This window comes from Chroicocephalus ridibundus, chromosome 7 (genome assembly GCF_963924245.1).
Source record: "Chroicocephalus ridibundus chromosome 7, bChrRid1.1, whole genome shotgun sequence".
Classification (NCBI taxonomy): domain Eukaryota; kingdom Metazoa; phylum Chordata; class Aves; order Charadriiformes; family Laridae; genus Chroicocephalus; species Chroicocephalus ridibundus.
This window is the reverse complement of record NC_086290.1, coordinates 23,226,236-23,296,713: the sequence shown is the minus strand read 5'-3', so window position 1 is coordinate 23,296,713 and position 70,478 is coordinate 23,226,236. Positions and strand designations below refer to the sequence as shown.

General features: G+C 42.1%; 4 protein-coding genes and 1 pseudogene across 15 annotated transcripts in view; 4 read left to right on the top strand and 1 right to left on the bottom strand.

Annotated features, from left to right (window-relative positions):
- The window catches only part of USP40 (ubiquitin specific peptidase 40), a 38,481-nt gene extending 8,059 nt beyond the window's left edge, over positions 1-30,422 (bottom strand). Inside the window, exons 1-24 of one of the 9 annotated variants that reach the window (XR_010071943.1) lie at positions 29,662-29,857; positions 27,207-27,423; positions 26,581-26,648; positions 25,334-25,447; positions 24,578-24,742; positions 23,887-24,033; positions 19,953-20,096; positions 18,875-19,003; positions 18,259-18,360; positions 17,835-17,942; positions 16,537-16,858; positions 15,939-16,020; positions 14,712-14,883; positions 13,722-13,806; positions 12,601-12,671; positions 11,104-11,423; positions 10,177-10,303; positions 9,373-9,430; positions 8,667-8,720; positions 6,924-7,012; positions 6,196-6,282; positions 5,386-5,422; positions 4,154-4,242; positions 3,504-3,578 (exon numbers count right to left, since the gene is read on the bottom strand). Coding sequence is in view for 7 of the 9 variants with exons in the window: in XM_063341054.1 (XP_063197124.1) it covers positions 3,504-3,578; positions 4,154-4,242; positions 5,386-5,422; positions 6,196-6,282; positions 6,924-7,012; positions 8,667-8,720; positions 9,373-9,430; positions 10,177-10,303; positions 11,104-11,423; positions 12,601-12,671; positions 13,722-13,806; positions 14,712-14,883; positions 15,939-16,020; positions 16,537-16,858; positions 17,835-17,942; positions 18,259-18,360; positions 18,875-19,003; positions 19,953-20,096; positions 23,887-24,033; positions 24,578-24,742; positions 25,334-25,447; positions 26,581-26,648; positions 27,207-27,405 (2,844 nt within the window). In the remaining 2 variants the exon portion in view is untranslated. Of the gene's footprint in view, positions 1-3,503; positions 3,579-4,153; positions 4,243-5,385; positions 5,423-6,195; positions 6,283-6,923; positions 7,013-8,666; positions 8,721-9,372; positions 9,431-10,176; positions 10,304-11,103; positions 11,424-12,600; positions 12,672-13,721; positions 13,807-14,711; positions 14,884-15,938; positions 16,021-16,536; positions 16,859-17,834; positions 17,943-18,258; positions 18,361-18,874; positions 19,004-19,952; positions 20,097-23,886; positions 24,034-24,577; positions 24,743-25,333; positions 25,448-26,580; positions 26,649-27,206; positions 27,424-28,695; positions 28,843-29,661; positions 29,858-30,174 lie in introns of those variants that run through there. The other 8 variants (XR_010071942.1, XM_063341054.1, XM_063341056.1 and 5 more) reach the window with 8 other exon arrangements.
- A 2,483-nt stretch (positions 30,423-32,905) lies between these two features.
- Positions 32,906-69,609, top strand: LOC134518347 (UDP-glucuronosyltransferase 1A1-like). Of its 4 annotated transcripts, none has more exons than XM_063341043.1 (5): positions 32,906-33,820; positions 65,609-65,740; positions 66,017-66,104; positions 66,917-67,136; positions 68,559-69,609. In XM_063341043.1, the coding sequence occupies exons 1-5, from the start codon at positions 32,975-32,977 to the stop codon at positions 68,854-68,856; spliced, it is 1,584 nt and encodes a 527-aa protein (XP_063197113.1). In that variant the 5' UTR covers positions 32,906-32,974; the 3' UTR covers positions 68,857-69,609. The 4 variants fall into 4 exon arrangements, with proteins under 4 accessions (XP_063197113.1, XP_063197111.1, XP_063197114.1 ...); XM_063341041.1 differs by lacking the exon at positions 32,906-33,820 and adding an exon at positions 40,487-41,419; XM_063341044.1 differs by lacking the exon at positions 32,906-33,820 and adding an exon at positions 44,007-44,858.
- Positions 47,189-48,512, top strand: LOC134518873 (UDP-glucuronosyltransferase 1A1-like). Its single transcript, XM_063342186.1, has one exon. The coding sequence runs from the start codon at positions 47,374-47,376 to the stop codon at positions 48,265-48,267; it is 894 nt and encodes a 297-aa protein (XP_063198256.1). The 5' UTR covers positions 47,189-47,373; the 3' UTR covers positions 48,268-48,512.
- On the top strand, positions 49,548-52,042 carry LOC134518348 (UDP-glucuronosyltransferase 1A1-like; annotated as a pseudogene).
- On the top strand, positions 59,821-62,488 carry LOC134518349 (UDP-glucuronosyltransferase 1A1-like). Its single transcript, XM_063341046.1, has 2 exons — positions 59,821-61,351; positions 61,752-62,488. The coding sequence occupies exons 1-2, from the start codon at positions 60,494-60,496 to the stop codon at positions 61,758-61,760; spliced, it is 867 nt and encodes a 288-aa protein (XP_063197116.1). The 5' UTR covers positions 59,821-60,493; the 3' UTR covers positions 61,761-62,488.
- Positions 69,610-70,478: the final 869 nt, after the last annotated feature.

The following is a 70,478-nucleotide window of genomic DNA, read 5'->3' as shown; positions in this document are numbered from 1 at the left end:
CCCCTCCCACTCCCCATAACCAGCAGTGTGAGTTATGATGGCTGCACCGGGACTTTGGGGGATGGATGGCAACATGGTAGCCAAATGCTGTCTGGAACAGGGACCCAGATGTCTGGCTGGTATGCAAATATTACTACAAATCAATCATCCTTACTCTATAAATAGTGGCCAGCCCAAGGCCCCTTGAGTTTTCCTGCGCAGAGGAAGGCTTTGTGATCTCACCTTGATCTGCTCTTGAGGATCTGCTCCTTGAGGAAGGACACCAAGGGATGGAGTGGGGACTTCTTGCACCAACAGAGCCTCGGTAAGTGCCTAACAGCATGCTAAACTTTGAAATCTTAGCTGATATAAAAGGATAGATTGTGGATATATGATCTTTAAGACGTAAACCACTGACCAAGTCTGGGACTAGGACTAGGTCCAGCCACTCCTAGATGCTGAAAAGGAGTTTACAAAACAAGGGAGTCCTTTATGAACCTTATGATTCAACGGGAGGGTCTCCCTGGCAGTTTTGTTTCTCCTGCTATTCTACACAGTAAATAACTGAGTCTCTCTTGCTATTGAATTTTGTTAAATCAGTGTCACATTTACTGTAGCACATTGTGAAATCGATTTTTTGTACCAATAAATATATTTCTGCTTTTGACTTCAAACTGAAGTGGATCAGTTAATCCACGATAAGGGTACAGAGCCATGTTTTTCCATGCTGGTTATATCTGCTCATTAAGGCAGTAAGTGTGGTTAGTTGTCTTCTTCCCCTCCACAGCCATAGCTGGGTCACAGCCTGAGGAAAATATGCCAGGGTGTGAAGGCAGTCACTTATATGAGATTTTGTCTATGCAGGGCAAAAATTGAGCTTTAAGTAATTCCTACAGGGCGTAAAGATCAGAGGCTTTGTGACAGTATCAGTGAAGAACTCTAAAATTTGTTGGATGAGTGGTAAATTTTGTAATACCGCTACGGGTCTGCAGAAAAAGCTTTGGTATGAGTCACAAAACCACAACCTATATGAAAACACAAGTTTAGAGGGAGGGGATTGATGTAAATGGAGATGGGTATACCACAGCTGTCAAACTAAATTAGGGCTGTAACTAGTCCTATAACATGCCAACAGGAGTAACCCACATTGGTGGCCTCCTGTAACTCCCCCTGGAGCCATCCCTTAGAAGATAATATTTTGGCAATGTTTAATAGTTCAAATTTGCTTTAAGACTTGACTGATATTATTTTCAAAGATAGTCACTTGCAAAAAATTTCTCCCAACAGGTTCCTCCTATCACACCGCAGCATAGCCCCAAGGATGCGAGGTCCTCTGCTCCTCGCCCCCTCACAGCTCAGTGCAGAAGAGATGGTACTTCGCCACACTCCAGGGACCGGGCCAGGGGACGGAGAAGAACAGCTCATGCACCACTTGGCAATTGGCAATTCTTTTAGGGAGCGCTGGGCGATCTTAAACAGGGTGGTTGTGCCTGCCTGTGCAATGTCTGCTTTGCTGCCTCTTAGCCGCTGTTGGACATGGGGGTGGGCTGCACCACTTGTAGGGAACCAGGTGGGTGGGGGGGTCACTGAAGATCTCCAACTCTCCTGGAACACTCTTGCCACCATCTTGTCAAGGGCACCCAAGGCATGGGATGAGGAGGGGGCTGGAGCCTGGACCACACAAGGGGAGGTGGTGGGCAGTCCCTGTGGCCAAGGGGCAGCAGAATGGCAGAGGGGAGCAATCCCCAGCAAAGGTGCCCTTAGCCCCCCCTCTTTTTCCTCGCACATTAGGGTATCTTTTAGGTCACCGCTCCCAAAACAGCCATGTTTGGCAACATGTAATCATCACAGTGGCCTCCTGATGTTAAAAGCCACCTGACTGCCTTCTGTTCTGGGCCTTATAAGGACCCCAGTAACTAGCTGGCAATTGAGCTTCAAGGCCTATTAATGCCGATCAGGCAGCTGATGGAGGTAGATCCACCCGAAGACAGAGAAGAGCCAGTGGCAGAGAAGAGCCAGTGGCAGAGAAGAGCCAGTGGCAGAGAAGAGCCAGTGGCAGAGAAGAGCCAGTGGCAGAGAAGAGCCAGTGGCAGAGAAGAGCCAATGGAAGTGGATCCATCTCCAGCATGGCTCTCCTGGTATCTCTTCACTATACCAGGGCTCAACTCCATGATACCACACCAACACCAGCGCAGCAGCACCTGACCAGTGCCTGGCATTAGCTGGGAGGCCCGGCGTCTGTGCCCAGCCATCCTGTGGGATCACCCATTCCACCTCCTGGCAATCAGCAGTTACTTTGTTGGCTTTCTCACCCATTCCCCTACTCCCCAGCTTCTCCTGAAGGGGTGCAGTCTTTTCAGCTTTGAGCCCTAAGAAAAGGGACCAGACAACACGGCTTCTGCAGCCAAGGTGGCAGAAGTCATCCCTCAGAGGACCACTGACGTCCCTGGGGCCTGGAGGTTGGGTCCCTTCACTCTGAGGATGGTTGAAGATGCAGCTGGACCCTTTGTGGTGGTGCACGAAGAGCAACAGATCAAGCAAAGAAGTTAGAGACAGCTGTTCCTCTGAAGAGGCAGAAGACCACAGGTCTGCCAGGAAGAAGTGCTTGCCTTCGGCATTAAGGTGCCTTCTAGCTGCTTCATTAGAGTTCTTTCCAAGATTGGGCATTGCTTTATTTAAAAAATAAACAACAAAAAAGAACGGTAAAGATGCTTTCTTCATCTCTTATTTGGAACTTTGCATTTGGACTCCTCTGTCTCCTCCTGGTCTCCCCAGTACAGGTTGGGGTGTGGGTCCAGCCCACAGCCTTTGAGATGGTGCGGGGCTGGGGCACACTGCACGAGGGCAGGCTGAGGGATCTGCCTCTGGTCACGTGGGTGGTGAGACACACTGGAGCATGTTGCCCAGAGAAGCTGTGGATGCCTCATCCCTGAAGGTGTTCAGGGTGAGGTTGGATGTGGCTTTGCGCAGCCTGGTCTAGTAAAAGATAAAAACTAGGTGATCTTTAAAGGTCCCTTCCAACCCAAACCATCCTATGATACTGCTTGAGGTTTGTTAGCAAAGCATCCTATTTGTACAATCATCCCTGACAAGAAGGTCTCTCAGCAGGGCCCTCCATTTTCAAATGCCATCCTCAGTACAAATCTGAACTGAAGGCAAACACTTAAGTTCCTTTGTTTTTATGATTTCCTAAGTATAGCAGTTGTGCCTTCACAAGAACCTTGTGTGCCAGAAACACTGATTTCCTCCAGATCTGTCAACCTTAACATACTTCTAGGAAAGAAGCTGCAGTAGACAAGCCTTTTACTACAGAAGGTGAAAAAAGAATAAATACAGACAAAGAACATTATAAATGTTGACTGAAATCAAGAAAAGCTGTAAAACTACAAAAAGCTTTATTCGTTAACTGCTGGCCAGAATTTTTCAACTGAAATTTTTCTAAAATAAGCGTAATAAAAGAAACTATTGGCATATTCAAGTTTCCAGACACTGAGAACTGGCTAAAGAACACAAACTCGTTTTACCTTTGGTGGAAGCTTTCCTTCTGTTATAACCAAAGTATCTCCTCTGCAGACATTAAGTTCCTTCAAAGTGGCGTTCTGTAGGAAGAGAAAGCACAGCATACTTGTAAGTCTACATGTTCTTGTGCTTTGTTTCCTAAAGTATACATTGGTGGGTTTTTAAGCCAAGCATGCCAAAGGTCCAAGGTGTTTTGCTTTGCCAAAGAGCACAGAAATATCCATTTAACATCCCTTGCTTGGAGACCGTTTTGCAGCAGCACACAAGTATTACACCTACAGGAGTCTGCTCTGCAGGGAGTCCTTCCAGAGCATCCTTTGCACTTCCACATCTCACCAACTGAACTCCCCGTACATCTTTGTAGATGTATCTTTAAAGTATTATGAGCCTAGACTTCAGAAAAAACTACATAGATACGGCTTAATCCTAGTCCCTGAAATTAAAAGGCAGGTGCACAAGATTTACATTTTAACCACAGGTATCCCCACACTTGTTTTCCTAAGGCCCTGTGAAAGTAAAACAGGGTGGATAGTAACGTAGCACACACAAAACCATCACGCGTTTGCTTTACTGCAGCTCTTTTCAGGGAAAGTCTCTGCAGAAAAACAGTAAATAAACTACCATATGATTCAAGTCAAAAATAGGATCCTCTTACTTCCTGACTTAACGCTTCTCCTGCTTCATAGCACCAGTCAATCCTTCTCAAATGCCAGTTGTCACCTACCAAAACACAAAAACACACCTCTGGAAAACTAATTAGCTAACAACACTGTTTAAAAAAAAAAACAACACACCAAAAACACCACAAAAAAAATTGCAAAACTTTTAGTAAGTGTTAAGGAGTTCTTTTGCTTAGTTTTTGTTTGTTTTTTTTAAACACATATCTGACAACATGAATGAAATACCACCTTCATGTCCTTCCCCAGACCCTAGAAACACTTTGCTGTTTGCCAATGGTCTTCTTTTACGTGTACAAATGTCTCTTCCTCACCTTCCCTAGTTTAAGAGGAAAGCGAAGGAGTTGGGTTGACAACACTTGGCCAAAAAGAAAAAAAAAAGGGGGGGGGAGGAGAAAATTAAAATATTCAGAATGGAAAAAAAGTCTGGAAACATTGAGTGTGAATTGATGATGAAATTTCTGTGTCAATATAACATTTGAATCAATGACAGGCTCCTTAAAATAAAAACTATCTGGAAAAATCCAACTTCCCCTCTCCAAGTGTCTACCTACTTGAAAAAAAAGGAAAAAAAAAAGGATGGTGTAGTCCAGAAACTACAATACTTTAGATTTAGCACCTACACAGAAAGTGCACCAGGTACAGAAGGAACAAATACAATTGAACTTTTTAATTTGACCAAAATAACCGATGAAAATGCACTTTATTCTTTGCATGGTACAAAATTTTACTTTCATAACTAATAAAACCCAAGCCCAGAAGGCATCTCATCAATAAATTCTGTGGGGGAAAAAAAAAAAAAAAATCCCTTGAAGTCTTTTTAAACAACAAAACCATCAAAATCCACTGAAGTCTGACACTTCTTTGAATGAGAGGAGTCAGATCACAAATTGTTATGCAAGGCCAAATTCAATTTTTTCAAAGTAGTAATATAAAACAAAGCAATAAAGATAGAACCATTGTTCTGTCTGTGAATTTTGCCCTATTTTGATTACGTAGAAAGCTTGAAACTTATTTTCAAGAGCAACTGCACAGCCAGCTTTCAAAAGGGCAAGACTCCAAGTTTATAATTCTTTCCTCTCCTCGCATTACAATGACATAGATCACTGTAACAAACTTAAGGACTTGTAAGTTTTAGCGTTGCAAGAGCCATCTTAGAAATCTGGAAATTCCTTTAAAAGAAAAAAAATAACAATATAATACAACTAACCTGACAATCCAGATTTTTCCAGCATTAAATTTAGACACTGAAAAAAAGAAACATACGGTGAGACTTGTCTCAGTGCATAGGCTGGGAAATAAAGTTTTCTGCAAATCTATAAGAGAATTTTCTAACATAAGAACTGAGTGACTGACTCCTAGTCAATTCCTAAAAACAATATAACTATATAAACATTGGGAGTTTGAGCTATATTTTAAACCCTTCAAGTATAAGATTGTTTTCAGGCAAGAAATTTACAACGTCAGGTGAGTCAGCTTTTATGCTGTTGAAAAAAAATAAATCTATACTGTCAGTTTGTTGCTTTACTTGAACAAATTCTGTCCCAGTGTTTGAAAACGCACCTTTTGAAAAAAATGCACATTTGAAAAATCAAACATACAAACTCAACGCTTTCCAGGCACTACTCATAGATGTTGGCACTCTGTGCCAGAAGTCTGGACTGGGAGTACCAAGAACTGCTTCCTTCGCTCTCTGCACAGTTCTTCCCTCACTCCTCTCACTCCGATTCTGTGCATTCGGAGTTTGATGAACTACAACAGAACTGCGCCAGGCTCTGCCACGACTGAGTATCACGCTGAGGACTGCTAAAAAAGGAGAGGCTAGCCAGGCACGAAGCGGTCGGGCCGTGTTCATCCTTGGCAAAAAATCAAGGATGTCTCTTTACTACTTGGTGAAAGATCAAGGCATTTGCCCACTGGCCTTTTGGACTTGAAACACTTCCTTTGCCTCTGTGTCACTTGGTGGCCTGAAGTGACACAGGGGTATAAGGCAAAGCTCTTCAGAAGCAGCTAGACTTACCTCTTTGACAGAGGCAGTCTCTTCCACAATGATCTCCATCTCAGGGCTTGTGTTTTGGTCACTCCCAACAATAAAATATAAGAAGAGCTAAAAAAGCAAATATAAGCCATCAGAATACATATTTAAGTATGGAAATACTGTGAAATAACAGCTCCTAATGCACACATACACCAGTACAACAAGCCTGTATCAGTCAAACAGCACTGAAACTCCTATGGGCTAAAGCAAACAATTCAAGCAGGACAAAGAAGCACATGGAATTGAGTTATGGCCATCAGTAGAGCTTTATTAACCAGCTGTACATCTACTTTCCTGCTGCAAATGAGAGATAAAACCTGCTAGAACTCTGATCTTTAGAAACATACATCTTTTTTTCTTGACTATTTGAAACTTGCAGATATCAAGAGCAAGATCTCCCTTTTCTTACATTATGCTCTTTACAAGAGCCTACACACATCAGAGCACAGAATTTGGACAACAACAAACAGACGAATGATAAATAATTTACCATTAGTCAAATGAGCTATATTAACTGGTCATGTATATGCTCTCGGTCTTCTGCAACTGAGATAAATGGTGTGAGCCTTCATGCTGATACGTATAATTCTCAGTGTTACTGAGCATTTTCTTCCATGCCGTTTGCAACCATTACAAGATAAAAAACTGGGAAATGTAAGCAAAGCATAAAAAGCAGTACAAGACTCTCTTCAGACACAGCACTACTATACCTGAGTGGAAGTTGGAGCTTTCCCATGACACAGCCCTAGCAAGCTTCCCATTTTCAGTTCCGCTTCCTTGACAGTATAATCTTCAGGCACTTCAGAGAGGACAAAAACATAGAGAACATCATAAGCTGACGCTTCCTGAAAACATCCGTTCTATTATGCTGCTCTTTAGAGTAAGATAAAAATGTTTGGTGACATTTAGAGAACTTTTGCTTCCACAGTGTCAACATCAGCTCTGTAAGCCTCCCATGACTAAAGCAAAGCCATATTTGTATGAAGGTTTCTCCCCATCACTTCTGGTATATGGGGTGACAGGAGAATTCAGATTGGAAGGGATCTTTATAGGTTGTCTGGTCCAAACCTCTGCTCAAAGCAGAGCCAGCTCTGAATTCAAATCAGTTCACTCTTAGCTTTTTCCAGTCAAGCTCCGAATACCTCCAGGGATGGATATCCCCTAGTTTCCCAGGGCTCCGCGTCTACTGTTTGACCACTCCCAATGTGAATTCCTTTTCCCCCCCACCACCATACCCAGCTGGAATTTCCCTTGCTGAAACTTGTGTTTGCTGCCTCTAATCCTTTCCACGTGCTCCTCTGAGAAGAATCTGGCTCTGCCTTCTCTACAGATCCACGTTAGGGAGTTACAGATGGCAATTACTCCTCCTCCCTTCAAGCTTCTTCCTCTTCAGGCTGGAAAAACCTAACTTCCCTCTTATCTCATATGTTCCACCTCCCAGACCATCCTGGGTGCTCTCCTCTGGACTGGCTCTAGTTTGTAAGGGCTTATTTCTCATGCTGGGGAGCGCCCAAAATGGACACAACATTCCAGATGTTGTCTGACAAGTGCTGAACGGAGGGGAATTAATCTCTCCTTGGCTTCCTGGCCATGTTTTACTAATGCAATATATTAGCAAAGACACAGAAAATGCTTCCCAGCAAGCACAAAGCTGATCCACTCAGTTTCCCACCACTGCCCCAACAACCACAAAAGCAAAGTTGGGGGTCCTTTTCTGCTGAATGCTGGCCATCAGGAGCACAGCTACATAGTGACAAGTGGCATCACATGCTCATCCAAATAAAAGAGTAGGCTATGGCATGGGCATGTTCCTCCAGTCTTATGGAAGCAGAAATACACATGTGCTTCATAAACTACAGACATAAGCTGCCTTCTCCCAATAAACAGGAACCTAATAGCGCTTCTTCCATAACCGCAGGACTCAAGTTTGCTGCTCAAGTTGTTCTGAAATCCAACCTTGTGCATCAATACTCTAACACCAATACTAACACCATTTTGTCTCAGGAAATATAAGTTAAAAAGACATGGAGCAAAGATTTTGTTTCCTGGAACTTCTAGAAAGTTGCTCTGTAATGTACTAAATATGATTCAAAACAGATTGTGTAGAGACTTTTCAATTTATAAAATGAGAAAAATAAATTTCTGCTAATTCCCACAGTCTTGAAGCACATGGCCACTGGTCAATAAACCACAGCAGGTGAGCTCATCAGTTTTACTCATTAGGAATGCAAGTAATAAAACCCAGCTGAGCACTGAAGTTTAACCTCTAGCTTTGTATTGGTACTGTTAATAAACAGTAAATCTGGAAAAAACCAAGCCACATAACTGCTTCAGTTAAGCCTGGAAATTAGTAGGAGTTGTGTGTGTGTACTTCTCCCAGGAAAGGACAGAGGGAAGCTTAAAGTCTCCCAATAAAACTTCGTACAGAAAGATGATTAAATAAATAAATTTACCTGGAGAAAGAAGTTTCCCATTTCCATTAACAGGTCTAAGACAGCTGTCATTTGCTGTAACAAAAAGGCAGGAAAGAGAGAAATGTATTAAATAATACAAATAAGAAATTTGGCTCAGAATTTTAGACAGATAACATATTTAAGATTAATGACAACAAGAGGTTTATCTTAGAGACCTCCCTCTGGAGGTATTACATCAAAAGTACAATTGGGGAGAGATTCCTAGAGACTTCGTGAACAGTCTTAGTTTTTATCCTTTCAGTAAAAGATTACTTTCTCTTCGAAGCCAGCTGTTCGCCACAATCAGTAAAATGCTATGAAACTACCCAAGTGCTTCAAAAGGTAAAGACACCACAAAAGCTTTAAGGAAAGAAAATTGGAGTTTCTTAAAAAAGAAATAAGGTAATAAAAAGTCTTCTTCAGTTCTTAGTGTAATAGATTATTCCTACTCAAACAGCTTCTGAAAAATAAGAGCTTCATAAAATGTATTTTAATCAAGACTTACACTGATTTCTTTTTTAAGCTAGGAAAAATAATAATTTCATCCAAAATCAGATGAATTTTAAGTCCTTTGCACCCTTTCTTCCTCAAAAAACTCCTAATAGCAACGGATTTGCTGTTTTGAATAGACTGATGCAAAAAGCAGGAAGCCAACTGCTAAATTCTAACATTATCAGTTCTAAACCCAAAGCAACTGAAGACTTACCTAGTTCTTCCTCTAGCTGAAGCTCCCGTATTGCTTTCATTTTGATATCTGACATCACCTAGAAGAAAGCAATATTAGTACCTCTATCTAATACCGAATGCTGGTAACACATCTGCTGTTCAAATGCCAATCCACAAAAGGCAGCCTTCACTAGAAATGCATCATAGTTACATTCTTTTTCCTCTTAGTACTATACATAGCTAAGAAAACATTTCCTTAATATTATTGTACCAATATATAATAAATAAAGGTACTGATATCATAACACATTTGTCGAAATTTTCCTTAAAAAGAGCATTCCAAAGAAAGTAAAGTGGTGTTTAATTTTTGGATCTATCAAAAGACTAATATTTCACAAATAGTAATTTTGTCAGCAAAACTAAGTAGTACTTCATATTTTCTGTGACAAGAAATAATTTAAAAGGCAGAAGAGGTACCAGAGAAGTCCACCCCTTGGGGAAAACCAGTATTTTTTCTACCCTATGTTGAAAGCAAGAAATAATACTTTCCTCCTCTTTTAGCTTTTGTTTACTGACATAGCCTCACCAAACATACATTTACAGGATGGTCCCAAAAGAAAATTGTTTCACACTAAAACACACTAATGTAGACTGCACTAGTTTAAGCTACGAGCGTTACAGTCTTACTACATAGCAAAGTATTCCAGCAACAGTAACTCCAGGTTGCACACTATTTTGATCACAGAAAAACTTCAGCCCTGAGGGCTAAACCCACTCCTCATTAATTGGCCCAAGTGCACTGGGCTTTTCAGGGAAACAGGCCGTGTTATATCAAACTTCTTACTGTTTCAATAGTGGCAGTAATTTTAACGCGTTTCTCTTCATCATCTGTTCTGCAGAAGTTTTTAACTTGGAGCCAGCTGATGTCGTATGTAAAAGCAGTCAAATTGCCACCTGACACATCCACGAAGCTGTAAAAATGAGCAGTGCAAAGGTAACCAAAGACAGGAAAACTACACGTTGTTTGGGCTGGATTGCTAAATACCAAAGCTCTCAAATAAACTGATAATGCCTAGGTCATTAATAGTGATGGCATGTCGCAGAGTAAGAGTCAGAGGCCTCAGGCAGCGTCCAGGCACCTCCAGACTATGTTTTGGTAACTGCCTTTCAATAGGACTTGAGCTCCTGAAGGTACATCAGAGTCTAAGTCACTTTCTGAGGCTGGATTTAAGGCTTCTGGAAAAAAAATATGTAAAAGCGTACCTAGTCATAAGTAAAATTTGAGATTTTCTATGTCTCTCTTCTACCATATATAAACACAGAAACAGTTTTTGGTGAAGAACCCTCACTGCTTGATTTAATCTCAATTTTTCAATACTGCTTCAACTACGAAGTCAGAATTTATGTAACAAGCACATATACACATCTTTGAAAACAGGAACCTAACCTCAGGGCTAAACACTGGGAAGTGAAATGAGACCAGAAACTTGCCCATAGCAACTTCAGATTCAACTGGGAGATTCAGCAGAGCTGCATACTCTTCTGATACTGCTGTGGTCTCTCATCCCACACCAAGTCCCTCAAGAGCGAAGAAATATCTAATAGTTGCTAAGTCCCTGATCCCCAAAATTTAAGATTACGTTATCTTGAATTAAAATGCTCAAAGTGACAATTAGTTAAAAGAATTTCTATATAGCTAGCATAATTTAATTACAAAGATTCTGCCAAAGTTTATTTTTTGTTTAATTATACTTCTTATCAAAATGGCTACCTCTGGTCATGGCTGTCTAAGATTAGCACTGAGCATCCATCCGTCAGACCAACACTTTTGACTGTTTCCTTCATATCTTCTTCAAGAAAAACTTCCCAGTTCTTGGCTTCTTTATCTGGTCCTGAGCCGTTCTTTAAGATGATTCCTCCTGACGGTGCTAAGGCTCTGCGCAGATCACCTAGTCTTGTGCTGCATGAAAAGACGTGCTGCGATTCTGTGAAATGCTGACCTTTCCCACCTTCATTATGCTCCGCTAAACGAAGAACGTTTATAACCACAGGTTCATGATCAGGGCCCGTCATTACCTTTGTACCACCAACCTGAAGTAAGGAATGCAAGATTGAGGCAGAGGTGATCAATAAAATACGGAAAAGACTGGACATTAATAAATGACAACAATAAAATTATTGAGACACAAAGATGGCCCCTCTCTCCTCATTAGGAGGAGGCCTACTGAGCCTCCTAATGCCTACTGAAATGACCAAACAATGACCAAATGCCTACTGAACAAACAACTACAGCAAGTCAAAGGTGTTGGGAAGAGAAGGAATAATGTTAAGGTCTGTTCCAAGTCTGCATGTACAGCAAATATATCAGTAACAGTAGCTGGGAAACCAGTGGACACTGGGTCTCCATCAGGTTAAGAATAGAGGAATTTAGCCCACCAAGATATTAAAGAACTGCCCAAAAGCATGACTGAGCAGATCAAAAGAGTTAGATTTTAAAATCTGGCCTTTCTGATATTCAACCTAGGCTAAAAATATAGTTCCTTGACCAAAGCAATTTGTCAGGAAGCTGGATTAGTGAAGACCATACTAAAAGTATAACCACAACAAGAACAACTCTGTTACTAGATGTTTTCTTTTGGGTTTTGGGGGTGGGTGATAAATCAGAAAGAAAGTGTATACTTTTATAACAAGAGTCTTTTAAAAGTAAAATTTTATTCCATTACAGAGATGGAATAAAATGCTGCGTTGCATAACCACTGAAGCAAGCATTTGAAAGTTACACAGAATCCTTAATATTAAAAGGAAGATGCAACACTAGAAAAGAAGCACAGTATATCAGGGAGACCATACACAGAAGTAATCATTCATAGGTCTAATTTTACAGGGCATTAAATTTTTGTTCATGCATTACTATCAACCAATCTCCTTCCAAGAGGCACCAGATATTTTCAGAATACACTCCCAATGTAACTGGCACTGGATATCTGCGGGTACCTCTCAATCTGACCATACACACCCTGCAGAGTATAATTCCATTTATAATTTTATCAGGCAGCACACTGTACATCACACAAGGTATGCTGACAAGCTGTAAAAACTTCCTAGATGTAAAAACATCCTAGATGAGGCTGAAGCGGTGTCCCCAGTGCCAATGTTGGTATGTCAGCAGCATATCCGCAGACCTGATCAACATTTCCAAACCTGTGTCTGGAGACTGCATCTTGTCACTTCAGAATTGTCAAGGAGAGAGGGTATTTGGTTCTTTTACCTCTTTCCCATTCCACACGAAGATGTCTGCTCCATCGGCCAGCCCAATGCCATCCAGCGTCAGCTCATCTCCTAAAAAAGAGCAAATCATCAAGTTCTTGCCCCCCACGAAACAACATGCTGGCACATTCTGCTCTGGCTCAAGTGGAGCATTATGAAAGCCGCCGTGTGATCGGTGTTTTCAGGGGCTAAGTTAGGGTTCACTCATGTAGCAAGAGCAACACAAGTGGGTACACATCCTTACAGCAAAGGGGGCCCCAGCACAAAGGTTTCAACTCAATTTCCCTTGCAAACTGAGGCCCAAGTTAGCACTTGGCAAAGCTGTTCGGTCAGGATTATCTACATGAGATTTAACAGTGAATCAATAGATTTAAAATAAAAAGCTTGGATTTAATAACCGAGTTACATACTGTACGTCCCAAGCTCATTCTTTGCAATACTAATGCCCCTGCTGCAGTTTCTTTTACCTTCCTACTACAGGTCAGATTCAGATTTTTTAAAAGTCATTGCCATTTAAAGAACAGGTACTAGTATGTGGAAGAATATTTACAGCAGCTGTGAGTGCCACAAAGACTACAAAATTCAAAAGCGGCTGAATAGGCTTTTGAAGACTAACACCTAGAATTGCTGGAGACAGAACTCGTGATTTTAAAATACTAATGCACTCTTAATAAATTAAAGTCCTCCTTATATAAACATTTTCCTTTACAAAATTCCTACGTCAGCTTAGATTTAACCTACGTTTTTCTTTTATGTCACCCTGGCTCCTCTCTTCTATCCTATCCTATATCTATTAGGTAAATACTACGAAAGCAAACATTCATAAGCAAATCAAGGTCAAAATACAGACTGGTACGTTTTTGTCAGCAAATGTGTTTAACCTGCATAAGAGCTGCAGTCTTACTGCACTTCACAGCAAAGATTACACATAAAGGTCTCAAAACCCCTCCATTTCACTAATAAAAAGTGTCCTAAGTAACAGCAGTGGACTTGCAGGTAAGTTTGAGTTTGAAGAGTGTTCAGTAATACGCATCTCCAAGATGTTTTACATATGAAATCCTTAATGTCTGCAGTAAATACAACATATAAATAACATGGAAGCCTTGTATGTAGTAGTCTTACCATCAAGTATCTGGTAAAGATGCAGTCCTGCTGGTAAAGGCCTGGCAATACTGAGAATCATGTCTCCTTCCCAAGATTCCAACATCTAATTGGGAATAATAATTAAAATATATATATATAAAACAATGGCAAGCAACAATTCAATAATTCACATCACTCAAAATTACAACCTCACTAAAGCTGTTACAGCCTGGCTGCCAAGCTCACTTTGACACTTAACAAGTCACAAATATTTACTTCAACAAGCCTAGTTACACAGAAAACAGTCAAGCATTTAGGACTTGACCTTTCAGACTGGACACCAGACAGACAAAAAAAAGAAGTTTCAACTGGACACTAACCAAAAGCTTGTGAGGTACAGGAAAAGCAGCATTTCCTGGCATTAAGTTAGCTTTGATTTAGATATCTACAAAAAAGCATTTGACCAATTGTCATATTCCTGTATCATACTAGAGAATAAATGCAAAGATACCATGTTCAATAAATATTTCTAAATAATATTTATATATATATAAAATATTCTATATATATATAAAATAAAATATTCTATTAGCTAAATATTTCTTTTAACTAATTTTTTTTTCTTCAACTACTCTGATTATTTTCTGTTAAGCACAGCTAGCTCCTTGAAAATACAAACACAAATCTATCAAACTTGAAATGTTAAGAATAAGCCTGGAGTTTTGCAAAGCATCAATCCATACCCATGATGGCATGGACATGCTGCCCAAATACAAATAATTCGCTTATGAGGACTTTAAAGTCTATATAGTTAGTTTCGTCAATTTCATGGCTTCTTCAATACTTCAAGAACAGACCTCAAACCAATGTTTCCTTCACTGTAAATCCATATAGTATTTAGCCTCTTAAAATGACATCTACTGTTGAAAATGTCGCATTGAGATAAAAATTGTGGGATAAATACATACTAAATGTTGCTGTAGCTCATGTAAAAATTAAGTGTTTGAGTTAATTTAATATAGGAAATACCTGGAATACTGATTGTCGAAGGTCTCCTAGCATTTTTCTTCTATCGATAGTCAAATCCACAACACTCTCTCTCCAAGTAAGTGAAGGATGCAAAGCCCCATTGTGAAATTTATAACAGGAGCTCAAATGGAGATGTAAATCAATGCCATTGTTTGCTGAGTCACATTCCGCTCTTCGAAAGAATAACACAATAATAAACTAGAAAGTTTCACACCAACACATGGATAGCTTATCTCAGAGATGCTTCTGTTCGAATTGTCCTGGAACCGATACCCTCAAGGCTAAATTCACTGTCCCATTGCCCACTCCGTTAAGGGGTGCAAAGAGGTGCTCAAAGATGACAGTGATTTACATGTTGTACAACACAGAGCTAGTGTACACATCCTCCACATAAGCACTATAACGGTACATTCTGGGTGTTTCTACATCTTGCTTCTACCTTTCTAAACAGAATGGCAAACTTCATCTTTAGCAATGTGGAAATTATAAGGTTTTTTTTTTCAGGCTGTGTTCCAGATCAGTACTCTGTTGAAATGCAGAGAGAGAAAAGCTTCATGGAAACTGAGTCAGGACAGACACAGCCTTGCCTTCCAACTTCATACCGGTATCCAGTTCTATTAGCTGAACGTAGCAGCAAATATACCATTTAAAAAAAAATAAGAGAGTGACATTTGCCCAGTACAGAGATACCACACAAGACTTGTGTCTCATGTGTGTGTCTATTTTGATAGCTTAACTGTCATTCAGGTGTATCATTGGTTCTGTGTGTTCCTCAACAGAAGGAAAAATTTCAACCAACCTGAATACCACTAGCTTTTTCCTCCACATTTCTGGCAAAAGATATCATTTATCTGGCATTCCACAGCAAAGCAAGTCATTCACCCTTCTCCCAATGGAGAACTCCCTCTATAAACATAATTAAGATAACATATTCCATTCTCCTTCCAGAATTGCACTGATTTTCACAAAAAAATGGTGCAATTTTAAGTTGTACATAAGTTTCCCTTGAAATTCTGTAGAACGCCTACAGTTATGCCACTAACAGGGAGGCAGGGAACCAGCAGAAGGCAGAATCTGGACATATAAGTTGTATTCCTCAATTAACCTCTATGATGTTGAATCATTTTAGTAGTTGGCTCAACACAGGTTTCTTTCATTTTATATCCCCTGGGAGATCTGCAGATCAAGAATGCTGTTTAAGAGATTGGTACATTTACATGAATATACCTCTTTTTTTGCAGCTCAGTATTAGCAGCATTCATTTCATTCAGAAGGTGTTCAGGAATTTGGTACCTTGGATTTCCTCGCGCTGCAACAAATAATATAGGCTAGTTTGGCCTCAGCTGCTTCACATGTGTTTTGGCAAACAAGAAAAGTGATCAAGATGAGACATTACAGTACAGTAATCATTGAAAATTCAGAGCAATGACATTGCATTCTTTCATAATAGAGAAAATGAAACTGCAAGATGATACAAAGAACAAACGAGTGCTTTTACTTCTTCCCATCACTCTTTCCCCACGGGAAACTGATACATGAATGCTGTTAGCAACAACCTGTATTTGTTTTAGTAGGGGATGTTCTGCTAGTATCTGTGAAGCGTACTAGAAAAGAGTTAGTGTCAGCCACAGCCAATTAACTGGTCAGTACCTCCTTGGAGGTAACCTCTGTGTATCTTAGTTAACCCTTTTTTCAAATGGGCACTAGAAAGAAAACTGTATCTTCAGTTCTTGTAAAGGACAGAAAGGCCCAACAGCCTTTGCCTTCCAGAAAACAAATTGTTGATGAAGGAAACCCCCCAAATATCAAGATGAGCTTTGTGTACCTTCAGCCGGTCTTTTTAACTGAGATTTTCGATAAAACAGCATGTAGGCACTCTCTTTACCCTGAAATTGTTTCTCAATATCCTTCTCCTTGATCGGATGGACTTTTGAATCATTCAGATCAAACCAATGGCAACCAGCAGAATTGTCCCTTGGCCCTGTAGGGTTTTTTTCTGAATTCCACTGGACATCATTCTTCTGAAGAGGGCTTTGGAGAGTTTGTCCTTGAGAATCTGACTTAAACAGGAGCTTGTGTTTTTCCTTCAAACCAACCTTATTTTCATCAGGACTGAACTGAAATATCTGAGGATGGTTCTGCAAATACTAAAAGGAAAGCAAGGACAAGACGAAGATGACACCCAGTTTTAAATATAGCAGCCTGCATTAGCTACTTCACCAGATTCATCCTCAAATTGATACACAAACCCCATCCCTTCAACCTTAGGTTTATGATGCTTCTTCATGTATTCCTCCTCACTTTAGACAGAAAAACGTAGTTTTCCTACCACCACTTATCTGCCTGATGTTTTATATGCTTTTGCTGGCTTCGTTTCACATAAAACTTCAAACTATCATGCGAGACATTGCGAAGGAATTGGTTTTAACATACATGCATCACTATGAATTAAATCAGACTAACTTCTGAATTTCAAAGATTGCTTGAGACACTAGAGTGCTTTTAAAACACTTCTGACAAGTGCATAAACTCTGTCCCTGGAAAGGTAGCATAGGGAGCGATGGATGCTCTATAGGCAATCAAAAAGCATCTGCTTTATCAGACACACAGAGTACCAGCCCAACCAGTTTAGCTCTCTAACACTGGTACTTTCCTCTCCCCAGTATCCACAGAAGTGCCCCCTTCTCTATTTGCCAGGCAGGGATCTTGAGCTCAGTTCTGGTCTGCTGAGCTGTACCTTACCCAAATTAACGCTATCCATTGTGGCATCTCAAGAAATTAAAACCACCTCATCGACTTTTGCCCAGCTTATCCACTCTGTTCTCTGCTTTCATTGTAGCAGATACTTCAAACAAGCGTGGTGTCCAAATTACACAAACCAAAACGTGGCTCTTGAGAGATGGGGGAGACACCAACCACCCTGCACTTTCAGGGAGACAGTCCCTTAAGAGTCTTTTCCGTGTCACCCAGTTTACTAATTTATCTTACAAACCTCTTACACATCCTCTATCTTGCTAGTCCAAGTGCCAGTATTTTCAATTACCATCCACTGACTATTCAACAGGAATATAAACGTAAAGTTATCTTAACAGTAAAAACCAAACTAACATACATGCATATTACCTTCCGTAACGCTCCACATTGTTTTCGGTATTTCTTATTCCAGGACACCCCATATTTCTCCAATAATTTCTGCCCTAATTGATCCACGGGAATTTGTTTAGATTCTTCCTACAGAAAAAATAAAACAAAGGCTACAAAAGTTGATTCTGAAGTGCTTAAATCATTCCTATTTGTTAATAAGCCAAGGTAACATCACATTTTGCAACAGCTTAGGTGAGCAACTTAAGAAATACTCAAAAAGGGCTGTTTTCTGTATGAAGAGACACTATTAGTATTAAAGTCAGCTAAAGTTACAAGTTTTATATGCTTCGCAATAAGTTCAGAAGAGTTCTGTACACTTAAACCTGCCCACTCTTGCATACACTAACCCTTTCTAGGTTTCTTAATATCAAAATCAAAGCAGTAAACTCCTTACATACCATACCTCTGATAAAATCCCTTTCAAGACTGCCAATGGATTTTCTATTTCTTTGGCATTTTCTGTAACTCTTAAAGGCTTATCTTCAATCAGCCTATCCTCTTCCTCCTGTATAAGAAACAGAATAGACTCACAAATACTGTTGTTTCACACACAACTAGCGGTTTTCTAGTCTATTCTGTACTAACATTAGTATGCACAATTTAGAAGCGTGAAGGAAGTTCTGATAAGCTGTCTCTGACACCTGTTACAGACTGTTTATTGTCATACAGAATATTCACTATCGGGGGCTTTTTCTTAAAACAGAAAAGGCATTTGCATTATTTACAGACAGCCAGCGTCATCCACTAAAATGACTGTGCTAGTCTTGAGCAAAGATATTAATTCATTTATAGTGAGCCCAGTAACGTGAGATAGTTTAGCAGATCCAAAAGCTAAAATTTGCTACAAAATCTTCATAGAGACCACCTACTGTGGAAAACCAGCCTTCCCAATGAGGTAAGAGACCAAATGCCTCGCTAAAATATTAATTAGTTTGGATGTACATTTTATCCACTAGCTTTTAATGCTTCTCTGAAAAATGAGGCACATCAAGCAAGGATGAAAAACCTTTAGGACTTACTTGTAACTGCCAGTTTCCTAATTCATCCACATCTCTGATATAAACATGATAGTGTCCTCCATAGCAGCCACCTTTATGTATAATAACAGAGAAGAGCTCATACATGTACTCTGAATCATCCATTTCAGTCTTTAAAAAGAAAAACAATAATAACAACAATAATACACATCAGTAACTCTTTCACACAAGGAGAGTTTTATACCATCAGCATAGCTTCAGATATTTCTCAGTATACATTCGCACGTGCGGAGACTGAACTGGCTTTTCAGTGCTGGGGAACGCAAGTATGGATTGATACAAACCACGGACAAAAGGAACAGGCTTATTAAGCAACTTTTTAGACATGATTGTGAACAAACTGGAAATTTCAAATAATGAAATATTGATGCAAATAATATAACAGTTCACCCCGTTTGTTCATAACCAGGCTTATTTTGTTTAAGAGACTAGAAAAAAAAAAGCAACACATTTATATAAAGAAACCAACTGAAAAGAAAAAAGAAAGTCTTCCTCAGATGCAAACACTGAGAAATTTCCAAGCTTCTGCAACATCTCAATAAGAAAAATGGCTTTTTCAATAACAGTGCCTCTATTAAGTATATTCTTTATATATTTTAAGGATCAAAAATTGTCATTGAGTGTAGCTGTTTATAATCAAAATACCTATGGATGAATGCAAAGACAGATTCCTAAGAAAAATGAAATAACTACAGGCACATAAAAAATGTATAGCTAAATTTATACATGATATTATCAGACAATGACAATACAATCCCAAATTTAATTTCAATTTCCAGGTGATAATCTTCCTTTCAAGAAAATGTCAGATTAAGTTTTAGGTAATTATTATACCCTTTCCCCTTGCATAGCTACAAGGTATTTTCCCATTCAGTTAGAATGGTGGTCTTTTGGAAACAAACTGGAATTCCAAAAATTTGGCATCAGGGACAGAAGAAAACCCCACAAAGTTTCTCGAATACTTTACCCTGACAAAATGCAAAATAAAAGATAACTTGTCCTTGAGATATCAGATCTCTGCAGATTATATAGAAACTTTAACAAATATAACAGCACAAACCTGCTCACAAAAAGGCCTCAGATTTATCTGGATAGGGAATGTATAGCAGCTTGTTTCCTTGTATCGTTCGCACTTCTCGAAGTCAAAGTTAAATCTCAGGAGAGAAATAGTGAGAAAGGGTGGCAACTTGCGTAGTTTAGCAGACTGTAAAATGATTTTGAAAAGCTGTAAGCACACGGTTATAGAGAATAATGTTTCCACTTTGCTATGGTCAACTCTTTACTTCACAACAAAGCTTTGTTACAACCAGGCAGACACAACCAATGTTTTCATTTTTAAAATGTATTCCTTAATTCTCAAGTTCCCTACCAACTCGACATCCTGAAAGCAATCAAGATCTTTCCCCTGTGTAAAGCCCTACACCTTCCCTGAATGGTGATCACTGGTCCCATACTTCATCCTCCTACAGAAAACGAAGAAGGGCATTGCTGAAATTCCAGTCAGTAATTACATTTCCATAGCCCGAATGTTCTTTGTGAGAGGATTTTCTTGCATTTTATACTAAGAAGCAACTGCTTCAAACCCCTGGGTTTGTGCTTACGCATGAAGTCAGACTATACAGCGTCTTCTCAGGAACTTTGCTGTCAGCCCCTTGCACAGCACCTACCACCAACAACCCCACGCAGACCCTGGGAGCCCAGAGAAAAACCACAAATTCAACTCCCGCTGAGCAGCAGGGGCTGTAGAAGAGCAACACGCGGTAGCTTCCCCAGTCCCAGCTGAACAGTGGGGGACTCAGCACCTGGCATAGGCCCTGAAGCCACCCCTAAAGAAAAAATACCTATGAATGAAGCTCTACCTACAAACATAGCCTACGTGCTTGCTTCTGCTGCAAGGGAAGGACCTCAACTGAAGCTTGGGCTATGGCTTTTCCAGCCCATCCTAATCATCTCCTCCCAACACAGCATTTGTACTTCACCTGAGGTTTATTCCAATGACCATTGAGGAGTTTTGCAGTTCTTTGGGGTTGTGTGACCACAAGGACAGGTCAGAGCTCGTACAGGCACAGTGTTTTCAAATGTGGAAGTCAGAAATGATCCTATCTGTAATGTAACTATCTCTGACAGGTGTATATTGTCCAGAAAATGAGATCACTCCCACACGTACTGTGCAGCCTGCTGCTGTGTGAATGTTGGGCTGCCTCCAAATGCAACAGAAATGGTCTGAAAAATGCCACCAGAATATATCACAGTGGCATTTTGCTCAAGATTTGCCATTCTGCTTGAAGAAAAGGGCCTTGACTAAGATCTGTGGGCTACAGTAAATGAGCACAATGCTGTGCCTGAGCAGCATAGGGCAGGTGTATCCTGGAAGACCCTACACAGCCAACCACAGAACAACCAAGCAAGCGTTACAAGTCTTCCACATTTATGCAGAAGAGGGGCTTCAAGGCAGGGAAGACAACACAATCCATTTTAGCAAGGAAGAATATTAATCAAGATCGAACAACTTGGTGCATGAGCACATCAGGAACCCTAGCACGAAGCAAAACCAACCATCTTGTATCACCTCTGAATGTAAGTGTAAATTCAATGGACATGCTTCCGAGCCTTTCCAGTGTCTTCATCCCACTCTCCATTTGCAGAGCCACAATGGAGAGCCTCCCAGGAGCACACACAGGGTTTAGGAAACCCCCTGAATTAGGTATTTCATTTGTGTCAATTGCAAAGACTTCATTGCAGAGCTTAGTGGCACAAAGGATTTTGCATGTTCTTCCAAGTTCAGCGTGAAAAAATCAGACTGCACGATTAAAATTTGTTAAAGTTCTGGAACACAAGATTCTTTAGCTATTAATATCTTTAAAGGCCAAAACAAAAAAGTGGGAAGAGTAACATCTGAAGACCCACAGAGTACTGAAGGAAGGGAGGAATGGAGTGGGTAGGTATGGGCCATCTTATCTTTGAAACAGCCTGCATGCGGGCAGGTGGTCACATTGTTAGATAGCTGCCTTCCTAATGCTGCCACCAAGCCTGGAGTGGCCCAGCTGGCACCTCACTTGCTGCCAGTGTCAACTCTTACTGTAGTCTGCTGTGATCCCACACATCATGCCCACAGGGCCACAAAGCCACAAGCAGCAGTCACGCTGAAACAACGTTCCTCTTGCCTGCTACAGCTCCTCTCTCTTGAGGTTGTCCATTCACACCCTGGAATCTCCCAGCTGTGTGACTTCTTACCCAGTATCAGAGTTCCCACTGGCTTCTTGGATGGATACGCACATTTGAGAGGTAACTCTTATCTCGCATTCCCTTGAACCCAGCAAAGTTTAACACAAATCAGCCCTTATAATCAAGCCACTTACGGCATGAAAGAAGAAAACAAAACACAACTTTGTATCATTCTTGAAAAATGCAATTCAAAGACCTACAACTCTCGTAAAGTTCTCACTGGGCTGCCATTCCCTGGCCAAGGGGATGGGTGAGGAGACAAATAGAAAGTCTTAAATTCGAGTACTATGTTGGGGAAACCAGTCCAAACTGTCATAAACCAACAAGCAGGGACAGGCTGTTAGCACAAGGATGCCGCAGGCTGCAATGTCAGACAGTAACCAGTGTTACCAACCAAACCACCATTTAACAAAGCACTCATAGTCACATACACAGGTCCCTTGGCGGATACCATTTGTCCTGGTTTGAGGTAGACAAGTGTCAAGCATCTGAAGCTTTCCAAATGTGACCAGGGGTGAAGGCATGGAACCAGGCCAAACATAGGAGTATTCCAGTCTGGGTGTCCCTGAGCTCCTGGGGACCACTCTCAATAAACATCACAGGCTTAATGTCAACAGTTCTCCACCGAACACTGAGGAACTCCGATGACTCAGCACAGGAAAAGGGTCACTGCAGTTGGCTATACAAGCAATTTTTTAAAAGACAACTCAAAACCAACAGTTCTCACCCATAGCTGAGCAGAGATCAAAGCAGTAAGTCATTCACTAGATTATGACAAAGCAGCACAACTCAAACCCATCGGCTTCCTTCAAAAGCATCTTCAAGCTACTGCCCAAAGGAGAAGACTTTCACAGTCCACATTCTGACCACAGGAACATGCCTTTGCGGCTTTGCTGTCCACCTGCTGCCCAGATTTTTATCCTCCTCGTTCCTGGCCTCTCAGATGGAGGGAAACTCCTGGTGGTGCCCATAGATGGAAGACATTGGCTTAGCATGTGGCTGAACAGCTCACTGAGAGAGGACACAAAGTGCTGGCGGTTATACCAGAAGCAAGCTGGCAAATGGAAACAACACAGGCACACACTGTGAAAACACACCTAGTGTCTTGCACGTTAGAAGAGCTGGATGGTTCCTTGCATGAATACATTCTTACTTACCTGAAGGCTCTAGCACTACAAAACATATTGAAAACACTTACTAAGGTGTTAATATATCACTGCAAGAACCTGTTCTGCATCAGGGACACAATGTGATACCCTGATCAACAGATCCCATTTCCCTGGGCAGAGCAACACTTGCTAATTATTGTTCTCTCCCATTTGGGTTCTTCATGAGAGAATTTCCATGGTTTTCTTCATTACATGGAGCTATTTTGATGGGGTTTGGGTTTTGGTTTGGTTTTTTTTTGTTTGTTTGTTTTTCTTTTTTTATATTCTAACTTATCTTTTAGCCTATCCTGTGAAATGTCCAAAGCCAGGTGCCTGTAGAGGTGCGTGAATAAGGCAATACTCTCAAAACTACATGCCACCCCATTCACCATTAGCTAGATTAAAGACTGCAACAACATTAAAGTCAAGAAACGAGTCATGAGCTTTTCTTGACATAATTGCCAAGGTTTAAAGAACAGGTCAGATTTTGGCATCCTCTTGTTATATACCACCTGATTAAAGATACAGATTTTTGATTTCTGGAGTTAGAGGGTAGACACAGCAATGTAAACAAAGTTCCTAACTGTTAGCAAACAACACTGAGAATCACCAAGGCATTACCTTTGAAGCTTCAACAAGTTTATCACAGGCTCCGCATTGATACAAGTTCTCATTTTCAAAGTACTCTTCTTCTACGTACATGTTCCACAGGGCCTCCTCCAAGCCAGTAACACCTTTTACCGCCACCGTTAGGTCTAAGAAATCTTCCTATGCAGAAGTACAAGAAAAAGTAAGGTAGTAAGTGGTGTAAGTTCACAGTACAGTAGAAAGATGCTCATCCCATCCACCACAGCAGAGGTAAGCATTCATTTTGCTTTCATTGCTGATGGGGAAAAAAACCCCATACATCCACAGAGGAGAAATTAATTAAAAAAAAAAACAGACTTTTTTAAATTATGAAGAGCATAAAAGACTGTAAAGATATGTTCAGCTCTCTGCTAACTACATCTACTAAAGGCAACGCTTGCCAACTCAGAAGAAGCAATAACACTTGTTTTTTCATCTCTGAGTCACAGCCTGATGTAGGTGATTTCAAAAATGCCAGCAAAGACTTAACAAAGTCATGCATAATTTTCACATTTTCAAGTCTGCAGCACTCTAACCAATACACACTACCTAGATTCTACAAGGCCACCAGTGACACTCAAGAAATATGTAATTATTTTTGGAGTTTAAAAAAAAAAAAAGGAACATTTAAAATATCTTCAACAGACTCAACAGAAATCTACCCTGGAAAATCATCTGGCTTTACCTGTCTCTCACTGATATTCTTGCATTCTTTACAAACAATCTGGTTGACAACAATCCCATGGTACAATCGGTTAATAAGGTCATGACCTGAAGTCCCCACAAGGGAAGTTTCCAAAGCACTGAACAGAATCCGATTTAATTCTTGCACATCATGCTGCCTCATTTCCTGCATGATCAAAAACAAACAAACTTGAAGAAATAAAGTAGTGCCATCTGCTTTGCTTATTGCTTAAAAACAACATATAAACTGTGACAAAGACAGCTGCTTCAATGACTTACCCATACCCATTTCTAGTAAATACCCATTTACTACCTTGAGTTGTAAATTACTACCTTTACTATAATTTATAATTCTTAATTAGTTATGCTGTCTTTGTAGCTATGTAAACTATAACCCACACAAGACACTTTCACTTGGGTAGATTTAGACTAAATGCCAAGTTACACAGTTCAATTTAAGTAAGGATCTAAGTGTTTGAAGGACAAGAACCCTAATTACTGCCAGAAAAACATTCCTGTAAAAACAAAGGAAAAGCTACTGAAATTGTATCTAACAGAACAATTTTCCTCTGTTTCTCACTGCAAACAATTAGCATGTACTTCATGTGGAGTATACAGCAATAGTTGACCCAGTTCAACACTATCTCTGCAGCCTGAAGTATTTTAAGATATTTCTTAAACGTCAAACTTCAAAAAAAAAAAATCTTCATTCAGGAAAAAGTTTTTCAGTGATGGTGTCACTGTTAGTGCTTTGTACCTCATGACTGTTCCACCCAAAGCTCTCAGTAAGGTCTGTCGTAGATGCAGCCTGCTGGTCCAAGAGCAGAAGCTGCGCAAATAACCGTTGAAGTTGTAATGGAATTATTCGAACCTAGAAAGAAAAAACAAAATATACCCAGCAGATCAGAAAGTCTTCAAACCAATCATTTAAACAAAAAGAAAAATAAAAGAAAAACAATTTCTTACAAAACTCGTCATAAACCACCACTCCATGGCTTTCATAGGTTACTCAATTCACACCAAAACATCAGTCAGACTTGGTTCCCAAAAATCTACAGCGCCTCACCTTACTCAGCCAAATACAATCATGGAACATAGGTTTTGTGATAAAGCAAAACTATACAGATAAAAATTAAGCCATCACCACAATAAAAAAGGACAACTTCCTCTGATATTTTTCATAACACTAAACCCTAAGAACTCAGCTACAAGGCATCACGACATACAGATTTAGCACAGGCTACTCCTTGCTCAGTAAAGGGTTTTGGTGGAGGGGTGGAACAAGATGGGAAGAAGAACGGTTAACGTCAACAAGCTTTATCAGTTGCCTATATTTATCTTTGGCTTATCAAGAAAAAAATTTTGCAAGTACCCAGTTGTGTCACTTTAACTAAAGAATTAAATTCTGTAGTCAACTTTATAAGCACTTTTTAAACAAAGATTAAATTCCAATCCCATACCATCTTGTACATGGGAGGGCAGTTAAACCCTCAGACAGCAAGACAGCATCAGTGCAGTTATCCAGGCTGAACGCATTTACTTCCCCTGTGCTCCCCCCAGTAACAAGTAAGTCGTAGCACTGTAGCTTTAATTACAGGGTGAAAAAAAAAAATCTCTTACAAGAAAGGACTGTACAGACTTTGAGATTGTTCCTGCACCCCATGAAGACAAAATGACCTCTGCTATCAATTTCAGCAGAAATAGGCTCAACATCTTAAAGATGTCCCTGCTTACTGCAGAGTTGGACTAGACTACTGCAGAGGGGTTGGACTAGATGACCTTTACAGGTCCCTTCCAACCCAACACATTCTGTGATGTTACTTTTGAAGCAAAAGCTTATGGCACTGAAAACTTTGGGCAAAATCAAGCATCAGCCAATCAAACTGCCTTTTACCATCAAAGTTCGGCTTTCATTCATTCTCCTAAGAAGCTTCATGCAAATTGAAACAATATTCTTCCAAATCAACATTCAGCAGTGACCAATGACAAGAAAGTTTTAAATACCTTTGCATCTGGTTTACTGCTATCATCCAGAGTCCCAAGTTCTTCAGGTCCTAGAGCAAACAGCGCCTCTGTAAATGTAAAGAAAAACAGCTATTTAAAAAAAAAAGAAAAAAGTCTCCTCTTTAAAGATTTATTGTATTTTAACAGTCAAGCATTTTGATGCTATTCCTTTTTGCAGATTAATACATTAAGCAACATTTCTGAGCATCATTCATCCTTACACAACTGGTTCAAGCTATAGCAATAAAGCATACATAAGCATGAAAGTATTCAGATAGCAAAATATCTAAATTTTTTTTTTGAACTGTGGTGGTTGCATTGAAAAAATGAATGATGCTTTATGACCAGCAGTAACCTCTCTTATGTACACAAACTGCAGACTGTCTACCTGTACGAAAATTTAATGTTTGTAACACTTATATTTTGGGCAGAAGTGGCGATACTAATTCTACAGACCAATAGCTCCAAGTATTCTGTAATAACTTATTTGAAGTGAACTGAAAGAAAATGTTCCTGACAACAATCTGTGTTTGTGGTGTTTCTTTAATATACAACTAGAAATGCAAGTCACTGTAAAAAAAAAAATAAATTCCAACATTACTTTAAGAAGACTTTAAACACGTTACCTCTAAATTCGGGTGTGAAAAGCAGAGTCTGCAGAAGGGAATTGAGGTAGCAGGTTCCACCCTGATTTTTAATACCACTTAGGTTGGTGAAATCCCTGGGAGCTGGAGGCTCAGAATCTCTGGGCTTTGCTTTCTTCCCTTTTCCACAATGATTGTTTGAAAGAAAGGAAAAATCCTCTTCAAATAAGTCCCCAAACATTGTGAAGGCAAAACAGTCCTTAAAAAAATATAAAATAATCTATTTACTATAAAAAAATGTAATTGACTCCATCCACCTCTAATCCTCCAAGACAAACAGGACAAACTGTTTCAGCTCTGAGTGAAGAATTTGTTTATAACTTTTTCATCTTATTCTGTTCATTCTAAAAGTGAATGTCCAATACATGCAAAACTGTGCACTAATATAACAAAAAAAGGGTGAATGAAAAGCATTTCTGTTAGCACAGATCTGAAGAGAATTTTAACTAGAATCAAATACATCACATTTGAAATTTGCATAAGCAAAACCACACAGAGCAAAATAAACAGGTCCTTCTAAGACACCCATAATTAACTAGTGCCCAAGTTGCCCAGTTTCCTGCAAGAAAGGTATGTAAGGCTGCTGAAACTCATCAAAATCCCTGCACTCTCAACAAATCCATGTGGACAAGGAACCTGCCTCCAGTATTGGCCAGTTCAGATAGGAAGAGTGTAATAGTCAAAAATACAGTGATATTTTATGAAAATATTATCTGTTCTTCCAGATGTTTGAGCCAGAAACTCACTGGCAAATAACTTAGGGAACTTTTTTCAGTCTGTTTTGGAAGCCTTGCGACCTCTTAGCATGTACCAGGACTCCCAAAGCTAGCTCCCTTTTGTTTTGTACTTGTCACTCCATAATTTCATTTGGGAAGTTGTAGCTCTTGCATTAGCAGTGAGTAATCAATGAGTTACACTGAAGCAGTGAATAATCATTTCCCAATTAAACTTCATTCCGCATGCAATTTTGTGGATCTTTATCAGATTCTGCTTAGATATCTCTTCCAGACAAAAGCTTCCACAGAGACATATTCATTCCTAAAACTGAACTTGCCCCCCTACCTTCAATTATCCTTATCTACCTTCTCTGAACACCTTAAACTTCTCCTTTACCTGTTTCTGAGGTGAGGATCACATCTGCCTACAACGTTCAAGATGTGTGCTAACCACAGCTGTATATCTATAATATAAATTTTATTTATATTATATATATAATTTGTGTTTTATATATAATTTCTGTATTTGTAAATAATGAAGTTTGTTTTCTTTTTGTACAACTGCTAAGCACTAAACTGCTTTTTTTTTTAAGAAATGTTTATTATTACCCCAAGGTCTCACTCCTGTATGTTCACTTCAATCCCAAGTATTATATACACACTTTACATAAATATGTGCATATATACGCAACAGTGAAGTTGTGATTGTCTCTGCCCCATGCTGCATCTCTGCAGTCACCTACAGTTAATATTACCTGCTATTGTATCATTCAGCCATCCACGAGCATAAAGACTTCAAAGCTTCACTGATAACACTGTGATAATAAACTGATATATTGCAGTAAAGAAAAGATAAACTAGTCAGCTCAGCTTTCACTTTTTTTTCCTGACAGCTTATGATATGCTGAACATAGGCCCTAGCAAAGACAGAAAAAAACCTCCTCTTCACTCCCCTCTGTGACAGCTGATCTTCTGTTTCCCATCTTATTAGCCAATTATTTCATCAAGCAACAACTTCCTTCCCCTGTGTCAGATTAATTTCTTTAAGAGCCTTTGGTGTCAAACCATGTTGAATGCCTTTTGAAAATCCAAATGTAGTTTACTGCTCCTCATTCAACCAACCAGTAGTTCTTCAGGCATCTCCTAAAACTCTTTTTATAAAACAGCATTACATCAAGCTCACTTTAGTCCTTCCCACGGTAGAGGAGTTTTGAGGCAAAAAGCTATGGTCAGAGCAGATGGCTGTGAAGCAGCATGGCAGTGTTCACTACACTTGCTCTACAGTGCTTCTTCAGGAATTCATATATAGATATCCCCTTATAAATCCCCACAAAATAAAATTATGTGGCTGGAGATTCTTCTTAATGAACATGGAAAGGAAAGAAATAATTTTGACCTCTTTGCATTAGGTTTTTATTCTCTGACTAGAGCTCTTATACCTTGATCACCTACAAAAAACCCCAAAGCCTATAAAAGGTCCTACTTCCCATGCTTCAAGACATATTTGCCAGGTTTAGCACTGTTTTTAAACTGCCTCTCAGCCTTCACTTATTTTTCAGTCAGGCCTACTGCACTTTAGTCTTTAACCATCCAAAGATCATGACTCTTCCTGTATTCCTCATCCAAATGCACAGCAGCTTGCTCCTAGTAGGTTTGTTCACCATAAAAAGGCACATATCTAAGAGACAGCGATCATCTTACTGACAGTCTGCTGTACCCACCCACCACTCCAGAGAAGCACTTGAGCAGGACAGTGCCAAATCCTCCCTCACTCCTTATTTCTGGATCCTCAAAGCACTGCTGCTAGCAGCTTTGCTCCCTTCAAAAAAAGATCACACAATATAGATTAGAACAAATTTCTGGATGATGTCTCTGGTCCAACGCCCTCACAAAGCAGGGCCAACTTAGATCGTATTGCTTAACAGGGCCTTGCCCTATCCAAGTTGGAATACCGTCATGAAAGGAAGTCCCAAACCCCGTAGAAGTCCCTGCCTCGTGTTCCTTATCGCTGATGGGAACCTCCCATGTTGTAACTTAGGGATGGCACCTCTCATCTTACCCCAGTACACCCCCTACAAAATCAGGCTCCACCTATGCCCTGCCAACAGCAGCACGGTCTCCACTTCGCCTTCCCTTCTTCAGACTGATCTCACCCGGCTCCTCCTGCCTCTCTTCACCTCCCATGTGCTCCGGGCCCGGAGCCCCCACGGAGCTGGGCCCAGACGCGCTCTCACCAGTACCGAGGAGAGGACGAAGACCGGTACCCGACGTTCACCGCCCGCACCCCGGCCGGCCCGCAGCGCCGGGGTTGTCGGGGCACGGCCCCCCGCCACCTCACAGCCCGACTCACCGCGCAGAGCCAGCGCCTAGAGCCGGGCCGGCGCCTACCGCCACGGCCCCGCGGCCGACGCCATGTTTGTTGTGGCGCCGCGCAAAGCACGCTGGGACATGAAGGCCGCCACGGCTCCGGGACTTCACGCACCCGGCCAAGCCCCCGGGAGAGAACAGCGGCGTCCCCTCGCCCCAGCCGCTCCCCGGCTCCACAGAGCAAGGGGTGGGAAGGAGCCACCAGGCGCGGGAGCCGATGCGAACCGAAGACCAGCCGGCAACGCGGGGCGGGCGGGCGCGCACAGCCTGCTGGGAATCGTAGTGGCACGGCGGGGGGAAGCCGCACTGCCTGCTGGGAGGACGTGCTTCCTCGCAAAGCCTTCTGGGGGCTGTAGTTTCCCGCCGGCCGCGGTGCACGGTGGGAGTCAGCCCGCGGGTGGCACCTCCCCGCCGCGGGGGCGCGAGTTGCCATGGAGACCCCGCGGCCTGCGCTGCGTCGGCAGCCTGAGGGCCTGGCGGAGGCCCAGCTCCCTGGCCGGGGAGGAGAGAAACGCATCTGCGCCGTGACCTCTCAGGCCACCACTAGGGATAGGCCCTGCTGGAGCCTTTTGAAAAACATAGCCAGGGATGAAGCTCAGTGTACAAGCCTGGTAGCGCAGGGGCTTCTGCTGCAAGGAAGGGACCTCACAAAGGCTGGGGCTGCTTCTTCTCTTGCCCTTTATGGTCCTGTTCCCTCCCTGAGATTGTGTGGCCCCATCAAGTGCAGGCCAGGGCTTGTACCACCATTGGGATTTCAAATAAGGATGATCCTGGCCAGTAATCAAAGACTGGCTCCCTCTTTGAACAAGCAAGCGTTTGCAGCTGCCTTCCTAATGCTGCCACCAAGCTGTCCCAGCTGGCACCTCGCTTGCTGCCAGTGTTGACCGTCACTGTGGTCTGCTGTGATCACGTACATCATGCCAGTGGGGCCACAGAACCACAGGCAGCAGTCATGATGGCATCACATCCCTCCTTCCCGCTGCAGCCGTCCAGCACAGCCCTTCTTCCCTTGTGGTTCTCCATTCCTCCCCCGGCATCCCCCAGTTATGCAGCTTCTTACCCAAATTACAAAGTTCCTACTGTGCTCTTGCACTGGTGACCACGTGTGAGAGGCAAGCAACTCTTTATCTCGCACTCCCTTGAACCCAGCAAAGTTTAACTCATCAAGTAACCCCTGCGACATAACCAAGCCAACTGAGGGAGTGGCTGGCAAACTTTCAAACGCTCAGAAACACCTCTAAGGTACTGATTAACTTCACCTGACCCACACTTGCTTTTGCATATCAAATTTGTCATGCTGCAGAAGGGAGAGGAGGGCAGGACATTTCTGTAACTGCTGCTTACCTCTCTTCACCAAATGGGGTGAATATAAAGCTGGAAATAATGACATTTTAGCTATTACTCACTTTTTTTTCCTTACTGTTTATAAGATTTTAAAAGTTTTTGTTTTTCCCACTTTACCTCAGAGATTCTTGCCCTCCTCTGAAGCTCAAATACTTTGTTTTCTGACAATTTATCAAGTGCCAGAAAGAAAACTGCATTTTGTCACTTACTCAGTATTTCTCTACACAAGGAAAAAGTTACAGACATTGGTAAAGTGGGAAAAAGAAATATAAAGGCTGATAGAAAAACATGTAGAAAATGATATGTAATTAATTTCATTGCATTGACCGTGGTACAGAAAGGAGAGAAAAGAAGTTGTGTGCCTGAGGGACAGAGGCTGCATGACTCTAAATAACCTACGTTTCATTATTTTTCCATGTCACAGTGCTATTTCCGCATCGAATCTTTTTCAGCATTGATAATGTCAAAAGAAATGTTGTGAACTGGTGGCTCTTGCAAACCCACAGTTGCGCTGGAACTGCTCATTAGCTAAGTCAGGTCCAAACCTGTCTCAACTGAACAGTTCAAGCCATGCAGGGAGTAATAGTCCTTAAACCACACTTATTACATGATTTACATGTCTGGGCTCTACTTGTTGTACAGCCAAGTGGGGAGGAGTTTTCTACAGCCCATGAGCCATCCCATAGGCTGTGAAATAACTGCATTACTGCCCCGAAGCAAGAACCTGGACTTCAGCTTCACAGATCTCTGCCTCAGCTGCCAGGTCAGCCTCTCTGTGTCTCATTGGTGGCCTTGTAGACCATGGAGATTTCTGATAGCTCAGAAGAGTTTGTTCATCTGCCCTTTTCCCTTATTCTGAGAGTCTCATGTTCTGTCCTCAGAGAAATTATATGAACATCCATGTCTCCAACCACAATGAAATTTCTTGAGGGTGTTTTAATTTGTTACTGTGGTGTTGGAGTTGTTTGCACCAGACTTGCCTTCCCTGGCCCTGGCCAAGGGGTAAGACACGACACATCAACAGCCAAGAGAGAAGTCCTATACAATCTGACTAGCATGCTGCGGAATTCTCCGTTGAACACTGAGGAACTCCCAATGACTCAGCACAGGAAAGGGTCACCTCATTTGGCTTTACAAGTAAAGATTTAAAAAAAAAAAACACAAAACCAAACAACCCACAACCTAAAGCAGTGAATCATTAACTAGAAGATTATGACAAAGCAGCACAACTCAATAGATAAATGCACTGGCTTCCTTCAAGAGCATCTTCAAGCCACTGAAGGAGAAAAACTCTTTCACACTCTGTATTCTGACCACAGGAACATGCCTTTGCGGCTTTTCTGTGCTTGGATTTTCATCCTCTTCCTTCCTGGCCTCTCAGATGGAGGAAAACTCCTGGTGGTGCCCATGGCTGGAAGCCACTGGCTTAGCATGCGGCAAGTGGTTGAAAAGCTCACTGAGAAAGGACATGAAGTGGTGGTGGTTATGCCAGAAATAAGCTGGAATATAAAGACGACAGAGGCGTACACAGTGAAAAAATACCCAGTGTCTTACACGTTAGAAGATCTGGATAATGCCTTTCGTAAGTACGTTGCCACTCACCTGAAGGACCTGCCTTTCCCCATGAATGTTCTAGCACTGTACAACACCTCAGTGGACGTTTTCCGTATGTTCTTTGCTGAGTGCAAGGACCTCTTCAGCAGCAAGGAGACCCTGCAGTACTTGAATCAAAGCAACTTTGATGCTATCCTAACAGACCCTGTTTTTATGTGTGGAGCCACACTTGCTAATTATCTTTCTCTTCCATTTGTGTTCTTCATGAGAGGATTTCCTTGCAGCTTACACTATGAAGCACCGCAGTGCCCGAGCCCTCTGTCCTACATCCCGAGACTGTTTACCTTCAACTCGGACCGCATGACTTTTTTCCAGAGAGTGGAAAATGCACTGGTTGCCCTCCTGGAGCTTGAGTACTGTAACGGTTTCTATGAAGATGCTATAAAACTTTCCTCCGAAGTTCTTCAGAGAGATGTAACCCTGCTAGACCTCCTGAACTCTGCTTCCATTTGGCTTCTGAGATTTGACTTTGTGTTTGAGTATGTCAGACCAGTGATGCCCAATATGGTCTTTATTGGAGGTATAAACTGTGCTCAGAAGAAACCGCTGTCTAAGGTATGTTCTTTTTTCCTCCAATTTATACATTTTCCAATGAAATGGGATTACATCATTTCTGGAAGTTTAGTGCTATTGAATGTTTTTTATTTCTGGTAATGATTTAATATGACCAGGTTCTGGCAGGTTTTTTTCCACAGGCTGAAGTCAAATTACCTTGATGGAGGCAGATGACTTATTTGAAGTCCTCAGTGAATGTATATTATTCACCAACCAGATGCAGTTTTGACGTAATTTTCATGGAGTCTGACATATATTTCTTTCACCTGACCAAAAATCCAAAGAGAGTCAAATCTGAGAGTCATCTTTTGTTTTTAACTCTAGACTCAGCAAAGTCAGTTAATTTGCTTTGGTTGTGTTTTCATGACATATGGTTTCCAAACTGCCTGTCTATGTTAAGTTACTTCTCTTTGTAGATCATGGTGAAACATAATTGTCATGTTGAAATGGGAAAAAATAATATAAATTAGTGTATTTGACGAAAGACACTTGAAAGCAAATTCAGATAAGTCTTCATACATATTTCTTCAAATTTGCCTTTACCAGAATTGTTCTGCAGGTTTTTAAATCTAATCTAGAAACTTAAATCTATTTTGATAGTTACCATATAGTCTCCAAAACAATTAGTAGCGCTAGACATTTCTTTCCAGGCACAATGCAGGACACAAACATCTTTCCTTTGAAATTATTCCTTCACTTCTGAATTGTGGTCACACAGTACCGCTACACGATTGCAATACAGTATCTTTGAGACTAAGGTTTTTTCCTTTTTTCTTTCAGTTTATTTTATACTCTTTGACAGGTCTATGCAGAGTCCACTGAACTCAATAAAGAATAAGGCAAATAAAGAATAATACTATAAATGAGAATATTAGAATAATATTATAAACAAGGCATTCTCTCACATTAGGCTCAAAAGAGTGGCACTTCATAGTCAGAGATTTAAGAAGCAAATTCTTGCTGGTTGCATGACATAAGTCTTTACTTTTACATCTTGAAGGTCTCAGACCTACAAACTGTTTGTAGCTTGCTATAGGGGTGGAACAATCCTGCCCTTATTTTATACCTGACATCTCCCATCTTCACACTGACATTTGTCATTTGGTGGAAATCATATTTTCCAAATCTTGAAAAACCTCATGTGTTCTTCCTATATTCAGTCTAGCTTTTCTAGATACATTTTCTACAGACAGCAGAGGAATTTCTCCTATTTCACTTGTAACAGTGACCAGCAGCAAGGCAATAATGCAGTAAGTGGAGTGTAAGCAAATGTGAAGTGAGTCATATGGGAGAAAAAAATCTACCTATCCATCCATACAGAGTGGTAAGCTTTGGGTTGATCATTAATATTCAGAAATATAATCATATGATGAGAATAGATAGTTCTTCAAAACCCAGTAGCCCATTGCTCAACAGACAAGAAAACAAAAAGTTAGGATGACTAAGAAAGGGAGGGAGAACAAGAGATTCAAAATGAGGTTTCTTTTCTCAGATGAGGAGCTTAAGCCACAGACCTTTCTGTTACACCACTTTCCACAGTTTTCCACAGGCAGAAAAATCAGGCATTGTGGTTTCATTCCAGAAGAGGGCTCCTTCCTGCTGTATCACCCATGGTCCCATGGAGTACCTGCTCGGGAGCTGAAGACATCGGGGTGCTGAGGAGCTTATGCTTTTGTAGAACTGGGCATAAGCGTTTTATCCAGCACAGAGACAGGAATTAAATTGCAAGTTCCTTGACCCTTCTGAGCCATAAGCATTGTCCACAGCCTTGCAGCCTCAGAGGGAGCGGGAGAACGTGCGACCACAGGGGGCAACACAAACTACCCTTACTCCAACTAAGATAACATAGCTGCCTCAGGCTGTGTTTCCTCTTGTCCCACTTCACGTAGGCATCTGTCTCAGTGGCAATTACATGTTCATTAACAGACACATAACTCCAGTTGCCAAGTCCCAATGTGTCTGGGGGTTTACTACAAGGCTCGAAGGAAATCAGAGCCAAGTTCTTGACTGAGCAGAGGTCCTGTGCCAAGTCATCCTCTAATGACTCCAGAGGGACCTGAAGGCTGGCACTGTGAGTGATCCCTCGTTAGGGAGCGATGAACTGGGACTGTGAGCCCTGCGACACTTTGATGAATATCTCATCTTTAGCCAAAGTTAATGCAAAGTTGCTTTTTTGGGCAGCTCATAAAAACAAAGTTCATATGATTTAATCTAAGCAAAGTTCAGAAATGTAAGCTCTTGCAGTCTTTCAAAGTTGTTCCTGGTTTGGTTTGGGGTTTTTTAACCTAAAACACCCATTACTTATTTAAAAAACTGGTTAATTTAAAACATTAAAATTTAAGTTAAGTAGGATTTAAGTAGGTAGTTAAGTAAAGGAGAAGTATAACTGAATAAAGACCCTGTGGTTTGTCCCTCCAGCACAAGGATTAAGAAAACAGGTCCTGTTCTGAAACCCTCTTGCCAGAGCCAGCAGCATCTGGGAAGCTCTGATAAGGAGACATTTCTAACTGGTCCTCTGAAATATGTAATTAAAGTGGAATTCAAAGACTTTCGTAAGAAGCCAGAAAATACAGTAAGCAGTACCAAAGTGTGCACACATACCTGGTACACACAGACATACTTTTGAAATGCCTGCTCAACACAAATGTCACTTTGTGTGACCTCGGAAGGGATCCTGTGACATCTGCGAGTACTGTGAATTTACTAACATGGGTAGCTAGGTTTAGTACAGCTCTATGGGAGCTCTTCATTTTCTGCACCGGAGCAGTAGTCGTCACTCTGTTCATGAACCAAATACTAGGGTTGGGTTTTTTTGTGCAATATTCAAGGTGTTGAGGAACCTAGTGGCAGTTCAGAGCAGCCTGGTATCACATCAGCATCTGTGTGTTTTGCTTTTGTAAAGGATGTTGAGCAGATTTAAAGCTGACAATACTGTTCATCTGCCTTATATTGCAATGGCAAAATACACAACATCAGGCAAGTAAAAGCAGTGCTAATTTTGGAAAAGGAAGTTTAACTGTCATGTGTTGCGTGTCTTCAATGCACAGTATGTTCCAACCTGAAATGGCTGCTCTAACCGAACAGTTTATCTCACTGTCCTCTTCAGTCCCTATGTCTCCCATATTTTGAAGAAGAGATATTAAGAAAGCTGTAAAACACAGTTCTTTCGACAAAAATTCCCTCACGTCAAATGGAACTACTGCAATGGTTTCCCTTTCCATGGGAAGTTTGCCTTCTGGTTAAATTGAAACACCTTCTCTAAGGTGAATCTAAAGGTACTGTATTTTACAGAGGTCTATGCACAAAAATCTAGAAAGGTTGTAAGAGTATTGTGTTAACAAACATCCAACATACTGCCCTACAAAAGTTAGCAAATGTTCCAATTACAGTTACATGGGAAGCCTTAAATGTCTCCTGTCTTTCTGTTAGGATACAGTCATTAATTTCAGGATCACAAACAATCATTTTCATATGATTTCTATTCTCTGCTTAGGAAAGAGCTGCCCTAGAAATTATATGTGTTTTGTGATTTGCTTAGCTGCCTGCTGCTTCTTGCTACCACAAAGACTTAGAGTAAGGTTACTTTCCAACTTGCAGTCAACATGTAATCACTTTTATGGGTTGTTTTTCCTCTGAAGTCACAGTAGCCAAACTACATGCCACCTCATCCTGTGCAGGCAAATGCCAGTATATCTCCTTGGCTATGTAAAATGTAAGGGGGGGATCAGGCAGGTTCATGTTAGCAGCTACCAATCTGCACTTTACTGTGTAAATCCTTTTGCCTCATACTGTTTAGCATCACAGAAAGACTTAGGTCAATTACACAAGGATTCCTGCTGACAAAATGTATAAGCCTGATCCATCATTCAGAAAGCTGAGAAATCAAACTATATCGCCCACACACACTTGCATTTGAGCAGCCTTTTCCTGCTTGCAAGACCCAGAGCATGAGGGGGTGAGTAACTTCATCTAACAACAGGAAAACAAATCCAGTAGATGATACCAACACTTTCAGGCTGCCTCAACAAACATTTTAGTTCTAGTTTTAGTGTTGCTCATATAACAAGTAGCTGCTGAGGTATCCATTTGCTATCTTCTTCCCTTAGTGCCACATACTGTTTGCTGCTCAGGTTAGAAGTAGATTTCCCAGGTTTTAGTACCTTTTCCAGCTGAAGCAATCATAGGGTGAGGGGTAAGTACACCTGCACCCCTCGACATGGTTATGGCACAGGGTCCAAGCGGTCTCAATTCCTCAGAGCTGCTTGCATGTCAGTGCAGCACTGCTCCATCGCTGCAATGCTCCTTGCCAGCTCAGAGAGACACCCTGGACGCACAAGCCTTATTGCAAGGGATACTTCTGAGTGAAAAACAAATCTGCAGTCTTGGGTCACCCAAACTTCAGCCTTTTTTAACAAATTTTATGGCCTTCGGTAAACAGTGGGGAAGCCTTTCCTCCAAGCTGGCAGAGGGCTCTCACTCTGTTCATCAAACTACTCTGGTTCTCCTCTGCACATATAGCAGGAGTCAGTAAGGAGGCACCACACCCTTCAAGCCTGAAAGCGGCCCAGGTGCCCTTTGCTACTGCATAATGAACAACAAACACATGTAAACCTACCATGTTATTTTGAAAAATGAGCCAGTCTGTTAATTTTCTGAATAATAATTACCCAGCTTAGATCAGACCTCAGCTGATTCTGTGCTAACCTAAGAACTCCATTCTTTCTTTGTCTGTTCTCTGTTTACCTCTATTTTATCTTTTTTTAAATACTTCTTGTTGCTGCCTCACCTTTTCCACAGTTTTTGCTCTGATGGTCTGGTACAAAAAGTAGGGAGTCTGTTGAGTTCATAAGAAAGTGTAGCCATACTAGCAAGAGGCTTGTTCTCTTATAAATACTGGAAGATGACCTTTGTATTGGCTGTTTTCAGCCACCTAATTTTGCTGTTGAAAATCATACCTAAGTGCAGAGTAAAAAACACCGAATAGCAAGTTCCAAATGGATTTGGTCAGTTCCTGCCACAGCAATTGCAATAAACTCTTTATATTTCTGTCATTTAATCAGAATTACTCATAAATCTGTTCAGTCTCACGCTTTCAGTCTGTGCCTTACAAAACTGTCTCCTGCCTCTACTCCGCCATATTTTGCCCTTTCTAGAAATTGGTTCTCCATGTCTAAAGGTGGTTCTTCCATGTCAGCGTGACAGTATGGAACCATGCAGAGCAGTGCTAGCACCTTTTGGGTGCCTACTGAGACAAACCCTATTGTCAAGGTTGTAAGCGTTTATTTCTCCATAGTGAAGATGCTGGGAATCCCACCACCACTTACAAAAGGAAGGAACAGGAAAAACTTTGTGCTGCTGCTAGTTTTGCATCAGCACTTTTCTTCACAAGGACCTCTTCCTTACCACCACCCAAAAGACTTTGGTCTGGCATTGCTTTTGCTTGCATAAAGACAAACATTCCTACAGCAAAGCCCCGAGGGGCTCAGTTCACTGCATGTTTCCAGAGGATGACAGCGAATACCAGCAAACAAGGGCTCACACCACCCTAGTAAAACTTTCTTTGGAAACCCAAGCTGGGGTATTGCCACCTAGTTTTTTTATAATGGCCCAGCAATCAGTTCCTCCCTCAGGAAACATGAACTCTGGGGACAGCTTGTGCCTCCCTGAGAGTGGATTCAAACCCACAGATCCAACTACCAAGTTCCTGGCTAATTTAATCAAGAGAGGATCTCTCTTCTTATCAAAGTTGGGCTGCTGCTCAGAAGTGAACATGGAAGAGGCAGGGTGAGTTTGCAGCTCTGTGGGGGCTCATAGCTGAAGAGGTCCAGGAGACACCTATGTGTGGTTGCTTACATTACTGCTTGTATCTGTGAAAAGAGGAGAGCTCAGAAACCTAGTTTGCTTGTTGGGATTTTCTCTGTATGTGTTATCAGTGGAATTAGTAAAAGATATCATATCTGCTCTTAAATTTTGTCTTGCCCACAATGTATAAAAAGAGTTTTCAGGACAGTGGCCAAAGACCAAGGCTCCTTCTTTGTGTCCAAAAGGTCTACGTCAGCCTCCATTCCCTTCTCTTGCCCTGAACGCATCATTTGCTTCACTTTTTTTTGTCTAGTACCGTGGGGAGAAAAGCCAAACAGGATTGTCCTTCTCCTCCTCTGATTTGGGATTGCACGGTATGTCGTGGTAGCTGTGATATATTCGTAAGACATGCAGGTTTGACTGCTTCCAGGAGGTGGGAATTTAACATCAGCCTTCTCCATACTGGTTAGGTGTTCTCAGTTAGGCTAGTCCATAAACAAATTGATCTTGCAATTTCCACTTATCCTGATGGGTGTATTTTAAAGTTTGCCTTTTGAAAGCAAAACCAGGCTTATTTTCTCACTGGGCACTTACCAAGCCAATGGTATTAACCACAATTATTATTACAAGTTGACATCCCTGGTCTCAGTTTCATGTAGGAAGGAACATGCTGACGTAATCCCAAGCTTAAAAATTAACAAAAAGTACAAAGGGGGACCATCTTTTTTCAAGAGCAGATTGCTTCCCTGCCCTGTTACCTAAGCAATTGCAATGTTAAAGGATAACCACAACAATATTAGGAAGTTAAACATTTATTTCTGCAGTCAATAAGTTCCCTGCAGAAAAGTTAAAGCTTGTGTGGACCTTCATATAAAGGACTGTGACGGATGGCTCCAGAGCAGAACTCTCTGCTTTGCTTCCACTGAAATGGCTCTTCTGTTTCGGTGTTTTTACCAACTAACTGGGATACTTCTTCTTCTGGCATCGTCTTTAATCTTTGCCAAAGGTGGAAAGATCCTGGTGATACCTCAAGATGGAAGTCACTGGCTCAGCATGCGCCCAGTAGTGGAGAAACTCCAGCAAAAAGGACATGAAGTTGTTGTGGTTGTACCGTCAACAAGTTTGTATATGAAGCCAAAGGAGCCTCAGAATTATACAGTGAAATTATATCCAATACCTTACGCAGAGGAACATTTAGCTGTTGTGCTCAAGTCATTTGTTAATGCTCATTTTATTGAACAATCTGCTTTGAATGTTATTATTACAATGTATCAAAGCATTTTAGAAATGTCCAGGTTCTTTTTCACCAACTGTAAGAGCCTTTTGCACAATGAAGACATGATGAAGTATTTGAGAGAGAGCAAGTTTGATGTGGTTTTCACGGATCCAATTCTGATGTGTGGAACCATAGTTGCTGAGTATCTTTCAGTTCCTTCTGTCTTCTTCTTGCGAGGGTTTCCTTGCGGTATGGATTTTGAAGCTACCCAGTGTCCAAGCCCTCCTTCCTATGTCCCCAGACTTTTCCTAAATAATCCAGATAGCATGACATTTGCTCAACGTGTGAAGAACATGCTAGTCCGTATGCTGGAGTTTGTTTATTGTAAACCTATGTTCACTGAATTTGAAGAACTTGCATACGAGATTATTCAAAAGAAAGTGACAGCTACAGACCTTCTAAGCCGTGGATCTGTTTGGCTAATGAGATACGATTTTGTGTTTGAGTTCCCGAGACCAGTGATGCCAAACATGGTTTTTATTGGAGGGATAAACTGTGATCAGAAGAAAAAACTGTCTCAGGTATAAAATTTTAATTTATTTTTTTTTATTGAAAAGGCAAGAACATAAATGTTTAAGCATCCTTACATCAAAACCTAACTGACAACACCTTGGCATTTAAAGATAGAAAGCTCATGAGAAATCCTGCATGATGCAGAAATGTTATTTCCTAGTATCCAGCATTCAGATTAAATCATATCCTGGCAAACCTAAGGTCTTATCAGATATGAAAATTTAAGTTACATGTAAATTTTATGCAAATTATAAGCTGTTTTGTTGAACTGAAGCTGACCTGAATTTTGATGAGTTGTAAACTTTCCTCCCCAACAGGAGCCAAACTTGGTAGCTTCCATTTCATCTAAATTTCTTACGCCATGTCCATCTCCGTAAGAGCTGTCCCTATGACCAAAGCCAGGCTCGGAGGACTTGGCTGTATTGCTCTGAAAGAACCTGAAGAACATGCAGAAGCACAGTCTGCTCTCTGTCTGCCCCATGGTGTCCTCCCTTTCTGGCTGTCTCATGGACTGTCCATACTTCTGTATACCCATTCTCCCTTCAAAGACATTGAAAGTGATAGGACTTAAGATTTTAGCTATTCATCGGTTCTTTTTCTGTCACGTCCATCTGCCAGACTGATTCATCTATGTCTTTCCCATTATGTCAAAGTGTCAATATCTAACCCCCAAAAGAAAGCCTGTTTAAAATGTATCTTCCCCTTCTTTCATAGGCTATTTAATTAGGTTTTAAGCTTTTCTGGGTGGGGGTGTCTTCTGTAAATTCCTATTCAGTTTTTTGGGTACCAGCCAGCTCTCTGAATCAAGTACAGCATCTTCTATAGCGGATTGAAGCAGGAAAGGGATATTCGAGTATTGCTAATTATGAGTACCCCTGAAACAGAGTAGTGTAGAAGAAAGCCCTGATGTCCTCCACTTTTGTCCAGATAAGTATGTTTAGTGCTTGTGTTGGAAGTGGCAGAGCCAGCCAGTCCTCTTACCAGGAGAGTCTTTAGTGCCACTTGGTTCTCTCTAACTGGTTATATATATTTGAATGAAGGAAAAGGAGTAGCAGTTGCTCACAAGGGGTCTTTCAAAAGGACATGGAGTCAGGAGCGGGAAAGATTGCTGATCAGATATTAAAGACCCAAGCAGATGTCTGTAAATGCCCCACCATCAGACATCCATGACTCTCTTTCTTCATCTGTTGGTCTAACTTGAACATGTCTTCTAGTGTTCATTTGATGGCCTTTTCAGAGGTTAAGAGCAACAGATCTGTTTCTGTGCCTCACCTTCTCCTGGGCTGTTTGAAAATTCCCATTAAGTTAATCCTATCTTGTAAACTACCAATATGGGGACAGTGTGGGTGATGGAGCTGGTTGCGCTTTTTGGAGTGCAAGTTCTCAATAAGGTCAAAGCTTTCCCACCAAGCCTGAAAATAATTGTACAGAAACTGCATGTGAAAGAAAGCTCCACCAGTGCTGTAGAGCCTTGAACCTCCTGGAGGAGCAAATTGTATCCCAAAGGATACAAAGTCACCTATTTAGAAACTTCTGTGGTGAGAGGTTATCACCAACATTTAAAAACCCAGCAATTTACAACCAGCAATTTACAATCTAGACTCAACGGAGTTGATGAACTATTTCAGTCATGACCTGAACTGACATTGGCCATGAACTCATGAGTTCATGAATTAGAAACGTGTTGTTGGTTTAGGTTATCTGAGGTACAATGGCGAACTGCTGTTTTGCAATTTAGTTTTATAGCCCACAGGATAAGAGGTTAGATGGAAGTTATATGTAGAGATGGGGAAAGATTTTCTGTTGGCTGCGTCTCTTCAAAAAAATGCATGTTTGCATCAATGAAAAAAAATATTCAGTTTTCTCAGTTGTACCAGCTGGTTTTGGTTATTAAAAAAAAGGCAAAAAACAAACACCAGGTACTTCAACATTGATTCCTCATATTTACCTTTACTATAAGTTATGTTTCACTGTACAACTCGCCTCAGCTTCATTAGAAAAGAAAATACTTATAAAAAAATACGAAATTACTACACTCTATGACAACTCTGTCAGCCTTCATTGGCACAGAAAACTCCAACACTACATGGAAGAGTCATTTTAGTGTGCTCTTTATAGACCCAGTACTACCATGTGGGGTCAGCAGTGTTCCTGTCCATCCGCTCTGTGTATGCATCTCTTTCATGGATTCCCATGCACCTTAGAGCATGTTGTCAGTAAATGTCAGCAAAGTTGCTGGGTTGCTGATGGTAAGAAGTGTCATGAGGTTGTGGTCCTACTATGGAAAGGAGAAGGCTGAGGCACTGAGCTGTAGTCTTAGCTTGGGCAAGCAAAGTGTGTGATAGGAGACAGACCTTTTTCATGCTCATTCAAACCCGCTTTTGAAGCACAAACCTCATCTCAACCTTTGATAACCATTAATTACCTACCGTGACTCTGTTGCGTGCAAACTTGTGAACACTTGAAATGTGAGGCAAGTCAAAAGGGCACAGGTATCACTAGAAAGCATTGGCAAGTGGTGTGTTTGTGTAGGTGGAGCATAGCTACAAAAGCTTGTGAGCCACCCCTTGTCTCACTTGTGTGTGAGTTCCTGTCTGCCCAGATCGCAACATGCTGGCGGCAGTGCTGCTTCCCTTCTTGTGCTGCCTGAGCCCTGCTGCTGCTGGGAAGCTGCTGGTGATCCCGATGGAGGGCAGCCACTGGCTCAGTATGAAGGAAGTGCTGGTGGAGCTGAGCAAGAGAGGACATGAAATAGTTGTTATTGCGCCAGATAGCAAAATGCTGATAGATTCCACAGGGACATATGAATTGAAAACGTATCCTGTACCTTTCAAAAAGGAAGAGATGGAAGAACTTATACGCTCATTTGGTGCAAACTGTTTTAGCAAAGAGCCTTTCCTCATCAGATTTTTGAATACTTTGGATAATTTCAGAAAGACCTCTGCATTGTTTCAAGTTTCCTGCAGTTCCTTGCTGTACAACAAAGAGATGATGAAATACATTGAAGAAAGTAAATTTGATGCCATCTTTACAGATCCTCTGACACCCTGTGGACAGATAATTGCTTTGCACTTTTCTATCCCTACTGTTTTCTTCTTGCGGGGCGTTCCGTGCTCTATAGACACTCATGCTGCTCAGAGTCCGAACCCACCGTCCTATGTCCCACGAATGTTCTCACTCAATACAGATCATATGACGTTCCCTCAGAGAGTGAAAAACTTCCTGCTTGACATTTCAGAGTATTTCACCTGCAGTATGGTCTTTTCACCATTTGAAAGCCTAGCCTCAGACTTTCTCCAAAAGCCGATGACAATTACACAGCTTTTAAGTCATGGATCCATTTGGCTGAAGAGACTTGACTTTGTCTTCGAATATCCCATGCCTATAATGCCCAATATGATTTTCATTGGAGGCATAAACTGCGGACAGAAGAAACTATTATCTCAGGTCAGTGACTGGCTGGGAAAGGTATAACAAGGGAAAATTTTGGCAGTCATACACCTGCATGATCTGAGTGTAGTTTAATAGTGTGTTTGATATGGACATTTCTTATCTAAAGACATAATTTAGATTAACCTTTTCTGTGTAGCCAATCCACATGAAAAATAGAACAGGAGAAAAAGACGTGATTCTATATCTCCTTTCCTTGGGTCTGCCCATCACGGGGATTTTGTTTGGTGAGGGGAGTACGTGCTATGCTGTTTAATTCCAGCTAAAGTCAGGTACACAAACACCATCTCCTCCAGGAAGTATTGCAAAAAGGGCAGGTGAATTATAACGGTTCTTCCAAAAAATATTTGCCTCACATAAGAGGCAGTAGAATATTTCTTCAAGAGCATTAGCTGCTTATCCAGTCAGAAAAATAATTCACTGGGTTATGTGCAATAGCATCATGTGCTCTTTTCTGTAACAGCAGTCTTGTGTTTGAGTCAAAGGGTAATATTTTGTCCTGAAAGTTTTTGGTCTAGTAGACTTCCATCACAAAAACTAGATAGCTGAGTTCTCGACTGCATTTTTAGGTTTGGGTAGGGAAATGCTGATGGGTGTCTGCTTGGGCATCTGTGGCCTAAAAAGGCATGCATGTGATGTATGTTAGCTTATTGCTGCTTCTGATGTACATTCTTGCTTGTTTGTGCTGTAAGAAGAACAGCCTCATGTGAAGCCAGAGATTAAGTGGAAAAGGAGATACAGGAAGACACAGCTCTCCTCAGCAGATATTGAATCTGTAGTTAGTGTTATCGAGCAGTTTCAGCAATAAATCACATTGTTTCCTAGAAAGGATAAAGTTTTATCCTTTGTGAACGTTACTTAAAAATAAACAGACTCTCCCCTATTCTTGCCTTGAACTATTTTCACTTGCCAGCCTTCCCTGAATCTTGGGAGGAATGGAGGAATGGAGGAATGGATTCCTCCTGCCTATCATCACTCTTACACTTCCCCAAATTCACAGGCCTTTGTCAACATGAATGAGTGAAACTTCACAATAAAATAGATTTGCATTTTAGAAGCCTGGCATATCTTCCCCAGAGCCAACCTTAACTGGCCTTAGGCTTTGCTTTACTCCTCCCAGTACTTCACCTGATGCTGCCCATTGAAAGTACTGTTTATTTCTGTTAAGCTGCAAGTGTTCATATCTTGCTTTTTCACAAAAGTCTCTTTCGAATTGCTTGTCATCCCCCCACATGGCCACTTTTATCAGGTAGTGCTTTTTCCTATCTGTCCTGTCCATCAGAGCTGCTTAATGGCTCCTCAGGGACAAACCCAGGCAGATCCTCTGGGAAAACAGCATCCTGCCTGCAGGCGAGGCCATGTGGCAGAGATGCTTAAAATCGGACTTTCCTCTGAAAACAAAGTTCACTCTCATCCTCATCTTGCTCAGGGACTAAAGATCATAGTCCAGCAGCAATATTTGGTGCAGAAGTACTGATTCTTCAGTCCTGATTTCTTGTTGTCTTCCGACTATGCCGCTGAATCACACAGTTCCATCAAACAGCAAAATGTAATCCTGCAGGTTGACAAGTTTATCACAAGTACTTGTTAACTGCTCAGACATGGTATCTTCTAGTTTTTCATCTGAAGTAATAACACCACCTCTTACCATTTAAAATCAATTCCTGCCTGAAACAAGAGGGCTGTTACTGGCTACGTTGGTATTTGTACATTTGTGTATGTATAGGCTTTCCTGTATTTAATTACGTACAAGGGGAACTGAGTGGCTTTTCCTTCCTATTGCTCCTTGAAGAAGAAAATGATTGAGACAGGCACAGAAAGATAGGTCAGGATGAAAACAAAGAAGTGTTGTGTATGACAGCACAGATTGGTGGTTTTCCTTCACTGATGCAAGCCTCTGCTGCATCTTCCTGTAATAAATTTGTAGCTGGTGATGTATGTCGTACCAGTGTACATGGTACAGTGTACCAGTGAAAAACAAGAGTTACAGTGCTGAGCTGTATGTAAATCACAGAGCCTCCTCCTCAGGGTATGCACAGATATTGTGCTGTATAGTGGCATAATTTTATAATTTTAAACGTAAGCTTGACAAGCATTTCAGAACAGCTGTAAAATGCTTATCAAAAACAAAGAAAGAAAAGAAGGAAAGCAAGAAAGTATTTTAACACCTGCTTTCAGCAAGCCCAGTTACTTCGAAGTGCCAGCATTATTAAAAAAACTTAGAATTTTGTTTTTGCAAAGTCTGATTTTCTTTTCAATCTAACATCAGTCAGCACCGGGAGTCAATCAGAAAGGACCCATCCCAAGGGAGCCTCAGATACCAAGCAGCAGTTCTGCCCAACCCATCACTTTCCTTAAATGATTCATCAATGCCTTGAATGGTTACTGGTGACTGGTTTTGCTGGAAAAGCCGGATCGTTAAGGGGGAATGTGAGAATCTGGCAGGGAGCCGTAGGTCTACTTAAAAACGGTTGGGTCAGGGCAGGCGAAGAGACTTTGGATTTCTAGGAACATGGCTTATGTAAGTAAATACAGTTGCTTAGTTTCTACGAGGGTTTTGGTTTTCCTGTCTCTGTTTTGCTTCGCCGATGGTGGAAAGCTGTTGGTGGTGCCAATGGATGGGAGTCACTGGCTCAGCATGCACTCAGTGCTGGCGGCCCTCAGCCAGAAAGAACACAAAATTGTCGTTGTCGCACCAGAAGTAAACTTGAACGTGAAGGCATCTGAATATTACACTCTCAAAACGTATCCAGTGCCTTTAACGAGGGAGGAACTGGGAGCAAGCATGCATTCATTTGTGAATGATCTTTTTGAGAGAAGGCCCTTTCTTCAAAGAATTACTGCGCTTTATGAAAAAGTTCAGGTCATCTCCAGTGTCTATGCCTCCTCCTGTACCAGTTTACTGCACAATAAGGATCTGATGCAATATCTTGAAAGGAGTAAATTTGATGCTCTTCTCACGGATCCTGTTGTACCATGTGGACAAATATTGGCTCTGCATCTCTCTGTCCCATCGGTTTTCTTTTTACGGGGACTCCCCTGCAGCTTTGATTTGCAGGCTACCCAGTGTCCAGACCCCCCTTCCTATGTCCCAAGAACATTTACAGAGAACTCGGACCACATGACGTTTATCCAGCGCGTGGAAAACTTATTTCTGAAATCATCAGAATCCTTTCTTTGCAATTTTGCCTATTTGCCATTTGAACTTCTGGCCTCAGATGTTCTCCACAGACCAGTAACAATGAAGGAGCTCTTAAGCCATGGATCCATTTGGCTTAAAAGAATGGATTTTGTTTTTGAGTATCCCATGCCGGTGATGCCCAACATAGTTTTCATTGGAGGTATAAACTGTGGAAAGAAAAAGCCATTATCTCAGGTCAGTGATTTCCTTGATAAAATATATTAAGGTTTGAAGGGAAAAGGCTGTTTGCAAATGCTCTCTCTGTGTGTATATAATTGTCTACATGAGTTTGTGGGATTTAGGCATGCAGTAAGGTATACAGTAAAGACAAAGAAAATAGGTAAAAAAACTGAGTTGATTTTAATTCTCTCCCACTCTTGCAGGTACTCTTCAATAGCATTAGCAGGATCTGAGCATTTTTGCTTAAACAATTGTTTTCTTTGGACCAGGGAAGTAGTTTATCACTGCACTCTCGCTAGAGTCACACACCCACCAGTGAGGGTGATCCTTGTCTTAGCAGGCTGCTTGTATTTGCCAGATCGGTATTACTACCTGAAACTATTTCTTTTACAGTCACAATTGATTTTTAAAAACAACGAATCTTTTCCATTAATAGAACCATCCTTTCATAATTTAGAGATAAAGTGTCATAATGCGTCAGTCGGCGGATAATGTTCTGGTTGCTTTGTCAGTCTAACTTTATCCTTTCATCGCATGGATTCCTTATGCAATTTTCTGTAAAAATGTTAGAGGTTTGTGTAGCTGCCAGCCAGCACTGAGACATCTGCAACAGCTTAACGCTGCCTACTGAAAAGGTAGATTTGTACCTAGAGCTGCAGTAGTTCGGTAAATGTCCTTAAAAAAATTCTGATGCATATTATCAACCTTCAGAGTAAATTACTGTATGTTCGAAATTACTTCTGTGCGGTAATTTTCATAATTAGGGCTGATTGATTGACTGCAAATCCTGTCTATCCATTAGTGGTGGTTTTGCTTTCATGGCTCTGGGGTGTGGTCTTCCCAGGCTGATCCTGAACAGCATTTCTGAGTTGCTAATCCAGTTTTAAATATATCTGGCAAGAACCATGCCCTTGTCCTTCCTCCTTCCAGCCCCTACTTCATTCTTCCAAAAGGAGGCCTTTCAGGGAATTGAACTTGAGTAGCCAGTCTTCCGTTTTCATTACAATGTCAAAGTATAAAAATGATAAAGAAACCAGGCCATTTCCCATATGAAGCATTAATAATTTTCTAATCTTTTACAAATAGAAAATTATTTGGTCTGGCAGGAGGGGAGGATTTTTCCTATGCTGAAAATCCTTGTTTGGAAAATTAATGATCTGTTAATCAGCACTTTTGAGCAGACCAATCATTCTGTAAATCCCAATGTCCTTAAATACAAAGAGGTGGGTGTTTCCCATTCTGGCTGCTGCTCTAATTACTGTCTGCCAAACTGGCTGAAGTTTAACACCTCTTATTCCATCTTTGCCATACACATGATTATACATTTACCACACAGCAAATAAGTCTAAAGATCATCTGGAGAACTAGAGCACAGATTGCTTAAAACTGTGGAGCTGGATATATTCCTTCTGGGCAGCACTCACCAGATTTCTGCAGAAATGGCTCTGCTGCTTAGTGCTCATCCGCACGTCATGGCGACGCTGGTTCTGCTCCTGTCCATGCTCAGTTTGGCTGCTGGTGGGAAGCTGCTGGTGGTGCTGGTGGATGGGAGTCATTGGCTCAGCATGCGGGAAGTGTTGGACAGTCTCAAGGAGAAGGGGCATGAAATAGTTGTCGTTGCATCTGAAATAAATGTACATATAAAACCATCAGAGAATTTTGTTATGAAAATGTATCCAACACCTTTCACAAAGGAAGAGGTGGATGCAAGTATCCATTCTTTTTCACGGGAAGTATTTGAAGAAGGATCTTTTCTGGAAAGATTTCTGAAAATATACCAAGGTATGAAAAAAGTGTCTGCTTTGTCAATCTCCAGCTGTGCACACTTACTGTACAACAAAGAGCTTGTCAGATATCTTGAAGAGAGCAAGTTTGATGCTGTCTTTACAGACCCTGTACTACCCTGCGGGCAGATACTGGCTGAGCATCTTTCAATCCCTTCGGTGTTTTTTTTACGAGGAATACCATGTGGTTTAGACTTTGAAGCCACTCAGTGTCCCAGTCCTCCTTCTTATGTCCCCAGGGTATTTACAAGCCATACAGACCGCATGAGCTTTTTCCAGCGTGTAAAGAATCTAATCTTTGACATCCCAAATTATTTTCTCTGTGATATTGTCTTCCAACCATACGCAAAACTGGCTTCTGAGTTCCTCCAGCGGGATGTGACTGTGCCAGATCTCTTGCACCAGGGTTCCATTTGACTCATGAGGTTGGATTTTGTGTTAGATTATCCAAGACCTTTGATGCCCAACATCATTGTAATTGGAGGAGTAAACTGTGCTCACAAGGAGCTAACTCAGGTGGGTCATGCTCTCTGTTTTTACTTCATGCTCTGATAGACTTTTGTGTTCACAAGGGTGGAATTTTGTGTTGCAGACAGGAATCAAGTTCCCGTTTTGTGTGACTTAGGCAAATATTTGTGAAAGAAATAATTTTTCTCTCACTTTCCTCCTCACTTTCCATTTTCTGTGCAGACAGCTATATCTTTTCATTTATAAAGTATGCTTAGTTGAAGAGAAACTCTTCTAGTGAAGGTCTGTGATGGGACATTGTGTCCACCAGCCAAAGTGATTGCCAGTGTTTCTGGACAGAAGGACAAAGTGCTCCATTTGTTTTACAAGCAGCTCCCGACAGACTGCCTACAAAACTTTAAAAGCTCTTTCTGGGCTTAAAAATCCAGTTCTAATGAATGGAGACATGGAGCAGCTTTGCTTTGATGTGTCCCGCACAGCATGACTAGCCTCGGTGATTATGCTAACCTCTCAGGTGTGGCATGTGCTTTGAGTGCCTTGGACATAAAAGACAGCAATACATGCAGTTCTTACTGGAGAGCCTCCTCTGATGCTCTGTGGGAGAGCCTGGAGAGTTGGTTTATTCTTTTCTGTGCTGTGGCCTTCTCTTCAATCATATTATTCAGGACTTGTGCACTGTGGGGTAAGGTCACCAAGCCTGTGTGGCAGTTCCACCAATGTCCAAGGTGGCTGTGGCGTCTTACAGACATCCTCATGTACACTGTAATTTGCCACCTGAGCATTCATACAACTCCACTGCTGCTGGACACCATGCAAGATTTGCCAGTGACAGAAAAGAAGCCAGAATTAGGCCCTGAATTGTTTCATGGGAAGTCCCCTTCAAAGAGTGTTCAGACATCTCTGCTCTGTCCTCCGAGACCACAAAGCCAACCCCTCCATTCCCCGAGGCAGGTCTCAGATACTGCAAGTACCACTTAGCGCGTGATGTATCCTGCAGACAAACCTGGCATCCTGCGTCCACCTTCATCACTCTTCTCAGTCTAGAAATAAACTTAAACAGCTCTTCCACATCTGCTATGGAGCCATAGGTCTCCTGGAGATGAGTCTTCAAAGAGAGACCGAAATGGGCCAGATCTTGCCCAAGGGAAGGGAGCAGCCTCTGCCAGGCTGAATGGTGATGTGGATGTGACACATCTCCTGCACTTGCAAAAAGTTCAGCCAGAGGGAAGCTCTCAGAGTGCAGTTCCGCTCAGAACCACCCCTGCCTCCTTCCTGGGACACTCTGTACTGCTCCTCTAATAGAAAAAAAATAGGGGTTCCCTGGTGGGTCCACCAAACACCACCAGGCTGTGGACTTGTCTGGAATTAAATGCTTATTATGCAGCCTTTTATCAAATGAATGATTATCCATTTACCACACAGCAAATAACTCGAAGGATCAAAAGTTATGTTGTAGCACAGATTGCTTTAAAGCGCGGAAGCTGGTGCTTCACTGCTGCCAGTGGTTTTCTTTCTGGGCGGCACTCACCAGATTTCTGCAGAAATGGCTCTGCTGCTTAGTGCTCATCCGCACGTCATGGCGACGCTGGTTCTGCTCCTGTCCATGCTCAGTTTGGCTGCTGGTGGGAAGCTGCTGGTGGTGCCGGTGGACGGGAGTCATTGGCTCAGCATGCGGGAAGTGTTGGACAGTCTCAAGGAGAAGGGGCATGAAATAGTCGTCGTTGCACCTGAGATCAGTTTGTACATAAAGCCAACAAAGAATTTTGTTATGAAAATGTTCCCAGTCCCTTTCACACAGGAAGAGATGAGTGGAAATTTCCAGGCATTTCTACAAGATGTACTTGAAGAAGGTTCTTTTCTGGAAAGATTTCTGAAAATATACCAAGGTATGAAAAAAGTGTCTGCTTTGTCAGTCTCCAGCTGTGCACACTTACTGTACAACAAAGAGCTTGTCAGATATCTTGAAGAGAGCAAGTTTGATGCTGTATTTACAGACCCTGTACTACCCTGTGGGCAGATACTGGCTGAGCATCTTTCAATCCCTTCGGTGTTTTTTTTACGAGGAATACCATGTGGTTTAGACTTTGAAGCCACTCAGTGTCCCAGTCCTCCTTCTTATGTCCCCAGGATATTTTCAGAGAATACAGACCGCATGAACTTTTTCCAGCGGGTGAAGAATCTAATCTTTGACATCCCAAATTATTTTCTCTGTGATTTTTTCTTCCAACCATACGGAAAACTGGCTTCTGAGTTCCTCCAGCGGGATGTGACTGTGCCAGATCTCTTGCGCCAGGGTTCCATTTGGCTCATGAGGTTGGATTTTGTGTTAGATTATCCAAGACCTTTGATGCCCAACATCATTGTAATTGGAGGAGTAAACTGTGCTCACAAGGAGCTAACTCAGGTGGGTCATGCTCTCTGTTTTTACTTCATGCTCTGATAGACTTCTGTGTTCACAAGGGTGGAATTTTGTGTTGCAGATAGGAATCAAGTTCCCGTTTTGTGTGACTTAGGCAAATATTTGTGAAAGAAATAATTTTTCCCTCACTTTCTTCCTCACTTTCCATTTTCTGTGCAGACAGCTGTATCTTTTCATTTATAAAGTATGCTCAATTGAGTCATTTTTCATTACACATATTTGAAGCCATTTTGTGTAGGGTTGGGTAACTTGTCTCTATCTTAGTGAGTGATGGAAGTGCAGCAGGCAAGTCTGAGGGGCTGTCAAAGCACTGCAGTTAGGTATAATCCATATAATGTTGTAAACGGTTGTAGTAGGGCCTGGTATTTCCAGAGAAATGCATGTTAGGCTTCTGTCCTGGGGCACCCTTGCGGCCTTACCACTTCTACCTTTGTCAATGTATTTGTCTGCTCCTTCACACGGGTATTTCCAAAGTCGGAATCAGCAGGAATGTTGCAGGTCGTGGACTCTTAGGCTAAGAAGCACCATCTCTGTGCCTCAGGAGATTTCACCTTGGTGATGGCCAGGTGAGACCTGAGGAAAAAATCACTCTCAATGTGCCTGAAGGGGCTATGGGGGCTTGGCAGGTTCTTCTCAAAGGCAAAAGAGCTGCCAAAGCTTTTCTGATAGAAACAGATGGGACTTATCTGATGCATCCACCGCTCTTACCACCCACCTGTGTAGACTGCTGAACTCTAGTGCTTGTTATCCAGACGTTTATCAAATCATAGAATAGAATCATAGAATGTGTTGGTTGGAAGGGACCTTTAAAGGTCATCTAGTCCAACCCTCCTATAGTAAGCAGGGACATCTTTAATTAGATCGGGTTGCTCAGAGCCTCATGAAGCCTGTCCTTGAATGTCTCCAGGGATGGGGCCTCCACCAACTCTCTGGGCAACCTGTGCCAGTGTCTCACCACCCTCATTGTAAAGGATTTCTTCCTAATGTCTAATCTAAACCTACCCTGCTCTGGCCTTGAACACTTCCAGGGACTGTGTGATGTCACCGTAATATAAATGCTCTTAATTTCTTGTCAACAAGAACTGACAAAAGCAAATCTGTGCATCCCTCAACACAGTTTGCTTGAGAAGATGTCACTTTCTTCCGTAATCTCAGACCACTGCAGGGTTTATTCTCTCCTACGCCCCTTGCCCCACACCAGCAGCTGCTTAATGGTGCTGCTAGATGGGAGTCAGTGGCTCTGTGTGTTTGCAGATGACTGCAGTGGTGTGAAACAGCTGGCCCTGCATCTGGAAGAACAGGTCTCCCATTAAACATCAAGGAGGAAAGGAAGGAGATGGACCCAGAGCTGTTCCCAAAGGAAGATGTGGATGGACTTTTCCCATCTAGGAGGCCTCAGAGGAAAAGTCATTCTAGAGGAGGTCTTAGCAGGCTGAGGAGGGAACAGCCCTATCCTCCAACTCCACCAGCACTCATGGTGGGGGTGGGCATAGTCATTGTATAACAAAAGAGCACACATTCTGCACCAGCCTCAAGGAGTTATTGTGAGTCCAGCTCTTCAGGCTATCACACATCACATGGGGGAACTTCATCAAAATTCTCATTTATTTGTGCCTTTGCAGGAACCTGTAGTACTCTCCTGATGCTTAACATATAATTTTTGTTGTGCTCCCATCTTCATCAGTCTTCTCACTCCATAAACAAATTTAAACAGCTCTTCCACATCTGCTATGGGGCCACAGGCCTCCTAGAGGTGAGTCTTCAAAGAGACAGGTGGGTAGGTGAGTAGGGGGCAGGTCTTACTCAGCAGGAAGGGAGCAGCCTCTGCCAGGCTGAATGGTGATGTGGATGTGACACATCTCCTGCACTTGCAAAAAGTTCAGCCAGAGGGAAGCTCTCAGAGTGCAGTTCCACCCAGAACCACCCCTGCCTCCTTCCTGGGACACTCTGTACTGCTCCTCTAATAGAAAAAAAATGGGAATTATCCAGTGCATCCACCTCTCAGCACCTGCCTGTGGACTTGACTGAACTTAGTACTTGTTGTGTAGTCTTATCAAATGAATGATTATCCATTTACCACACAGCAAATAACTCGAAGGATCAAAAGTTATGTTGTAGCACAGATTGCTTTAAAGCGCGGAAGCTGGTGCTTCACTGCTGCCAGTGGTTTTCTTTCTGGGCGGCACTCACCAGATTTCTGCAGAAATGGCTCTGCTGCTTAGTGCTCATCCGCACGTCATGGCGACACTGGTTCTGCTCCTGTCCGTGCTCAGTTTGGCTGCTGGTGGGAAGCTGCTGGTGGTGCCGGTGGACGGGAGTCATTGGCTCAGCATGCGGGAAGTGTTGGACAGTCTCAAGGAGAAGGGGCATGAAATAGTCGTCGTTGCACCTGAGATCAGTTTGTACATAAAGCCAACAAAGAATTTTGTTATGAAAATGTACCCAGTCCCTTTCACACAGGAGGAACTGGATTACACTTTCTGGAGAACTAGCCAGGATGTATTTGCAGAAGGATCTTTTCTGGAAAGAATTGTTAAAACATATGAAGGAGTGAAAAATACTTCTGCCATGTTCCTGTCTACCTGTACACACTTACTGTATAACAAAGAGCTTGTCAGATATCTTGAAGAGAGCAAGTTTGATGCTGTCTTTACAGATCCACTACTACCCTGCGGGCAGATACTGGCTGAGCATCTTTCAGTCCCTTCAGTGCTTTTTTTGCAGCAAATACCATGTGGTTTAGAATTTGAAGCCACTCAGTGTCCCAATCCCCCTTCTTATGTCCCCAGGGTATTCACAGACCTTACAGACCACATGAACTTTTTCCAGCGGGTGAAGAATCTAATCTTTGACATCCCGAATTATTTTCTCTGTGATTTTGTCTTCCAACCATACGCAAAACTGGCTTCTGAGTTCCTCCAGCGGGATGTGACTGTGCCGGATCTGTTACGCAAGGCTTCCATTTGGCTCATGAAGCTAGATTTTGTTTTACACTATCCAAGACCATTGATGCCCAACATGATTCTGGTTAGTGGAGTAAACTGTGCTTACAAGAAGCTAACTCAGGTGGGTCATACTCTGTTTTTTCTTGTCATTCTTGCAGGCTTTTACATACTCTGGAAAGTTGTAATGCAGGTTTTGTTAGAAAGGTCCCTTTCTGTGCGTAAAAGGATTTGAAACTGCTTTTGCTTTGCAACGAGGTGCCAGTATTCCTTTCAGTGAAGGCATCTGTTTTTATCACGGTATAGAAATGGAGAAAGTGTTGTAAATGAATGTAGCTCTGGGAAACTCCCCATTGGTCACGTGCCTCTGCTCAAAGCAGCTTTGACACTAGAGCACGTTGCTCAGGGCCTCTTTGCTCAGGACTGTTGATGTGGTGCGAGGCAGACTTTCATTTGAGGAGACCTGCGCTCATCCTGTGGTCCACCTTGTCATTGATGATTTCCTCCATGTTCCTTTCTTTTTTCTTTAAAGAAGGATTCTCTATGTTTTGAATTGCCATAGAGTCATAAAATACTTAGGTTGGAAGGTCATTTGCATGCCTGTCAGCCAACCTCCTCATCAAAGCACGTGCAGTTAGTTCAGGTTGTTCCATTCTATGTCTTGTCAAGTTTTGAATATCTCCTATGACCTTTCTAGTGAAAACACTTTATTATATCCGATTTGAATTTTCCATGTTGTAGCTTATGTCTGTTGCCTCTTGTCCTGTCACTGTCAATCTCTCAGAAGAGTACAGCTTTGTTTTCTTTATGCCCTTCTGTTAAGGTAGTTAAAAACAGCAATAAGATCTCCCGTTACTCTTCACTCCTGAATCTTGAGCAAGCTCATCTTTCTCAGCCCCTTTTTGTACCTCATGGTCCCCTGCTCCTAACCATCTTCTTGGCTTTTGCTGGACTTGCTCCAGCACATCAATGTCTTTCTTATACTGGGAAGCCCCAAATTGGGTACAGGTCTTCAGATGTCTCCCAAGAGCTGAACAGAAGGGAAGAATCACCACTCTCAGACTGCTGGCTGCACTTGTACTCATATAACCCAGGATGCTCTTGCCTCTGTGGCTGCAAGGGCACACTGCTGACTCATAGTCAACTTTTTGTCCACAAGGACCCCTGGTCATTTTCCACAGAGCTGCTGTCTGTCCAGCTGGACTGCAGCCTGTCCTGTGGCATGGAGTTAGCCCATCCCAGTGGCAGAACTTTGCTTTTGCCTTTGCTGACCTTCAGGAGGCTCCTGTTGGCCCATTTCTCCAGCTTGGGACATTCTTTTTGCATATCCCAGGCCAGTGGTGCTCCCTATTTAAAGTATCAACTGGCATCATAAAAATAAAAATAAATTATAAGTGAGTTTACTTTATTCTTATGGAATGAATGTTGGATTTATTTCAGATTTTTTAAAATGTGTATTCAAATATATTTTGTGGTTTGCGGAATAACATCGTAACTCCTATTTTTAGAAATAACTCTTCCTGTTAAGTAAGTTTTTCAGATATTGACTTTGCAAAACAGTGAAACAGGGCTTATTTTTTAGAAACAGCTGAAACACACACAGTAAAAAGGAAGCATTTTTAAGAGCGTTCAAACTTGGCACTCAGTCTAGAAAAGCAGAGATGGAATAAACTGTATAGCTAAACCTAGGAAAACAACTATGACAGAGGATGCGTGACAGCAGTCTATAAAATCCTGAAAAGTGTGGCGAAGGTGAAAGGAGAACTGATAGGCAGTTTCTCCCAATGCTTGACCTATGACTAACACTGAAATGAGGCATCAACAAGCTTAAAGCAAACAAAAAGCAGTGCTTTTTCATACCATACCTAAAATAAATTAAAAAAATATTAAAAAATCTGCCTCTCAACACCAGCAGATTTTTTTTTTTTGTGGACAAAAACCTATGAATTTAAAAAGGATTTGAGTGGTTATGAGAGTGCCGTGTTTTAGGTGATCCTGCCCCAGCCCCCAGCAGTTTCCCCAGCTCTATACTGGGCATGACCTCACATGGTACGGACACCCCTTTGGCTAGTTTGGGGTCCAATCCCAGTTGTGTCCTATCCCAGCTTCTTGTGAAAATTAACCCTGTCCCTGCAGGAACCAGGACAAAGAGGTACATTCTGACTGCCAGGATTTGTAGGCTTACAAAAGAGATACTCACGGATTCCTCTCACTGGGGCTATTCGCTGTACCATTTCCAGCCAGTACAACCTTGGCACTCAACTCTACTTCAGCTTTACATTCTCCTGATAGATAGCTCTTTTCACCCTTGCCTTTGGACTTGTGAGCTGAACTTGTGGACTTCATTCAGTCTCTGGGCTCATACACACGTGAAAGAGTGTTTGTGTGTTGCTCAAAGTCCAGTGACACAACTTTTAAACTCTTATGAACGTGCCATTAGCCTTAAGGGTTTGGTCGGGGTTTTTTTTACCTCTTCACTTTAATGTTGGTTTATAGCATTTTATATTAGTGTTACAGAGATAATGCATGTTTGGCTGAAATGTTAGCAGAACTTGAAGACTACATGGATTTGACTTTATATCAAATGGGAGATTGGAGAGCCCATTCTATGTTAGCATAGTACGTCTGCAACTCCGGGTTGGCTGCCTGAGTGTGTACTGCCACCTTAGGGCATATGTAATGCTCCATCGCCTTCTTATGTGAGATCTGTTTATCCCTGAAACGTGAAAGTGCACACACAAGTGCTGCAGTGAACTCTCTGGCACATAAGAATACCTTCTGTCTACCTCCTTTAGTATATGGTTTTTTAATGTCACCTCACTGTGCCAGCTAGAGAGAAAGTTTTGCTTAAACAGGCTGCAGAATGGGACTGTATTGATGTCTGAAACTCCTTCCTCTTTAATGCAGTTTCCTTAGCCGTTGCAGCGTTCCTTGCTGTCTAGAGAAGGGCTTAGGAGAATCACTTCTTTTAACATGCCGCATGGAAAACCTCCTATCAAAATAAACTTTTTAGGACGCACTTAGTGTGAGCTTTGGAATGTGGTTATCGCTGGTTTCCCATCACTCCTACCTGCTCCAAGACAACTCTTCCAGGCTGCTGCACAGCATGAAGAAACCATTCAGAGCACTCTCCAATAAGGTGTGGTTGGTTGGGGAATCTAAACTGGTCTCTCTTCTCCAGTCAGCAATTGCTCTTGTGTAGCTACCATTCCTGTATCTTTGTTTGCTTTTGCAAACTTGCAGACTTTTGGCATCCTCCTTTTTCCTTTCCATGAAACATGCCTTAATGGCAGATGAGATCTGCTTGGTCAGGCACCTCCTTCAAGCACAAACTGCGGATACCTGCTTTTCTAGGTTTATCTTGAAAGTTTTCATGTGCCTTTGCATGTTCTCCCTGTCTAAGGATATTTCTTTGTTTATAGGCACCTATTTCATTCCCCCATCTACCCACTGGGTTTCGTTTGCAGGAGCTTCAACCCAGGTTCTCAAGAATAACTAGGCACTTAAATCCCATTCAAATCAACCTGATTTGGATATCTAAACAGGTCCTTGGAGTGGGACTGTCCTCCACATCAGATCACATGCAGGCAAACTTTCAAAACCTCAGAGGTAAAAAGCTTTTTCCAAATGTTCAGTTTGAGTCTCTCAAACTGGTGTTTTTTACTATTTACTGCTACCCAGAAAAAAACTGGCTCCATTGTCATTGTTACTCCCCATTGAGTAGCTGTAGTCTACTGTTGAGTATTAAAGAGAACAGGACTTCCAACACAGATGTCATGTTTTTGCCTTAAAAATCTTATCATAGCACATGCAGAAACAGCTCAGAAATTTTGTTCTCCCCTTCTTCTGGTAAGCATAGGACACAAGTGTGGACTTCCCGCTGGCTCATACCACAGCCAAGTCCTGGTAACTTCTTTTGAGAAGTAGCTATTACTAAGAACTTCAAAAAAACGTTTTGCCTGTAGCCTCTCACCTATGAATTTTGCTGCATCATTGCTTTCAAAAAGAGGTTTGGCCTCGAGCCGCTCACCTATGAACTCTTACGGCCCCTCTTGAGCAAGAGCTGCATATTGTGCTGTATCATTGTTTACAGAAAAAGGTGTTTGGTAATATGTTACCCGAACTTTGGTGCCCCCACTACTTGGCATGTCAGCTCCTGCTTACCATGTAGAACATCGTGTGTGAACTCCGGGGACCTTTCTGAGCAAAAGTGTAAGGAGAAAGTTGGAGGTTTAGGTCTTTCATATCAGTAGTGCAACATGCTTCTTGTATTATAAGCTCTCTGGAGAAGGTCAGCGGCCATGAAAGTTGATTCCTGACTTGAATCTGGCACAGGACAGTCAAGTGCACAGTGACTCACTTCAAACAGAAAAATCCCTGTAATAACAACTGCTACCTCTGCTAATCAAAGACCCTGCAAATTGTTCTGTAAAGTAAATGCATGGAAATGCTTATTGGTTTAGATCCCTTGATAGCACTCTTATCGCTGTTTTAAAACCTAATCTTTGGCCTCCAACAACCTATCTTAGCAAACACTTTCTAGAAGTAAAGATTAAAGACCATCAAGCTATAAATGTGGTACAACTATTTTTTGCTTTCACATGCTGCATGGAAGAAGTAAGGAGGAATAGTTGATTTCTTTTCCTGCCAACAGCCCCATGACAGTTATGTGGAGGTACCAGGCATACACTGGACTTATTCTTTTTCTTTCTTTCTGGAGTTTGGCAGAAGGTGGGAAGCTCTTGGTTGTGCCTCAGGATGGAAGTCACTGGCTGAGCATGCGTGTGGTTCTAGAGAAACTCCAGGAGAGGGGGCACGAAATCGTTGCAGTGATTCCTGAAGCCACTTTGCTCATGAAAAGCTCACAATCTTTCAGCATCAAAACATACCCTGTGCCTTACACACAGGAGTTTTTGGATAGATTCTACCATTCCATCGGTGAAAGAAGTTTTGATAACCTTTCTTTCCTAGAAAAATTTACAGTTTTACTCAGCAATATATCAGAAATGACCAGCATATTCTCTTCTACTTGTCGGCATCTCTTATATGATGAAGAACTAATGAAGTACCTCCATGACAGCAAATTTGATGCCATTATGGTGGATCCTGTGTTGCCCTGTGGACCAATTATTGCTGACCATCTCTCTCTCCCTTCAGTGTACTTCATGCGTGGTCTGCCATGTACCTTAGACTACAAAGCCACACAGTGTCCCAGTCCTTTATCTTATGTGCCAAGGACTTTCATGTCCAGTTCAGACCGCATGACCTTTACGGAGCGTGTGAAGAACCTCCTGGTTGGGTTTTCAGAGAATTTGTTTTGCTATTATTTTTATTTAAAATATGAGAACTTAGCTTCTGAGTTTCTTCACAGAGAAGTAACAGTACTGGAACTGTTTAGCAAAGCATCCATCTGGCTGATGAGATATGACTTTGTTTTTGAGTATCCGCGTCCAATAATGCCAAATATGGTCTATATTGGTGGCATCAACTGTGACCAGAAGAAGCCGTTATCAAAGGTTTGTCATTGTTTACGTTGAAGGTATTATAGCATTTATTAGCAATTATTTAAGATTTGCTTTTCTAAGTGCTTCCTATAGTAGTATTTGTGCTTGATCCGATACGTGATCGAATACCAGGATGGTGTGATTTCGAAGTGGGAATCTCACACTCTGAGAGATGATCACAAGACCTTAGCTTTGTTGCGGTGCAAGCAGCTGAAGGGTTTCTCTCTGGGAGAGCTTGGGTGAAGCTGTCTAAGCTGCATAGCTGCCTAGGTATAGCTTACCTTGTTTTAAGCGTATCACCATAATATCAGACAATCTTGGCACATATGCTATATGTAGATAAATGACAAAGTAATTCTAGGTCATATGATTTTTATATCCCTAACAGTTGTGCAATACTGATTAATTGCAGGAGACATGATTGGACAAAAATTGGAAACGTGGAACTAACTCTGTGTGTATATCCAGACACTTACATTGTGCAACAAAGATTGATAGCGCGGATGAATCCCCAAAATCAGGAATATGCAATCAAAGGTGGTAGAGGGAACTCTTTTGCCTCTGAATTTGTGTAAGAAGCCATGTAAGATAGCATATCAGACCATGATTGGAAAAAGGACCTGTCGAGCTTGTAACTATCTACCCTCCCTCCCTAGCTTGTTTAAATCTCCGTAGAGGGCTGTGCAAATAGTGCGGATGTCAGTCATTTATTCTGTTTTTCAGACCGCGGTGGTGTTGCAACAGCAGAAACTATTGCTAAGCTTGCATCACATTTACTACAGGGCTTTCACTTTGATAATTGCTACAATATAAAAACAAATCTGAAGATAAACCTTATCCAACCGCCTGTATATCAGATCTCTGTCAATCATTGCTTCTTGTTTAGACTCTGAAAGCGCAAGGTAATCCAACTTCTGTTTGGAGCTTTGGTTCCAATCAGCTGAGCAAACTCAAGGCAGGGAGTTCATCAGTAACTGGATGTTAATAAGATAGTGATTGCTTCATCAGGGGTTATGTCCCATTCATAGCTCTGCTCAGCCTTCCAGTGCGACACACTGCCAACTGCTTGATGCTTCTTCCTCGAGCATTTGAATCCTCCAATGTTAATTCAAACATTTAACTTTACTTTGCAGCGCCCCGTTACTTAAAGCCTTCACCGGCACAGATGATATACCCAACCTTTACCCACAGTTAAAAATTACCCTCATTTTTGCCCACAAACATACAGTCCGTTAAAAATTAAACACTTACCTTAGTTAGGATTAAAGTGCAAAGTACTCCACGATTCATTCCTCGTCCCCTGCAACAGTTTTGCAGCTGTTCGAAACTTTGCTGATAGTGGAAGGAAAATGACTTTGTCAAATCCAGGATCTAATTCTCTTGCCTCCTGGGTTGTGTTTTTCCTGCTCCTGTGGACCTTTTCTGAAGGTGGAAAGCTTTTGGTTGTACCTATCGATGGCAGCCACTGGCTCAGCACGCGCCCGGTTGTGGAGCGGCTCAGACAGAGAGGACACGAAATTGTGGTGGTTGCGCCAGAGATAAATTTGCGGATAGATTCGTCAGTGTATTATACCATGAAAACATACTCTGTGCCTTACACCAAGGAGTATGTGGAGGCAGAATTTAAAAAGCTGGGGTACAGAAGTTTCACACCTCAACCCTTCTTGGAAAAATTCTCAAAAATGGCAAATATTACAACCATGTTCTTTGATTCCTGCAAACGTCTTCTGTCTAACAAAGAGCTGATCCAATACCTTGAAGAAAGCAAATTTGATGCTGTCTTTATGGATCCTTTCTTTCCATGTGGACAGATAGTGGCTGAACACCTCTCCCTACCTTCTGTGTACCTCCTACGGGGACTGCCGTGCAGCCTAGACTTCCACGCTACCCTCTGCCCAAATCCTCCCTCTTACATTCCCAGGTTCTTCACTCGCTACACGGACCGCATGGCATTCCTCCAGCGCACGGGCAACCTCCTAGCTAGCCTCAGCAGTTCCCTGGCTTGCAGTTTCCTTCATTCTCCGTATGATCATTTGATCAAAGAATTCCTCCAGCGAGAGGCAACAGTGCTTGAACTGTTCAGCCACGCTTCTATTTGGCTCATGAAATATGACTTTGTGTTTGAGTACCCCAGGCCCCTAATGCCTAATATGATCTTGATCGGAGGCATAAGCTGCACTCGGGAAAAAGCATTATCAGAGGTTAGTTACCTTTCTTCCCCTAGCTTAGCTATGACTGCGCTGTTTGCTCTCACCATGAGATGGAGCTCCTGGCAGTACAAATAATTACAGGAGAAAGAGCGAGGTGGAAGTGGCTGGGAAGACACTTTGTACCTCTTCATCCCTTGTGCAATGAGAAGTTCTTTTGTGCAAGATCTCCGGATTCCCAGAGAAGCGTGCATGAAAAGTGGGGCTTTTTGAGTATTTTCTGGCTGCCTATTTCCAGTAATTTTCTTTTGTATACCTGTTTACAAGACTTGGTGCTAACTAGGGTAATGCAGCAGGCCAAATCATCCTAGTCCTCTGCCCTTGAGCAGAGGACTGTTCCTGCAGGGATTTCAGAGACTGTGGCAGACCTGAACAAAATCCCTACCTGCTCCAGTGAAGCAGCAAGAGATCTGCTTCTTTTGCATAAAATACTTTGTCCCAGATCTGGACTGCAATTTTTTGCTTGAACTATACCAAACTTCCCAAATATGGGTATCTGCCACTTTCCACTAAGAAATCCTCCCAACTCTTAGTGCTTTCTCTTATTTTTCAGTGAGTGTCTGCTGCAGGTATTTCAGAAATGTTGTGTGCAGTACCCACCGATACACTCAGATGCTGGTTTAAAAGACTTTAGTAAAATAACCTGCCTATTTCCAAAGCTGCAAAAAGTTTCATAATGGTAGTGGTGCTTCTGAGAAGAAAGTCAGACCTTGGCACACAAAAACGTTTCAAGAACGGAGTAAAACTGGTCCCACAGAAAATCAATAGAGCTAAATACACCCTGAAATAGCTCTATCTGTTCCGCTGCATCGGGAGCTGCAAGAAGCAAGTCAACCACTGGCCAAAAAATTTTGTACCAAAAGCACATTTGTCTTTTGGGGAGGATCTTGCAGTTCCCAGATGTCTGTGAGTTTATACAGAACCGAGCCCCAAGTTCCCAACCAGATACCTATGATGCCTTAATGGAGAGCCTGTCTTCAGAGAAATCTGGTAGGACAGAACCAAGCCCTGAAATCAGAGCTGCATTTCAGCTTGTTTGCCCCCAGGAGTGCATCAGGTCCAGTGTTCAGGGGGCAGCTTTCAGCAAACCCTCGATGGCTCCTTCTGTTTGGGATCTAGTCCCATGCAAAGGGCCATGGCACTCTGGTCAGCCACAAAAATACATTACAGAGCACAAACTAAGAGGGTCAGTCTTGGATATCCCCTCAGACCGTAGAGATAGTGTTTCAATTGGCAGACTTATGGGAACATTTAGTTAATTTTATTCCACTCATTTAACTCTGATGCCTGCAGCAATTCCCTCCAGTTTTATCTTTCCTTCCCTGGCTTTACGAAATATTTTTCTATGGCATAAGATATTTGTTCCAGCCTTTGGCTGTTTTTATGCTTCATCAGAATCCTTTTCTTCTTGGATGCCAGTGACAGATCTCCTAGTCCTTCTTTTATTTAAATCAAACAAAACAGATATAAAAACAAACCCGTGCCTGGCAGCGGTTCCATATTATCATACTCAAAGCAGACCAAATAAATCCAGATACTAGAAGATAGAGCTATCCACCGTCAGAACACTTTTCAAAATCTTAATTCTCTCTTGCAGCTGCATGGTCTGAAAAGAAGAGCATCAACTCTAAATCCAGAGCATCTGACTTAGAGTAAATGTGGAAATAAACCACAATGTATTCACCTGAGGACTGGTTGCCAGGAGAAGTATGATGATGAATTGATCTCCTTAATTGGTACAGCATCTTTTCTGTTGCACCGAAAGGGATGTCTCTGAGCAGGCAGACTTTGCTACATGACTGTTTTAAAGTAACTTTTTTCTCCTATCCAGACTGAATCTCAGTTCGAGCTTCAATTCTGCAGGCACTCACACGCCTCCATAACTTTGTTCATCCACCTGTGCCTTTTTTTTTTTTCTTCCTGGGACACATTTCTCTGTAATTTTTCTGATCATAATTTCCTTGTATTGACTGTTCACTGTATTGCCTTTCCAGGTAGTTTTTTGGGAACATGGCAGAAATTACAGCATCTGACATGGAAGGGATTTTGTTTGTGTTGGCAGGAATTTGAAGCTATTGTGAATGCCTCTGGAGAACACGGCATTGTTGTCTTCTCGCTGGGCTCCATGGTCTCCGAGATTCCTATGAAGAAAGCCATAGAAATCGCAGATGCCTTGGGATCAGTCCCTCAAACGGTATGGTTTCCCTCTCCCCCTTCAAGCACAGCAATTCAACACTATTTTCAAATACAGTATATGATTACCTGTGGGTTTCAGCATGCTTGGTCCTCCCTTCTTTCTCCTGCTCCCTGATGCCAGTAGAAGCTATCCCTCCAGCAGCTCTGCATGACAAAACAGGTTTTGTGCGCCACAGATGTTCTCAGATGTTCTCAGCTGTGCTTTTCAGCCCCACTGAGGAGCAGCAAGAGGCCAGCTGCTGAGAACTGACATTGTTTTTACTTCTCTTGAAAGGTTTTGTGGCGCTACACGGGAGAGGTGCCCCCCAACCTGCCAAAGAACGTAAAGCTCGTCAAATGGCTGCCACAGAATGATCTTCTAGGTAGGTCTTAGATGCTTGAGGGATAGCAGCATGTTTGTTTTAATCAGATACTGCTGTTGTAAGGCTCCCTTAGCATCATCCGTGCTGACTGCCTGCATCACTGGGGGTCACAGGACTCCCTTACAGCCTTTGCTGTTTGAACCAGAGCCCATCTTTTAGAAACTTATCTGATGCCACGTCAAAGTTGCCGGATTATGAAACAACACTGTTTGGAAAGGTTTTCCAACACTTGACTACCCTTAGTGTCAGAAATGGGAGTCTTTATCTCTGACTAGCCAGTCTCAACACCCAGCCATGGATTTCTGTCATGTTTTTGTCTACTGGACTGAGAAGAAAATCTAAGGTCCCTGAGTGGGCATTTCCAGACAGATCGTTGGGCTTTTCAAGCAGTCAAATTGTACGTGCTATTGCCAGGAGTTCATTTGTTGGTTAGACAGCAGGGCTCAGTTGTGGGAGATCTGCAAAACCAGCAAATGGAAGAAGTGAAAAAAAGTAAGCAATGGTAACGTCTCCTTTAATGTTACTTGGCTCTGATTTCATCCTAGAATCTGAGAAGCTTTGGAGGATTATCCAAGGCTTTCCTGAGATTACTCAAACCAAGACAGAGCTCTACAACCCAAGGTTCATTCAATCCCCTGTAATGTCTTGTTCTCCGCAGCCCTAAGTCTGTCCATAAGTAATGATGCATATGATAGCCCAAAGTTCTTGATTTATACCTACCAGTACCATTTTTGTGCAAGTTTTTTCCCGATGGATGTGTTCCTGTGACTTAACAAATCAAATAGCTAAGCAAGTCTTTCTTTCCTCCACAGCTCACCCTAAGACTCGTGCCTTTATTACCCATGGAGGCTCACACGGTGTTTACGAGGGCATATGCAACGCGGTGCCAATGGTACTAATGCCATTATTTGGAGACCAGATGGACAACGCCAAGAGAGTAGAGTCACGGGGAGCAGGACTGACGCTGAATATACTTGAAATGACTTCGAAGGACATATCCACTGCCCTGAAAACAGTCATTAATGATAAAAAGTCAGTAACAGAAACAGCCTTTCTCCTCCTACTGTTGTGTAACACCAGCATGCTAGCTTCCAACTGAACAGAATGTCAGTCTCCTCTTCGATGCCTTCTTGATATAGAAAGCTACATCACTGAGATGCTGATGCTTGCTCTCGGTTAATCTTGTCCTGTCCCTGTAACAGCACCGTCCTTCTCACTGCCTGGGATTATAATCTTGAGGTGACAAGAACTGGCTGATCTGAGAATATCACAGACCACACTAAACATCACAGTATTGCAGTCAGCATGCCCAAGGTGTTTTAAGGCATCACAGTGAAGGGGAGCTTTACAGACCAGTTTTCTCAGTATGAGAGAAGATGGGGTGTAAGTGCAATGGCAGAAATCAAGTTGACAAAAGATGTGTCACCTGCTTAAAGCCAAATTTACCAGGCAGCGAGGTAGAGGGCGCTGGCACAATGTGGTAGAAAAGGCAAGTGGTGAAGGGAAATGTGGCAAACCACTTCTGTTCCCTACATCAGTGGTGACCGATGGCAGTGGGGAGCCTGAAAAGGTTGAAAGGCTCAGCTGCCTGGCTGGTTTTCTTTGCATGAGGTTTGCCCAGAGATGCTGTCTGCACAGCAGCAGGAGGAAGCAGACAAGTGGCAGTGCCTGGGTATAGTCCAGAGGCTGGCTGTACTGCATCAGAAAGCTTTGCCTTCCAACTGGCAGGAACATAGCTATTATTGCTCATTTATTTTACAGACCAGTTTTCTCGGTCATTTTCCCCCCACTAGTGCTCCTAAGGAGCTGTATGAGCACAGTCAGCTGCTGCCTGGCTCAGCAAGGCTGGACAATTCCAGCACAGAGCTGAAGGAATATGTGCAGGTATGCTGAGGCAGCACAGGGAACCACGCGAGACATCACAGTATTGTAGTCAACACGCCCAAGGTGTTTTACGGCGTCACAGTGAAGGGGAGCTTTAAGACATACCCTCCTCTTCCCTACTCCCATTCTCTGTTGTCATTAGCGCCTCTAAGTCCATGGCATCCTCTTCCCCATCTTGTTTCTGAGAAATGGCACCTATTTGACATTGTTTCCTAACTGCCATTCTTATAGCAATGCTACTACTTGTTCTGTAGCTAGACAGCTTTTCTATACCCAGTCTCACATTTCAGGCAGTTGCCTTCATCCTTCACCACAGAGATTTTGCTGACAGCTCAAATGAAGCTTTTCTGCTTCTTTTAATAGTATCTTTTCTCCTTTCTTTGTCATTGAAAACAGCACTTTTCTGGGTCCATAACTTTGCCATTATCCTTCTCATGGCGCAGGGCGGTGGGAAACACCACCTGCGAAGCCTCCAGTGGCCCATCAGACAACTGACAATGCATCCTTCTTTTCTGGGGATTTGGTCTCAGCAGCACAAGTCGTTGTAAACCCAATATCTTTTCTTGGCAGGTACAAAGAGAACATCAAGCGCCTCTCGGATCTTCACCTCGACCGACCCATCCACCCCCTGGACCTGGCCGTGCACTGGGTGGAGTTTGTGATGAGACACAAAGGGGCCCCACACCTGCGACCTGCTGCTCACGACCTGAACTGGATCCAGTACCACTCCCTGGACGTCATTGCCTTCCTCCTTGCCGTGGTGCTCCTCTCCCTCTTCATTTCTCTGAAGTGCTGCCTGTTCTGCTGCCGCAGGTGCTGCTGTAAGAAGGGAAGAACAAGAAAGCCAACCAAATCCAAGTCCCACTAGCAGATGAAACCAGTAGTGGGAGCTAAGGCCTCTGCTCCAGACTGGAAGGATCAGAGAACATCCCAAATTTCACTAAAATAATTGCTGACTTTCAGTCAAGAAATAATAGCGTTCATTTAAACTAGCATCATGGGAGGGGTTGTTTCACTGATATAATTTTTGCCTTTAATTAAGAATCAGTTGTTAAAAATAATTTGTGTAGGAGTGCTTCAACCACTTGGGAAGATGTTAGTGTGAAGTCCAAGGCTCCTGGATTCCATGTCTTGGTGTACAGAGGACTCAGGGTGGTTTTTTTTTTACCTCTCTATGCAATGGAGATAGATAGGAATTTCATTAGACTTTGCTTCAAGGGCTTTGGGAGAATCATTTGCTGTAGTGTAAGACTGTCAGGTTGATCAAGCACTTTGAAATCTTTGTACAGCTGTTGTTATAGAAGAGGCAAATGTTATGCACTGACAATACACGTCACATAAACCAAGCCAGACGCACATCCTAAATGGGTTTTGTTTGTGTTTACAATACCTCGAACTCAATTAAAGTTTTGGCAGGGAAGTGGTTGTAAAGCCACTGGTTTTTCACCCAAGTTCTCCGTCAGGCACAGCGCTGTATCTGGAGCTTACCTGTGAGCTGGTGAAACCTTCATAAGCAGTATTTATGAAACCCAACCGATAGTCTCTTTGTAAGTGATGTTCAGGTAAAGACCAAAACTGCCCCTCTATAAATAAATAAATAAATCACCAACGCTAACGATAACGGCTCTTGAGTTTTCTGACTGAGGGATATTAGGGTGGATGCTTGTCAATCATGGAGAGGGAGCTGGAGAAGGGAAAGGCTCAATGCACCACAGTGTGAAAGCCACGTCAATGCACAAAACCCAGTTCCCAGCGTTATTATCTCACTCCTTGGTGACTTGGTGCTTGCTGAGAGGTTACACCCTGAGGCTGCCACAGTCCCCGCTACTAGGCATAGAAAAAGCCAGAAAATATCTTAAACAGAAGGTAATATTCAGGGCTCAAAACAGGCTGGACCATCCTGATACAGCATTGCAACCCTCCTTCGCACAGGAGTCCGGCTAAGTACCTGGTGCTGTTATTTTCAACTGCTGTTCGAAAAAACAGGTACTTCAGTGCAAGTTAAGTTCAAGAAGAAAGTCCCCCTCCTCCTCAGCCTGTCCCCATCACGATGCCCCATTCTCATGGGCACCCACACCACCCGCAAACTGTCCAGGACCAAAGCCAACTGTTGCTTTTCATCCTCTGCCTTTCCTTTGCCTCCTCCTGCCCCTGGTAAACAGAAAGAAACCCTTCCTTGGGACATGGGGAGTGTCCCCACGCTGTGTAAGAGCTGACCTGCTTTTAAAATGCAGCTTTTGCAGTTCCACACATTCCCGAAGTGACAGCTCTGGCTGTCCCAGCTGGAGGCAGGTGACAGCAGTGCATCTGTGCAAAGTCAGGCGGTGCCTCTGGAAATGAGACCCAGCGAGACCTCGCAGTGCCTGTCCCACCATCAACCACGGTGGTTTCAGTCATCTCCGAGCACGGGGCTGGCTTCCAGCAGTTGTCTGATGCAAAAAAACCCACTTTACATTCCCTTACAGAGAAATTCTCTGAGTATTCTGCTGC

What these genes read in the sequence shown, in the direction of transcription:
- LOC134518347 (XM_063341041.1), top strand. Translation starts at nt 40,550, where the DNA reads ATGGCTCTTCTGTTTCGGTGTTTTTACCAACTAACTGGGATACTTCTT. An exon ending in GCCACAGAATGATCTTCTAG is followed by an intron (nt 66,105 to 66,916) that starts GTAGGTCTTAGA and finishes TTTCCTCCACAG; the next exon opens with CTCACCCTAAGACTCGTGCC. An exon ending in ACAGTCATTAATGATAAAAA is followed by an intron (nt 67,137 to 68,558) that starts GTCAGTAACAGA and finishes TTTTCTTGGCAG; the next exon opens with GTACAAAGAGAACATCAAGC.
- LOC134518873 (XM_063342186.1), top strand. Translation starts at nt 47,374, where the DNA reads ATGGCTTATGTAAGTAAATACAGTTGCTTAGTTTCTACGAGGGTTTTG.
- LOC134518349 (XM_063341046.1), top strand. Translation starts at nt 60,494, where the DNA reads ATGACAGTTATGTGGAGGTACCAGGCATACACTGGACTTATTCTTTTT.